The sequence below is a fragment of the Odontesthes bonariensis genome, chromosome 9, assembly GCF_027942865.1.
Source record: "Odontesthes bonariensis isolate fOdoBon6 chromosome 9, fOdoBon6.hap1, whole genome shotgun sequence".
In the NCBI taxonomy this organism is placed as follows: Eukaryota; Metazoa; Chordata; class Actinopteri; order Atheriniformes; family Atherinopsidae; genus Odontesthes; species Odontesthes bonariensis.
In genome coordinates, this window is record NC_134514.1 from 29,222,097 (window position 1) to 29,283,044 (window position 60,948).

Genomic DNA, 60,948 nt, shown 5'->3' on the forward strand with positions numbered 1-60,948 from the left:
TCAGCATTGTCAGGGCCGCGGCCCTTCGGGCATGTGCCCAAATGCCAGACCGCTCAGTCCGTGCCTGGACACAGTGAGAATGACTGGATGTTAAGCCACCGAGCTGATGGAACTGATTTTAATGCATATCGAGCTGCACTCTGGAGAGCGTTATGAACTGAGTTTCCTGTAGGAGTGGACCTCGAAGCATTAAAGGGGGAGCCACTGTCAGAAACAGAGAGTCCAGCTGTGCACATTGCACAACAATTGAAGAAATGGACACGAGAGTCTGAGGAAGAAATTGAAAAGAGCCCAGCTTGGGTGACATTGTTCAGAGTTTCCATCAAAGAGGCTCTGCCTGCCCCAGTTCAGGGAAGGCTGGAGGATGTGGTGGGGTTGAATTCAATGTCACATAGGCAATTTCGAGACCACGTGGTGCATGCAGTAGATCAATACAGAAAAGATGAACTTAAACGGAAGGAGTAGGAAAAGGATATGCAAAGGGAACTTGCACGGTTGCAGTTAGAAGAACTGCAAGTGAAGCAAGAAGTACAAAATGAGGCCATGACAGCGGGAGCCGCTGAACAGCCATCACAGGGGCAAGTCCATCGTCGACCCTGTCAAAGGTCAAGAAGAGGTGCACCTGGAGGTCGAAGGTCCTCGGGAACATGTTGGGCCTGTGGCGATAGGGGACACTTTGCTTACAGCTGTCCGAGAGCACCGAGAAACCCGAGTGTTCGGCAGGACCATGGCCAGTCCCTGCGGAGCGGAGCAAGTGGCCCGGCAGGTCCATGGCGTTCCTCTGGCAGAGGAATCCCAGTATTTGTTTGCATTGACATATAGAGGTAAGAAGTACACTTACACCAGAAGTACTCAAGCGTTTAAAAATCGCCCTCAGGTGTGTCACTATTACAAAACAAAACAAAGTTTTTTTTAATTTAAATGTGTCACTATTACAAAATTTCTGAAATTTAAATTTAAATATGTCACTATTACTATTACAAAACAAAGTTTCTAAATTTAAAATTAAAAGTGCCACTATTACAATATTTCTAAAATTTAAACAAAACAAAGGGAACTACTGATATCTCTCCATCCCACTTGGAGGGAGTAAGTAAAGCGCCATGTCCAAAATAAATGAATGAATAAATAAATAAAATTAAAAATAAAACAATTATGATCTTTTTCGGGAAGATTTTGCAATAAAATTTGCTTCCTCTGAAAGGAATCATGAAAAATCCAAAGATCAGAGGTTGAAAGCACAACTGGAGAGGACAAATGAGGCTAAGTTAGCCTTTGAAAGTTTGAAACAAAATTAGCAAAAGTCATCCAAAACTGGCAACACTAGACTATGAGAAGCCATTTTCCATATATGTCTCCAATAGACACCATAAGATTTCAGAACTAATAAATCAGAGAAGGAATGTTGTGACTCGGACAGGGTGTTTGCAGTTTATGCATCTTTTGACACATCCGGATGTGAGAATACAGAAGTGTACTACATTGAATCCGGCAGATGTCATTCCACTCGAGTTTGAAGGAGAACCACATGAGTGTGTAGCAGAAACTATGAGATACACCAAACTGAGACCTGATTTAGAAGCAACTCCGCTTGGGCAGGCTGATGTCACCTATTTTGTGGATGGTTCATGTTTCAGAGATCATTTGGGTAATCATGCAGGTTTTGCAGTTGTGAAGCAGGAAGGCGGAAACTGTGACGGTGAAGGCTGAGAAGTGTGAACAGCCATGTTCGGCACAGTTGGCTGAACTGAAGGCATTAACGGAAGCATGTCGACTGGCGAAAGGTAAGGTTGCAAATGTGTATACAGATTCTGCATATGCTCATGGTATTTGCTATTTGTTTGGAGCAGTTTGGAAGCAGAGAGGGTTCAGAAGGGCAGACGGGAGTCCAGTGCGGCACGAGGTCCAAGTGAGGGAGCTGATTGCAGCCATGATGCTCCACTCGGGACTGGCAGTGATAAAGTGTCAAGCACATAGTAAAGGTAACGAAATGGTCAGTAAAGGTAATAACGCGGCTGATGAAGCAGCGAAAGTAGCATCGGGATGCCAGCTGGCTGTTTTGGCACCAATGGTGTCACTAGAGCCAGATGTCACGCCAGAAGACATCATTCTAATGCAACAGGAAGCAGGTGTGGGAGAGCACAATGTCTGGATGCGGAAAGGTGCCACGAAGAACGAGAAGGGATTGTGGAGATCACATGATGGTCTCCTGGTGGCACCGGTGGCTCTGCTGACAATGCTGATCTCTGATGTTCACAGTGTGCATCACTGTGCCAGGGGAGAGGTACTGAAAAAGGTGAAACAACAAGGATATTGGTCACCATACATGCATGCGATGGTTGATGAAGTGTTGGGTCAATGTGAAATCTGTGCACAGAACAGTGTGCGAAAGGGTGTGAAGACACCAGTGGGACACATTCCGGTGCCGGAAGGACCCTTTAAGTCATTGGTCATAGACTATGTGGACATGATTAAAACAGTACAAGGTAAAAGGTACATGCTAGTGGTGATTGATCGTTTCAGCCGATGGGTGGAAGCAACTCCATCCAAGGATTTTGGAGCAGAGACGGTCGTGAAGTTTTTGGTAAGAGAAGTGATTCCTCGGTTTGGCATTCCAGCAGAGATTAGCTCAGATAACGGCTCAGCGTTTGTTCAGAAAGTTGCAAAAGGCATTCTGCAGCAGCTGCGAATCAAGCAGCGCTGTGGGGCCGTTTATCATCCACAAAGTCAAGGGATGGTTGAGAGAATCAATGGAACTTTGAAAGTGAAATTTAATAAAATCTGTGCTTCAACTAAATTAAACTGGGTAGATGCTTTGCCGCTTGCACTAATGAGCTATCATATGCAGACTCATAGAGTCACGCACCTAACACTGCATGAAATGCTAACGGGTCGACCCATGCCGGCACCTCAGTTGAGAGGTCCCTTTAAAGGGCCCCCACTTGAGCAGTTGCAAACAGAGTTGAAAGCTTACATGAGGCAACTGACTGCAATCCATAGAACAATCTATCTACAGGAGAAGTCCAGAGACGTGTCTCGAACAGCCGGTTGAGAGACCAGTGGTGCCGGGCGACCAGGTGTACATCAAAGTGTTCCGAAGGAAGTGGCACGAGCCAAGACGAGAAGGACCGTACGCAGTGGTGCGAGCAACGCCAACAGCAGTTCAAGTGGAAGGTAGCAACACGTGGTACCATTTGAATCACTGCACTAAGGTTCGGACTAAGGACACAGACGGAGTTGAGTCCAAGGGAAAGGATGAACAAAAGGAAGATGTTAAGATTTCTGACACTAATGAGCATCCAGGTGGGGATGTTGGCCGACAGCATGGGCTCAGGAGAACGAAGCCTGGAGATGTTGGACGGGATCCCACATCCAGGAGAGGCGGGAAGGGGTCCCGTGAGGAAGCCACCCCGCAGGGGAAGTAGCCAGCCTGGGTCAGATGAGTATGATGCAACAATACACACCCACTCAGACCATGCCATGCCACAAACCTTGCCAGCAATACACACTAGAGCTAGTCGTGAAAAGGCAGCTGTTAAGCTTGAATGTAAGTACGTAGGAATAAAGGATGGTGAGGAGGTGTGGATCATGGGTCCGGAGGAGGAGACGACCAAATCACCGCCTCTGGACGCCACGACAAAGGGGCAATCTGGGAAGATCATGTTGTCCTCGGTGTAGCGTTACCGGGTATTTATATACGTATTAAATATAAGGATTTATGAGATGTTCTTACAGTCTCAAATAAACCTTACCTCGAATTCAGGGCACCACCTACCTAGGTTTTGACTTAATTTAAGTCACAGTCAGGTAGGAAAACTGTTCGAAATCTTACGATCCTGGTGTTAAATTAATCTTTCAATTAATAGTCAGTCTCATATCTCGCTACTTTCGTGAAGTTCTCGTTTGGTTGGACAGACATTACGTAAAGAAAGCATAGGACACAATCTGTGATTATAACATATATATAGATATATGAGCTGTTTATTACAATGATATGATCTTAGACATGAACCTTTAAACAAACAGGAGATGCATGGAATATGGGTGATTATATAAACACTTAGTGAATATAAAATAAAATATGGGTAATGGGGAGATACTGGATGTATTCAAATAGTTTAGGTTGGCTGACTATTCGACGCTAAATACTGACATTTCGGATTAATGTATCATTCTGTGAAAGCCTCGAGACATCCATCAAACCCACTTTAAGGTGAAAACGGGTCAGTCTTACTGTGCTGAAGTTCTGTTCAGTCGGTTCGGAACACGGCAGCGGTCACGCGGGGTCCGAGGGGATTTCTCTTCCGCTCTCTGGGCCTTCCTGGCTGTGGTGGCTGACTTTAGCGGACTTCTCAGTTGCTTCTTTGATGAAGTGAACTTAAGTTCACAGAAGATTAATAAAAGGTTGCTTGGAGTTGGCTTTCTTGGTAGGAAAAGGTGATGATGGCGTGAAACAGCGGAGGTTAGGACGTGCGACGTAGAAGGACGTGGATGGCGAGGGACGAACAAAAACACGTAAAACGTGCATCTTCAGAGTATTTCAATCTGTTTCTTTGTTCGGGTCTTTCTTTCTCGTCTCCGGGGTCTCACTGGGTTCTGGAGGGTCTCCTCCGGTCGTCCGCTGCATCGTTATCCACACGTCCTTCCGTTCTCTCCTGAGATTATGGGAAAACTCCCAAACTCTGGTGAGCTCTTCTCTTCTGCTTAAACCATCTCCAAAACTCTCTGAGCAGCTGTTCTCTGCTCAAATCTCCTTCTGAAACTCTGGGTTGGAACCCTTCTGGAACAAGAGGGGTAAGAAGCAAGAGAGCAGACGCCTGAAGCGAGCCAGCAAACGAGAGAACTAGAGAGCCTGTTTTTCGCGGGCTCCGGGTTTTGACTCTCGGAGGCGGGGCTTACACTACTTTTTCAGCCAATGACATGCTTGAACTGTGTGCATGTCTGTGTAAGGTGATATGTGCTATATGGGGATTTCTGGATTTAGACAAAGAAAACTCTTATTTCTCCATTACTCCGTCTCATAGAACATTTGTCTCGGTGATTCTGAAAACACCACATCTTGTTAAGATATGCAGATTAAAGATATAACATAGACTTGTAATATAAAGACATCAAAATAACACACATGATAAAGACAATTATGACTTTCAAAATTCAGATGAATATCTATGAAATCGTGACATATGAATAGTGAACCACACAATGTTAATTTTCTGTGTTAACAATGGGGACACCAAACAAATACCAAATAGATACCGAAGGGACATGTTAGAAGTTAATAGTTGCCTATATTGTCCATTTTACTGAGTCCTCTGGGATTTAAATGTTCAACTAATCAACACTGCAGACCACTAGGGGGCAATGTGGTTCCATCAGGCAGGTTGGGCATTTTCCAACAAGTTTGTTTCTTTGTCAATATTTAAGCCAGAATCGTACAAATTGTCTCTATATGCGTCTTGTGATCAAGCTGGAAACCTGAAAGAAATTGTACACGGTTATCAACACATTTAATATAGTTTTAAGATTCGACTAAAAGTGAGTCTTATGAAGTCTTCTCAGTTCGTATGTAGCCATCTGGTCGGTTTGCTGGTGAAAAGGGGTGTTAAAGTGTCAACTTTCGAGTTATGGTCTAGATAAGATAGTAAGTGTCCCACTTTTCCAAGAGTGAGTTCTTTGTTCGTTAGAGTCTATCCCAATTTTTATTGCAAGTGTCTGTTGCTTATTTTTTTTTCACTCCCAAAAAGCTTTTAAGAAGGTAGAAGGTGAACGTAAATTAGGCAGTTTCTGTCTCTTTTTCCTTTGTGGAAAGAAAATGAAGATCTGGTTTATATCCACATACGTAAACATCCCCCACAGGAATGTTGGTTTTGTCAAAGTTTGAAAAACTCTTAATCCACACGGCACTGTGACTGCTACATCGGGTCAGAAAGAAGTTGTTCACAATGGTTGTAAGAATAGAAAGATTTCTCGTGGAAGTCTAGGGGGACTTGATACCGTTAGCACTACAGGACAGAATAATCATGTTAATCCAAGAACAGACGGAGTGGACATGCACAGGTAGAGACAGGAAAGCAGTGTAACTGTGGAAGATGGTTTAAGGCAGCACAGGATTTGTGGTATAGATGGGCTTGGTACACTACAAGAGAACTGACAGCGACGGAGTGTCTCATATGAGCAGACGCTCCAGGAGCATTGCCTGTTGTTGTTCCAGAACCACACACCTTACGGTGCAGTGGTCCAGCAGCGGGAATGCTGAGAAGGTAGGTTCACATCGGAAGAGGATAAATGGTTATAGTTTAGCTTCCTATGTGTGGTATTGAGTGCAGATTGATGTTTGGGCCAAATAAATTACATAATTGTTTTCAAAATAGGGAAGGGCCACAAATTTGGAGTCTTTTTGTGCTGAATTTAATCTGAGTACAACACAGGATGGGCCTCCCACTGATTATAGAGTAGACCACGATAGTGAGTTTGAATACTTTACAAGTGATGGATTTAATAATGTCAGTGGAACTTACATAGGTAATACTACTGTTAAATGCAATGTTGCATGGGTTTTATCTTGGTTTCCACACGCAAATATGAAACCAATATTTATTAGGACACCTGTGTGGTTTGAAAATACGATTCCTTTGGATCAATAATGTGAAAATATAGAAATTACTATTCTAACTCTATATCTTTTTGGGGATCAGACACACCCAACAGCTGAGAGTTATTGGATGTGTGGAGATGATGTTTTGTTAAATGTGTTACCCAACAGGTGGATAGGTCTTTGTGCACTTGTGAGGATGAAAACATCAGTTGTGCTAGTGTATGGCAAGGTAAACGAGATGCTAGGTTTGGATGTGGAAAAAGGGAGAGTTAAAACATATAGTGGTAACTACATCAGGTATAAACACGTTTACTTGGATGTAATAGGGCAGCTGAGAGGGATTCCTTTTGAGTTCAAAGCACGCAGTGAGATTGCAGCTAGATTTGAGTCTATTTTGCCGTGGATCACAATTAACAAAATGTGGAGTGGATTAATTACATATACTACAACCAACAGAGAATTCTTAACTACACGAGTGAGGGGCTTGTAGCCTTTGGAGAACAACTACATGAGATGAGTAGGATGGCTTGGCAGAACAGACAAGTTTTAGAATGGATATTAGAAGGGAAAAGTGGTGTTTGCCAGATGGTTGGGGAAAATGTTGTACATTTATACCCGGGAACACTGCAGCTGATGGGACGTTTACAACGGCCATGAAGAAGATCAGAGAACTGAGAGAGGAGCTGAAGAGTGATGCTGGTGGGAGTGAATGGTGGTGGACTGGTCTGGATGGGATTTTGGGAGATTGGGGAGCGATGGCAGTGAAGGCGGGAATAGCTATATTGTCAATATTCATAATGGTCTCCCTATTGGTGTGTTGCATTATACCCATTCTGAGAAGGTGGTTGCTGCAAGTGATGTTCAAACAAAGTGTGGAACAAACCAGGAGGCAGATGACCATGCGAGACCAGGTCTGAGGATCAACGCATGGGAGAGTGGGTCAACGAATGAAGGTCATCAACGGACGGTTCACAAGATTCTTTCCTTGGGTGTGGAACAAAGTATAGCCTGACAGGGAGAAGAGATGCTGAAGATCTTTGGTTGGGAGTGACGTACTGGCGACCTCTCCTTCCAGAGTTAGCTTAGCAGTTCCAGACCCAGCCGGACGGATGTTCGGCCAGAAGCAGACGACGCCAGAGTACGGGAGATGGGACGGGACTGGAAGAGCTGCATTACATTGCATTTTATTACTATTGTTGTGTGATAATCCATAATTTATGTGTTGTACTTGGTACAGAACTGTGATTAATTCATTTGATGGTGGTGTATTCATTTTATGTGTATTATCAATCAGAACTAATCACTAATATGTCCATTGCCAGTTGTGTTAGTCAACTGTTCGGAGTGCGACCTTTGGTAAGAACAGGAGTTACCAAAGTAGCAGCCGGTGGGTTTTTCGCTCCTATGCACTGCGAACAGTGGACAAGTGTGATGGCAATGTTAAAATTTGTATTGTTGTTGAATTCAGTATCGTTTAATTTAAGCATTTAATCATTTTATGTGATTCGGGTACATATATATATTCCTTTTCATTTATTCAATATGTTCCCTTTGACTTAGAATGTAGAATTATTTGAATAATTTAGTGTTGATTATGGTAATTAATTCTTAATTAATTATGTGGGATAATTTTCTTTCATTTTAGATTATTTCTTTATTAAATCACTGATAAGTGATTTCAGGGGGACTATGTGGGAGAGAAATGTCATGACATGGCCTAATGTCAGTTTATGTCAGTTTATGATAATGGCAAGAGCCCGGCGCCTCCAAGAAGATTGGGGCCTGGCCATTGCGTATAAAAGGTTGTCGCAAAATGAGGTCGTTGGAGATTTGTGAACATTCTGTACGCACATTTGCTGTGACGGCTGTTCAAATAAACTTCCCCAATGAAAGGCTGACCAACGCATATTCGACTCCTTTTCTCCACAACAAAGACAGCTGCAGTACATCCAGAATGCTGCTGCTCGAGTCCTGACTAGAACCAGGAAATACAACCATATTAGTCCAGTGCTTAGGTCTCTGCACTGGCTTCCTGTCGCTCAGAGAATAGACTTTAAAACAGCTCTGCTTGTGTACAAGTCTCTTCATGGTCAAGCGCCAAAGTACATCTCTGACATGTTAGAGCCATATTAACCATCTCGGGCTCTGAGAACCTCAGGGAGGGTTCTCCTGCTGGTGCCCAGAGTCAGGACTAAACAAGGTGAGGCTGCGTTTCAGTTTTATGCCCCCAAAATCTGGAACAGTTTTCCAGAAGAAGGGAGACAGGCCTCAACTCTGATAATGTTTAAATCCAGGCTGAAAACAGTTCTATTTAGCTGTGCATATGACACCTGGAAGTATTTTATCTGCACTCTTCACTTTTAACTTAATTAATTAATGATTATTTTTAATGTTTTTTTGTTGTTGTTTTTTATTTATTATTATTGTTATTAAAGGGGAACTCCGGGGCATTTGAAGCGTGTTTCCATTGCTAGAGGTTGTCAAATACTGCCAGTAGGACACAGAGAGGTGCGTATCTGCGCTCCCTGTGTGGAGATCGCTCTGTCCGCACACCCTGTCATGCGAGGCTAATACGTGGTGGCTAAGGGGCAAGCGCTAACCCTTCCACGTAAAACAACAACTTGCACACTGCAGAAACGTCACACCACTTTATAAACCATCCGACAATAAAGTCACAAGCCTTACCATCAAAACCATATGCATGGTTCTCACATTACTGGCATGGGGACGTTACAAAACAACTTTATAAACAGCATAGAACTCACCGGCTGGTTGTAGGCTCGCGCATGTGAAAGCCCAAAAGAGTCGATGGAGAATAATCCCATATTCAAAACAATTATATTCTCTAGAAAAACTGCGTTCAAGTATTTAAAACATTACAACAATACATGCCCAGTAATATTGTTGTAATGTTTTAAATACTTGAACGTAGTTTTTCTAGAGAAGATAATTGTTTTGTATATGAGATTATCGTCCATTGACTCTTTTGGGCTTTCACATGCGCGAGCCTACAACCAGCCGGTGAGTTCTATGCTGTTTATAAAGTTGTTTTGTAACGTCCCCATGCCAGTAATGTGAGAACCATGCATATGGTTTTGATGGTAAGGCTTGTGACTTTATTGTCGGATGGGTTATAAAGTGGTGTGACGTTTCTGCAGTGTGCAAGTTGTTGTTTTACGTGGAAGGGTTAGCGCTTGCCCCTTAGCCACAACGTGTTAGCCTCGCATGACAGGGTGTGCGGACAGAGCGATCTCCACACAGGGAGCGCAGATCTGGACCTCTCTGTGTCCTACTAGAAGTATTTGACAACCTCTAGCAATGGAAACACGCTTCAAATGCCCCGGAGTTCCCCTTTAATTTCTTATTATTTTTTTTTAATAATTTTTTTTAAAATTTATTTTTAATGATTTTATTGCCTTCTTGTGATTTTATGTAGCCGTAAAGCACTTTGAATTACCTTGTGTATGAATTGCCTTGCCTTACCCGCATCTTACCACAACACAATCCAGTCCCCCACATCAGTGTCACATTTGTTATGGAAATATGCTAAATTGAGGCTGAAAATAAACAGAAGACCAATTAAGTTATATTTTATGCATTTCTTTCTTGCATGACAGTTCTGTCAGTCATACAGAGAGCATAGTACTCAGTGGGAGACAAAGAGCTGCACCTTCAGGAAGTCATGTCTGAACGAGTTGCATGGCAAGATAACACAGTGTGTTTTGTTCAAATAGTGTTCTCTATAGAGCTCAACACTAAACACAGAAAAGTGAGCAGAAAAATTTTAAACAACAGCATGAGTTACATGTCCCCATCTATAGAACCAAATTGATGCATGTTTACATTTTCCCATCACCCCTTCCAAAACGATGAAAACTGCACCAACAGTCGTCAGATACCAGTATATCCTGGCTGAAGATTCCTCTGATGATGAGCACTTCAGCTTTTCTTTTTAATACCAACTTTTAAGCAAAGAAGCCAGCCGAATAGCTACAACATACATAACGGGTTTCAGCAAGTTGTTAAGGCAGCTGCTTATCGTTTCAAAACATTTTTTCTGCAGATAATAACTGGCACAATTGTGATGACAGGCAGAACAGGCGTGCGTATGCATGTGAGTTTGTGTTCATGTCAATCTGCTTCTAGAGACATACTGACTGAACGTACCACAAAGGCTGTTTTGAGCAGATGTCATTGACATGGCAGCCTCACAAAAGATGCAGTTAAAAGTTTCTCGGTATGTAGTTGCAGGACAAGAAGGTTCATGTTTGTATTTATGAGATATTCTTAAATTCCAGGAAAAAATGGGAGTGGAGAGGAAGCCCCCTGAAGTCAAATCCTGTCAGTTGTAATTATATCATTGAGAAGTAAATTCAATTTGCTTTGTACGTTCTAGTAAAAGACTGGAAAGGTCTGACAGATGATACAAAAAAAAAGCTTCACTTGATTGCAATAAATTTACAACAGGTTCAAACAGGCGTCTCCAGTTGGTCCAGAACGCTGCTGCTCGGCTTTTAACCAGAGTCGGGAAGAGGGTAGGGAGCACATCACCCCTAACCTGGCTTCTCTCCACTGGCTGCCCGAGCATTTTAGGGTTCATTTTAAGATTCTTTTATTTGGTTTTAAAAGTTTACATGGCCTTGCCCCATCTTACCTCTCTGAGCTGCTTCACCCATATTCTCCCGCTCGTTGCCTCAGGTCAGCTGATCAGCTGCTCCTGGAGGTACCGAGGTCTAAACTAAAGCTTAGGAGACAGAGCTTTTAGTGTTGCCACTCCCAAACAATGGAACGATTTGCCGTTACATATTAGAAGTGCCCCTTTATTGTCCACTTTTAAACTCATCTTCTTTGGCTTTTAACACATGTTGAGACCTTTGATCTTACTTTCTGTTATCATGTTTTATTGTTTCTGTTGTCTTTTCCATATTTTGCATGTTTATTGATTTTCGTCTGTACAGCACTTTGTCGCAGCTACTGTTGTTTTAAAGTGCTTTATAAATAAAGAAGTAGTAGTAGTAGTAGACACATAGATAGAAACAAACAAAATCCTAAAATATTACAGTAGGTCTCAGGTTATTAGACAGATTTTTTTCGATGACTAGCACCATAATAGCCAAATTCTCCTTCACAGGATTCTGTTTTAATTTAAATGTGTCATGGGAGGACCCAGGTGCAGACACGGACGAGAGGCAAAAAGTGACGTTAAAGGATTTATTTACAAATATAAACAAAAGGCGCAGCAAAGCTGGAGTAATGAAAAACTAAACTGAACATGAAAATAACAAAACAGACTTAAATACTTGCGGATAGGTAGTGATGTGGCGTTTGAAGCGAGGCCTCGGAGCATGTGTCGAGCAAAAAGGGGCGAGCCAGATGAAGCGTTGGTTCGAGGCTTGTATCGTTTCCATAAAAATCACGTGACTGATGACAAACGAGGCCTCGGATTCAGTGTACACGTCACTGATTCATTTTGAGCGTTACTATCGCATAAAAAGGGTTTGAACCTTGCGGCACTTCAAGGGTTTTGAGTTGGCGTTTGGTATTGGTGAGAGGTAGAGTGTGCGTTGGTTGTATCAGAGTTAGTGGTTAAGTTCAGTTATTATATCAGTCATATCATCTATTATTATTATTATACTGCATTAGAATATATCGTAATTAGGTTAGAATAGTTATATAGGATATGAACCCTCGTTTTTCGCGGGGGTTACGTTCCAAAAAGAACCCGTGATAGGCGAAATCCGTGAAGTAGTAACCTTTATTTTTTTTTTACAAATAACTACTGTAGGCCTATTGTAAAATAATAATTTGAATCAATACGAACTGAAGGCTTCAAATTGTGGAGATCAGCACCGCGACTAATTACACAGCGAGCACGGTCAAAAAACTATATACATCCGTGCTTCACTAAATCCGTCTAGCTCTTTCCACCGTTGCATCAGTTCTGAGGATGCGTCTACCTTTACGCACGCATGAAATTAAAAGTCCCGAATCTAAAATGACTTACATTTCACTGAACTTAAAATAAACATTTCTTTCAGTAAATAAATAACCTAGAAATGACAAAAACTAAATATATAAATTCTTACACTCTAAATTATATCCCTAAATATTATCATGGCTCTAACACTCCGGCCCCTAATTGTATAGGCAGGATGCATAACAATTAAAAACTACAAAAATAGAGCCATAAACACATTAGCAAGGCTACATTTACTGTACTGTAAATGTCAATTACTCGCTCAATCAAACTCAGAATATAACGTCCATAGTCGCCGGTCGTCCTGGACTCATTCAGCTTCCTGCAAAAGACAAAGCTTGTTAGTAGGCCTATCTAATAAGCTGGACTTGGTTTGGACTTGAACTCTTCGGACGACGCCTCTTGCGTCTGGGTAAGTATGCCGGATTCTTCCAGTCAGCCAGGTATTTCTGGGGGCGGAATTGTCCACGATGAGCACAAGATCTCCTGGGGTGAAGTTTCTCTTCCTGTTGTGCCACTTCTGTCGCTCCTGTAGCAACGGGAGGTATTCCTGGGTCCACCTTGACCAAAATAAGTTGGCCATGTATTGTACTTGACGCCATCTTCTACGGGAGTAGATATCATCCGTGTTGAAGACACCTGGTGGAAGGACTGGTTGTTTCTTCAATAGCAGAAGATGATTTGGTGTCAAAACCTCTACGTCGCCTGGAACATCAGAAGCAGCAGTCAAGGGACGGTCATTGATAATTGCTTCAACTTCGCATAGCAGAGTGTGAAGGCCATCATCGTCTAACACCTTCTGTTTCAACACAGAATTCAACACCTTTCTGACAGTGCGAATCTGTCGCTCCCATATTCCACCTTGGTGGGAGGCAGTTGGCGTGTTAAAAATCCACTTGATACCTTTCTGCATCAGGTCATCTCTGATCTGAGAGTGATCAAGCTCTTCTAGAGCCTCCCTGAGTTCTCGCTCGGCACCTATAAAATTTGTGCCATTATCAGAGCGCATTGTAGTCACTTGACCCCTTCGACTGATAAATCGTCTGATGGCGTTGATACATGATGAGGTATCTAAAGAGTGAGCCACCTCTATGTGGATTGCTCTTAGAGCGAGGCATGTGAACAGGACGCCATAGCGTTTCACTGTGCTGCGTGCTCTTCTGACCTCAAACGGTCCAAAATAGTCTACGCCGACATGTGTAAAGGGAGGCTGGTCTGGCAGTACACGTTCCTCAAGTAAGTCTGCCATCTTCTGTTCTGCTGGCCTTGCGTGCAGTTTTCGGCATGCGATGCATTGGGACATCACTGTGCGGGTCGCTCTGTTCAGTCCAGGAATCCAGTAATGCTGCCTGACCTTCGCAATTAGCTGATTTCTTCCACAGTGACCATTTTGTTGGTGGACGTGCCGTAGAATCAGCTTTGCAATGTGGTGATCTTTGTGTAGCACAGCCGGGTTTCTGGATTCCTCTGGCATGGCGGACTTGTTCAACCGGCCACCCACTCTGATGACACCATCGAGCAGAACAGGATCCAACCTGTAGAGTACACTCGTCTTCATAACTTGTGAATCTCTCTGTTGGAGTGAGGCCAACTCCTTTGGAAACATCTCCCTTTGACTGAAGCCTATCAGCACAGTTTCTGCATCTTCCAAATCTTGTACTGACAATGCTTTCTTGTCCACTGTCTGTCTCAATCTCCTCATTTCCTCTTCCACCTTTAGGTCTTGCTTTTCTTTATCCATCTCCTTCAGAGGAACATCAGCCACATATTTCTTTCTCTTCTTTACCAAGAAGTGAAGCAAGTCTTTCAATCGTAGCATCCATGCAACAGCCTTTTTCAGCCTATGCCAGTCCGAGTAGTATTCCACCAACGTTGTCAGGCCTGTGCCTTTGGTCATACTGACGAGACTGACCAGGGTTGACTTGAGCTCGCTATCGTCTTCCATGGTGCTGCGAATGTCAGGTCTTGTAGGCCACTCACTTTCACTTTGGCAAAGGAACTGTGGTCCATGTATCCAATGGTCATTGTTAATGAGTGAGGTGAACCTCATCCCTCTTGAAGCTACGTCTGCGGGATTGAGTGAGGTATTCACATATCTCCACTGTGATGGTGAAGTAGCTTCTCGAATGAACGAAACTCTATTGGCCACGAATGTCTTGAAGCGTGACGCATCATTTTCGATGTACTTAAGTACAGTGAGGCTGTCTGTCCAGAAAAGAGACTCTTCAAGCTTGGTCTCCATTTCCTGTCTTAACAGCTTGTCCACCTTCACTGCTATGACTGCGGCAGTCAATTCCATTCTGGGGATTGTTACTTTCTTAAGAGGTGCCACCCTTGATTTGGCCATAAGCATTGAGCAGACCCTCTGTCCATCCTCACTGGTCAGCAGAATGTATGAAGCTGTACCGTAACCGCTCTCACTTGCATCTGAGAAATTGTGTATCTGGGCCTTGAGAGTGGGACCAAAATCAGCTGGCTTGATACATCTGTCCACATGGAAGTTAGATAGCTCCTGCAGCTCCTCAAGCCACTGGTGCCACCTTTGCGATTGCTTCTCACCAATTTCCTCATCCCAGCTCAACTTCTTTTGGCAAAGTTCTCTCAAAATCAGCTTGGCTGGGAGGATGCATGGAGCAACGAGACCAAGAGGGTCATAGACTGAACTGACTATTGAGAGTATCCCTCTTCTCGTGGTTGGTCTCTCTGGCGCGTTCACTCTGAACCTGAAGGTGTCTGTGTCTGTACACCAATGAACCCCTAAGGCTCTTTCTGTTGGCAGGGTGTCTTTGCTCAAATCAAGGTCTTTCACTTCTGCGGCTCTCTCATTGGCTGGGATGCATGACAGAACGTGTCTGCTGTTGCTAACCCATTTCGTCAGGTTAAATCCACCACTTAGGCATAAAGCCTTCAGAGACTGTGCAAGTGCTATGGCTTGTTGCTCAGAGGCCACCGAGGCTAAACAGTCGTCCATGTAAAAATTCCTTTCAACTGTTTTCACTGCTTCAGCTGAGGCCTTGTCTCTTCCGTCTTCTGCTGTCTTTCTTAGCGCAAAACAAGCGCAGCTTGGGGATGAAGTAGCCCCAAAAATGTGTACAGTCATTCTGTACTCCTCCAGAGGTCCATTCAAGTTTCCATCCGGCCACCAGAAGAAACGCAGGAAGTCAGAGTCCTTGGGAGGAACCCTGACCTGGTAAAACATTGCCTCTATGTCGGCCATCATCGCAATTGAGTCCTCTTGGAACCTTGTCAACACTCCAATTAAGGTACTCGTGAGGTCAGGCCCTTGGAGTAGTTGGTTGTTCAAAGAGACGCCTTGATACGTAGCTGTGCAGTCGAAGACGACTCTAATCTTCTTCTTTTTGGGATGGTACACCCCATGGTGTGGGATGTACCAAACCTCTCCTTCCTTGACCTCCTGACCTTCTTCAGGCACCTTTTCCGCATAGCCCTTAGCTATAATATCTTCCATGAAGCCCTTGTAGTCGGTGCAGAACTCTGGGTTCCTGTTGAGCTTCCTCTTGAGGTTGATGGCTCTTTGTTCTGCATGATTGCGATTAGTGGGCATCTTCATAGACTTGTCCTTGAAGGGAAGACTGATGCTGTAATGTCCCTCAACAAGCTGACATGACTGTTCCACTTCCTTCATGAACCGTCGATCCTCCTGAGACATCTCAGTTTTGTCTTCACAGCTGCGCTCTGAGAAGTCAGAGTTGAATTGCTGGATTAACAACTCTTCGATGTTTTCCACAGAAATCCTGTTTGCGGCAACTCTCAGCAGTTCCTCATCAGTGTCATGAAGTTGATCTCGGGTGATGGGGCCATTGACAATCCATCCCATTGCGGTTCTCACGGCGTATGGACCGTCATCTCGACTATTTATTACTTGCCATGGCTCTATGGCTTTGTAAGCATTGGCGCCAATCAATAGACCAATCTCAGCTTCGATACTTGGAAGGCGTACTTCCTTCAGGTAAGACCACATCTGAATGTCTCTCTGACAAGGTATATCGTCTCTTTTCACAGGAATTTCAGGTTGTGTGAACACTGAAGGTAAGTCCATGTACCTGTTCTCCTCAAGTCCACAGATTTCCAGGTCTGGCAGGATGTGGCTAGGGACAAGCTTCTCCTGCCCCATAGTTCGGAGTAAGATCTCCGTCTTCCTGCCTCTAAGATTCAGCGCTGACATTACTGCCTCTGTACAAAACGTCGCCGAACTGCCTGGGTCAATGAAGGCATAAGTCACCATCGTCTTCGTACCTTTCTTGGACTTGAGTCGTACCGGCACAATGGCCAAAATTCCTTGGCTGTTTCCGGCCCCAGTGTACCCACAGGTTTCCTGTCCTACAGCACTTGTGGCTTGTGACTCCGAAATGCTGTTCTTGTTGCTCTTATACGTTGTCGTTTCATCCTTGTGCACCACATGTAGAGCACTTGGGTGTCTCTTAGAACATATCTGGCAAGACAACTTCCTGGTGCAATCCTTGCTCATGTGACCTGGCACAAGGCATCCAAAACAGAGACCTTTAGACTTCAAGAACTCAATCTTGTCGGTGTGAGCTTGTTTCTTGAACTTTTCACAGTTTTCCAATATGTGGCTCCTTTCACAGAACACACACGTCTCTGTTTTCAGTTTGGCCTGGTCCGGTTTTGCACTCTGGTTTGTCTGTACTGGTTTCTGTTTCTGTGTGTCAATGCTTGTAACAAAACTGCTACTCTTTGTGGTGTTTCCTTTGGGTTTCTTAACAGGTGTGCCTTTTTCCTTTAGTCCGGTTGCTGCTCTGGTTCCTGGAAGATCACCAAATAAAGGATGGGTTACTATTTTGGCTTGTTTGTCTATGAAACTCACTAAGTCTCCAAACCTCGGTCTTTTTCCTTTGTTTTCCAGCATATCATAAGCCACGTGTCTCCACGTCTCCCTCAGTCTGTAAGGCAGCTTTGACAGTATAGCTCTCATGTTGGTCGGGTTATCCATTTCCTCCATGTAATCAACATCCTTCATGGTGTTTTTGCAGCCAATCAAAAAGAGAGCATATTCATTCAAGCCCTTTGCATCATCTGTTTTAAGCTGTGGCCAATTCAAGGCTTTCTCAATGTAGGCCATTGCATCTCTTCAGCTCATTTCCATATTGCTGATCAAGTAATAGCCTGGCTTCTTCGTAGCCTTTATCTGGGTTCATGTGTTCACAGCTTCTCACTAGATCTTGAGGCTCTCCACTTGTATATTGTTCCAGAAAGAAGAGTTTGTCTCTAGCATTTTGTGTCTTACTGTCAATGGCATTATCAAACGCTCTGAGAAAAGATCTGTAGGTGAGCGGATCACCAGAGAAGACAGGAATGTCCCTTTTGGGTAATAGAGACAGATCTTGCTGCTTAACCAACAGCTCGGTTATTATGTTTTGACGCTGCATCACATCATACATTCTGTCACTTGAAGTCATGGGATCCTGAAGCTTGACTATTGAGGCTCTAGCTGTAGGCACATGGTGACGGTAATGTGCAGGAGGTGCATGTCCCACATTTTTCACAGCAGTGTGAGGAATATTATCTTCCTCCTCTTCCTCCCCAGCCATTGGCGCATGAGCTTCAGACACAGGTGGACTTCTAAAGACACGTGCAACAGATCCAGTCAGAGAAACATACGACCCTGCACGGCTGCCTGCATCAGCACCTGGCAACCTGGCTGCCACATAGTCATTCATGGCGTCACGAGGGCCCTCATGTTCCGCAAATACTTTCAGCTTAGCTGTAGAGGCTGCTATTGCAGTTTCCAAATCCAACTGCTCCATATCTACCTTTAACTGCTCCATCTGTAACTGTATGGCTCTCTTCTTTTTCAGTGACTCTGCTTGGGCTAAAAGCCCTGCTCTTTTGCCTTCCTCTTTCATGCGCACCACTGAGCTAGTACAAGATGCAACTGAAGACGACCTATTGGAGCCAGCTCTACTCTTGTTGCTTTTGTTGCGCAGTGATACCACTGAGACACTGTCATCTGGTGTAACACCATCATCCATTTTTTTGCTCCTTTGTTCATTAATCCATATTTCTGTGTCTATGACAAATCCCCTTATGGCAGTTGCCTTTGGCTCATACCATGATAACTGATTTGAAGTTGCTTCCTCAGTTGGTAACATCTGCATAACACTCTCATTGAGCAAGATTAACTCTTCATACAGCGTTATAAAGTGTGGCAGTACTTCTGCTTCAACTCGGTTAAAATGCTCTTCATTAATTTTCATGTTCTCTATTTCTTTCATTTTGACTGTAATCTGAGCCATTTTCGCTTTTCTGTGACTGATAACGGTGCGTTCACACCAGACGCGGTCGGGCGACGCGATTACATACAAAGTCAATGCAAAGACGCGATTAGACGCGGATTCGAGCCGGCGGCGCGATGAGGCGCGGTGGGGCGGCGCGGTGAGGCGCGGTGAGGAGCGGTGAGGCGGTGCGGTGATGCGGTGGCCGCCGCGCGAGTGAAAATATGCGATTCGCGCGAGTTCAAAAAATCCAACTTTGGCGAAATATTCGCGCCAGACAGCCTATCAGCGTTGAGATTCTGGACGACAGTGACGTGGAGACAGATGGACAGGCGCTGTCTGTGACATGCAGATGGGACTGCAGATGGAAATTAGCTTCTAAGCTACAATCTGGTGCAGGTCATCTCTTTACTTTGTAATTAATGTACTTTGCACATGGTCCCTGACAAAATAAAATAAAAAATTAAATCACCGCCTTCTCCAGGAGTTTCGTCTGGATGACGGCCGCCTCCAGCGGCACCCCAGGCCCACCAGGACCCAGCCCGACGACCCGCTCGGGAGGACCGGTGCCGCGATCTCTCGGCAGGACACCATGCCACATGCCACAGGCGCCCCGCGGCTGAAACGGAGCCGCGGCCCAGCTGCGGAGCCCCTGCAGCCGGCGTCCCGCCGAGAGATCACGGCACCGATCCTCCCTAGCAGGCCACCAAACTGGGTCCCGGCGAGCCCGAAACACCGCTGGAAGCGGCCGCCACGGGAGGATCGGTGCCGTGATCTCTCGGCGGGACGCCGGCTGCAGGCGCTCCGCAGCTGGGCTGCGGCTCCGTTTCAGCTGCGGGGCGCCTGTGGCATGGTGTCCTGCCGAGAGATCGCGGCGCCGGTCCTCCCGAGCGGGTCGTCGGGCTGGGTCCTGGTGGGCCTGGGGTGCCGCTGGAGGCGGCCGTCATCCAGACGGAACTCATGGAGGACCGGCGCCGCGATCTCTCGGCCCAGCTGCGGAGCGCCTGCAGCCGGCGTCCCGCCGAGAGATCACGGCACCGATCCTCCCGTGGCGGCCGCTTCCAGCGGTGTTTCGGGCTCGCCGGGACCCAGTTTGGTGGCCTGCTCGGGAGGATCGGTGCAGTGATCTCTCGGCGGGACGCCGGCTGCAGGCGCCGGTCCTCCCAAGCGGGTCGTCGGGCTGGGTCCTGGTGGGCCTGGGGTGCCGCTGGAGGCGGCCGTCATCCAGACGCAACTCCTGGAGAAGGCGATGAAATTATCCGAGCTGAATGCACCACCGGATGATGTCACTGACCCAGACACGACGGCGTGTGCGTTTCAGACGAATCTCGGACTGCCACAGCAGGTACAAAGACGCGATTAGCCATGGATAGCCTCTTGAGCTATTCACTCGTTTTTTACTCGCGCGAAAGAGGCGTTTGAGGCGATGGAATTTAATTTACACCTGCGGCAACAATCGCGCGATGAAGGCGGTGCGAATATTCGCATCGCGTTTGGTGTGAACGCACCGTAAGCCTGTGGAGTCTTTCTTCCAGAGCCTTTTGTGTGTACTTGGGCTCCCTCTTCTGGCGGGATGCAGGTATTGCACCTTCTGCCGCATTTAACAAATTTTCATCCGCCATCTTGGAAACGTGTGCAGTAAAGACTCAGCAATAATTCCAAACGAACTTTTGTTGTCTTCTTCTATATCTTCACACATACACCAAACTTTAATGAAGTTCAAAACCGATCCATTTAGGCATCTTAGAAATGAATCACTTTGGCACTCCTTTTCCTTTCCAGCTCCGTTTGCATGGCTAGCTTCTATAGGCAATTTCGCCAGAAAAACTGTACTTACAAAGCACCAGCAATCTTGAAAATGGCTCCTTACTTCCCCATCAATCAGCTTCGTCCAATTTCCAGTCCTTTTCCACAGCTGACTGTCCGTTCCTTCCACTTGGAGAAGTTTTTTGACTAATGTTATGGCAGCAGATCCAATATCTGTGTCATTCAGGATTTAGGGAGCACTTTTGAAAAGAATGGACGCGAGCAAGCTGGGTTCTTCATGAAACAAAAATCTTTATCCAATAAAAAAGGTTAACAAAAAAGGTATTCCAATACAATGTCCTTGTTTCTTAATTACACAGCGAGCACGGTCAAAAAACTATATACATCCGTGCTTCACTAAATCCGTCTAGCTCTTTCCACCGTTGCATCAGTTCTGAGGATGCGTCTACCTTTACGCACGCATGAAATTAAAAGTCCCGAATCTAAAATGACTTACATTTCTCTGAACTTAAAATAAACATTTCTTTCAGTAAATAAATAACCTAGAAATGACAAAAACTAAATATATAAATTCTTACACTCTAAATTATATCCCTAAATATTATCATGGCTCTAACACTGCTCTGTTACAGTTTATTCCTGACTCCCGGTCCCATAAGCACTTTCATACTCCCAGTTCCATAAGCACTGTAGTCAGTGTACATCATTGATATATTTCATTTGAGTGATCAACACCATAGCACTCAATAATACTTCCATATATGCAGTTTTCACACATTTATTTTCATTGAGACACAGTGACAACAATTGTTTATTTTATATTGCAGGATGCTCTAACTCAGGGTTAATTTAGTCTGTCATATATTCCTTTTGCACAGCAGGTGTCACTAGAGAGAACGTTTCGATGAGGCTTCGGGTAATGAACCTTTTGGCGAACCTTTGGGCTGGAAAGCCTCATTGGTTCACAAAGCCTCATTTTGCCATCACTACGGATAGGACTGACGGGGAAAAACCAGGGACCAGGGAAAGGAGTGAGACCATAAAGGCGAGGAATGCAGGCGAGGATTACAGATCAGGGGACAAGACAGGACAAGAAAAGACCAAAGTATAAGACGAGGATCCGGCCAGGAGTGGTGGAACAAGACAGACATATATAATGGGGAGGTGATTACTGGAGCAGGAACTGGTGGTTGATTAGTAACGGGTTGCAGGTGAGAGTGAATGAGAGCAGAGGGCAGGAGACAGACTGAGGAGAGAGAGAGAGACAGAGAGAGAGATGGCAGAACACAGGGGGCGAGGGAGAGCACACTAACTAACACAAAAAAATTAACAAGGACTAATAAAAGAGAACTGAATACTGATAAACAGAACTAAGGTGAAACTGAAAGACTGAATCTAAATACAGAAAACACTAAGAGTAGCGAATATAAATAAAACCAACAACCAAATCCTAAAACATAACCAAAAACCCAGATCCTGACACTACTGTATGATCTGAGAGGTCTGACAAGAATAGGGCTCCTGAGCAGGTCCAAAAAATATCTACAAGCTATACCATTCAGAACTTTGCTCATTCTTGGCTCTGGTCTGCTATTTGGGTCCAGATCCTCCACCGTGTGACATAGTGAAGAAATTATATTTTGAGATCAATCCTACAATGTAACAGCAGTGAGTTTACTACTTTTTTGCAGAGGATTTCTTTAAGTTTAAGGTTTTGTTCTTCCACCATCCTGAATACAATGTCTGTCCTCATGTGTTGCAACAAGTCCTTTCACGTAGCTCCATGATAGATTGACTAAGCAGACATAAGTCTGTTCAATGCATTCTTCCTCTTGCATTGTGATGTATCACATACTGATATTTTGCTGTGCTTGCATTTTATGAGGCTTTCACAACTGCAATTAGACCTGTTACCACAATGATCCTTTAAAAATGCTGAGTGAGCCATTTGAGTCTACAGTTAAAAGAAGTAACACTCAACAGTTATACTCCCAGCATCAAAACTGATTTCAGCCTACATAACACGGATGGACCTTTGAGAAATAATTTTCCTTTTATGTTTCACATGTAACACAACTAAACAGATGAGGGGGAGGCTTCTGTGTAATGTCACAGAAAAAAGCGATAAAAGCGAATCAGACAACAATGCCTTCAGAACATGCATGTCAAGTTAATTGTGATTCTAAAACTGACTAGAGTGTGCATGATTATTTGTCTCATTTGTATCTGTAACTGGCAATCTGTCCAGGGTTATTATCTGTCTCTTGCCCAGTGGTTGCTTGGATAGGCTCCAGCATCCTGTGACGCTGCAGCTTTGCTACAGTACATATCAGGACTCTTTAATTCAGGCGAGAGCTCTAACTGGAGCCCCTCTCAAGATAAAAGTATATTCATGTCCACAAGAAAATCTTGCATCTTTGTTACAGTCACTGTAAATACTCATTACGTAGTTGACTTTTATGTCTATTCTAAATTGATGGTATGTTATGCTACAAACCCAAACATGTGGTTCATAATTTTTCCTGGATAAACATTTGCGCCAATATGCAACTTCATAAATTCCTATTCTATATCATAGGGAACCGAGTGAAGAAACAGTCGCATTCTTCCTCTGCAGCATTCATCCATCCATCTATTTTCTATACCCGCTTGGTCCGTCGGTCTGGTCGTGGGGGGGCTGGAGCCTATCCCAGCGGTCATCGGGCGAGACCCTCTGCAGCATATTTTTGTCAATTTATTTGACACTATTTTTTGTATATTTTTGTCAGTTTGTTTTTCTACTGAAACAAAGATGGTCAATTTAATTGACAAAAACATGGGAGGACTGTACTCCGGCTTCCTTCCACTGTCCAAAAAATCATGCATGTTAGGTTGATTGGCATCTCTAAATTGTCCTTAGGAGTGAGTGTGAGCGTGCATGGTTGTTTGTCTCATTTGTCTCTATGTGGCCCTGCGATGGACTGGCGGCCTGTCCAGGGTGTACCCCACCTCTCGCCCATTGACCGCTGGGATAGGCTCCAGCCCGCCCGCGACCCGATCGACGGATTCAGTGGTATAGATAATGGATGGATGGATGGGAGGACTGATCAAGCATTCATTCATTTTAAAGGTGTTAAAAGGTAACATTCACCATGCCCTCAAACGTGTTTGTACTGTATTACCACTACTTAGGCAATAAGAAAACTCATGTTTGGTAGTTGTTCAAATGTATTATAGATTTAAAAACAGGTGAAGATCAAAATTGATTTTATTTATTCATTTTCTCTCCGTTCCTTTGCAAATCTTTTATGCCCTGCAGTTGTTGTAAAACAGCTCCCCTACTGGTTCGTTTGAGAACTGCTGCAGGAATTCTCCCAGTTCATCCAGAGAGAGCTTCTCCACCTAGTTTTCTTCTGTGTTTCTTGCTGTGCCAGCGCCGCTCTGAATGGGCTGGTCATTGTTGTCCACGCAGCAGAAGGCATTCCACATGTAGTCTGGGATGTTGACCCGCTTCACATTGTTTTTGACAATCCAGTTGTCCGCAGAAGGAATGGCTCCAACCAGCACATAGGCCTTTGAACACTTGGCTAGGATAAGATCTGTAAGTTCACTCTCATGAATCCTCCAGGCGTTTTGATTCATTTTGGGATTCTGAGGAATCACATTGGTTAAGGTGAAAGTGGCGTTGCGGCTGGGGACTGCAAGAGAAATGAAGAGGGAGTTGCTGTATAAATTAACGGAAAAAAAATAGAATAAGATAGAAACAATTCAACAATAGTGGAGTACCGGTGCAAGTGTGGTGGAAACACATCAGGCTATGAGACCAAATTTCTGACACTCCCAAAGTGAGTGATGACACTATTTTTGAATGTCTTCTTCAAAGTCTGAGCTTGTTAGATGTGTTTTTTGCAGCAGATCCAGTCGGCACATCATTTTTGTTCATTTTTCTGCTCGTATAATCTGTTATCGACCCATGAAATCTGCAGCAATTTCCTTTAACTGCTGTCCTCTTTCCTGGATACAGATACCTGATGTTGCACCTAAAGAGATTCAAGTTCACCGAGGACCTGGAGATGAGGAAGCTGCACGACCCCATCATCATCTTCAATGAGCTGATGGTGACCTCCAGCCAGGTAAAGCATTTACACACCCCAGAGCAAAGAAAAAGTAAACATGTGTTGTTGTCAGGATTGTGTGTGAGTGAAGCTAACTGTTGTCTGTGATTCTTCTCAGGCTGAGGGTCGGTACAGCCTGGTTAGTGTCATCAACCATCTCGGCTCCACAGTAAATAGTGGTTAGTCAACTTCTGATGAGTTTACACCTTAAACATATATGGAATCACCATATTAACATAATGATCTGTATTGTACATAGAGTTTATGTGTTTAAGGTTGACTCCAGACATTCTAACAACTTAACATTTGTTCTAAAGATGGATGGAAACATGGCTGCAGTTCATAAGTTTCCATTAACATAGATTTTTCTCGTGTTAGGACACTACACGAGCGACGGATCGCACCCGGACGAGGCCCTGCATAACCAATCAGACCGATAGCTCCACTACAACGACAGGGACATCTTTGAGACCAGCAGAGCTTTTGTTCGTGAGTGATGTCAGAAAACTTGCTACGTTTTATTCTACTAGAGATAGGTAAGCCAACAAGAGGGAAACACCTCGTCATGTCAGGTCAAACAGATGTCATACAAATTCTTACATAGTTTGATTTACTTATGTCCACAAACAGTGAGCTCACTAACATTTCCTGTCTGTTTTCAGATGTAGGCCACACTGATAATGTGGGACCTTACCATTGGTATTATGTAAATATTTACTGGGCAGCAGCCATGTTTTTCTCTTTAAGATGACGGTAGTGGTAATTTACCAATTCTGTCAGACTAATCTAGGAAATGATACAGGCCTTACTGTATTCATTTCTGCTAATTCCTGATTTATAATTCCTGTAAAACATTCAAGTTTAATCAGTAGGCCCTGTGTGTAATATCAACAGGTCAAATTACCGCATGTAAAGTGAAATGAGTTGCTTACACAAAGAGAAGTCATCTGCCCTCATACCAGTGTTTTATTGAACTGACATAGAATTAAACAGCAGTAATATGTCAAATCAAACAAAAAGACAAAACATTAAGCAGGGACTAGATTATAAATCATAGATTTCTCCTTTACTGGCTTTATCATAACTTAATTGATGTCTGCCTGTATTTCTTTACTCTTTCCCTTTTTATTGCAGAAGAAAAGTCTATATAATTCCAAACCATTTTAAGTAGAATCTTAGAAAAATTACACTTTAAAATTGCCATTTTCTGCAGTGTAGGAAATATCAATTGTTTCACTGTCACTAGATGTTAAAAATTGAACATTTATATGAGTATAATAAATCAACATAGTCAGCAGATCTTTCTTTTAACAATCTCTTTCTGTGCAATTTAAGTTTGTGAAGTAAACTATTTAATCTTTTCCAAAGTTACTTCCCTCTCAAAGAACATTTCCACCTTTTCATTAATCTCATGTGCAACATTAAACAGAAGATCATTATCAAACGCATGCAATTTCTTGATAAGGATACACATTATGGTTATTCTAGAGTTCAGTCATACTGGACCATGGGGTGATCACTCCAGGGAGGCAGGTTGGAGAGTTTCTGCTCGGTCGCTGTTTCTATGGGCCAGCCCCAGGCCCTAAAGAATCCAGTCAGGTTCATCTCCACAGAGTAAGAGAAAGTCTCAGCATACAAGTTCATCTTTCCTTCGTTGTCCTTGGGAAAGTTACTCATGTCATGGTAGGCGGCAAACACATTCTTAAAGGCATCCCAGCCAAACTTCTCTTGAAGCTACGAGAAAGAAGACAGGTAGAGAGAGAGAGATGTAACATACAGTTTTTATAGCTGCGACTCAGAGAGAAAGTTAGAAACAACGGTCTTCTTTTTCTCACGCAGTCATTTGCACGTCTGTTCCACTCACATCAGGCATTGTCTTAGGTGATAACTGTGGGTACAGGCATGAATGCACCAAGGGAGTATTAAGTATTTGCATTAATGTGACCTGGACAACATTCATCAACCACTGACTCAACTCCCTCCCGTCAGTGAAACATCATTGGCACTATTAGCCATTCATTTTACAGTTGGCTGATGGGCTATCGCACAAGTAAAAATAAATCGCGTTCCAGTAAGTAACTGTACAGCCCATACGTAGAATCATGAGTTAGGTTGTGTGGCACTATCATCCCTTGGTCAGGATTTGATTTTGAGGCTCTGTGGGTAATGGCTCAGTTCTGGTTGCCTATGAGAGGTGCAGGACTCTGACATTGACATCTTTATCATTGTATACAGCAATTATGTAGGTGAATGTTTGCATATAATGGGGAAGTGACTCGATCACGAGGAGTCACTCAGGATGCATTCTTTTTTTTTTACAACTTTATTTATCATTTTTCCATATTGAAAACATTGACATCATTAATTAAGCATTTCTTACAAAAGTTGTGAACCCGCCCCACCCACCACCCCATCCAGGTGGCTTCGCCACAAACACATCCACAAAAACACTCACGTATCAAACGTGCAAACAGAGCACCAAAAGAAGAAAACTAATATACATAAATACAAAAACAGACAGACAGAAAAGACTCAAACCAATCTATGTTGATCATTATGGTCATAACACCAACATTCTGGACCTCTGGCATAAGAAGAAAGACAAAAGTCCCAACAGTGAGAATATGGGCATCGAGAAGACTAGGACGGCAGTCAAAGAGAAAGAAAGAAAAATAAATACATTAATGAATAAAAACAAGGAGTCAGGCAAAAGGCAGGCTCTTGATATGAGTTATGAACTGTGACCAGGTTCTGTCATATTTATCCTCTAACCCGTGTACTGTATACTAATTTTTTCCAGAGCCAATCCCAACATCACCTCTCTAATCCAATGAATTTAGGCAGGAGGGTTCTTCCCCTTCCAGTTCAATAGTATCAGACGACGGGCATGCAACGATGCAAAGGCAATTGCATTTTTGTGGAGGCGGGCCAACTCTAGCTTACTCAGGATGCATTCTAATGTCAAATGTGAACCGATGTAATTAGGGAAGTCCACTTGTTATCAAAACACTTAATACGCATTTTAAAGTGAGGTATGTATTGGCATTACTGATCTGCTAAATTGCTTTTATTAGCACATCAATGGCAGGAAAAGACCTTTTCCTGAAAGAAGTGTAGACAGCAGCAGCTCAGTTGAATTTAAAGCTACAGATATTAAAACAGCTTATTTGAAACCGCTGTTTCAGATAGGGAATTCAGCTATTTGTTGGATATTTCAGCTGATATGTGATGCATATTCTGGGGAAATGTGAGTCTTAAATTAACTTGGCATTTCAAATGATTGGAGAACTGAATTGGACTTTCAACACTTGATGTAAATATGTATGTGCTTTGATCTGTGTTTTTTGTTAACATTTTTATTTTTCTATTTTGGCCAACTGGAAGGACCATGGCGTCATTATTATAAGCACTTTACTACTGTAAGTTAGAATTTCATGACTAGTCTGTTGTCCCGGTTTTCCTGTGTGATTAAACTGTAAATATTATATAAATTGGAGAGTGATTAAATTTGTTTTTAACATTTGTATGACAGGAAGGTGGTATTATCTACGCTGTAAACTACAATACTAACATGAAATGTATTAGCCTAGAACTCAGACTCACAAAGTATAGCTAACCTACAGAGCTCAGGGACGACCAACCGATAAGGTGAGGCCAATTTTAAACATTTTTTTGTCCTGATCCCCAAACGCAAATTTTTTCATCTACAGCTGTCTACAAGACTACTTCAGCTTTAACTTTACTTTTTTTTGCATTTGTACTGCAGTACTTCAGTAATAATTCAGGCTGAAGACCCCCGCACGTTTTCTATGCAGAATGTAATACACATGTTTTCTCTCACCTGCATGTAGGTCTCCAGGGCAGTCCAAACCTTCCAGTCGCTGAGCTTCCTGCCTTCCTGAACGTACTCTTTTACACGGCGCTCACGTTCTTTTAAGGTCATCGATGGATGAGCCTGTATTAAGGACATTTAAATAATCTTTTAAAAAGAAACAGATGTGCATGATGTGATCAAAGTTACAGGTAAATAAATAGAAACACTTGTCTCCAATATGTTGCAACACATATTGACACTTAGGATTTTTTAAGATAGGAGATATGTAATATTAAAGACTTCATCAATATGTTAAAGCGATGGCATTAAGTCATCCAAACACTGAACTAATTGACATTGTAACCAGGTGGTCTGAACACTCATTCTGGTACAGTGGAAATCGCTTATAGTGGTCACGGATATAGTAATCAACCGCTTGCATAGATCAAAAGGCTTGGGACAGAATCATTTCTACACAAATGCTGTTTAAATAATGTGTTCATAGTAATCAAGAAATCCGCTTATAATGTTAATTTTTGGCCATTTTATGAATGTAAACATGTGCAAAAATAATTTTAAAACTACGTGTAGCTATTTTATTTTTTACTCCCTTGATTCCTTTCTGCCCTATGCTTCTGCCTCGCTAGCTAACGTAACGAGTTGACACCGGGCAGCAAGCGCGCGAATCATGTGTAGCAGTCACAGTGCCGTGTGGATTAAGAGTTTTTCAAACTTTGACAAAACCAACATTCCTGTGGGGGATGTTTACGTATGTGGATATAAACCAGATCTTCATTTTCTTTCCACAAAGGAAAAAGAGACAGAAACTGCCTAATTTACGTTAACCTTCTACCCTCTTAAGAGCTTTTGGGAGTGAAAAATAAGCAACAGACACTTGCCATAAAAATTGGAAAACTCAAATGAACAAAGGACCTTTCTGTTGGAGATGTTGGAGACCTCACTATCTTATCTTCACCATGAATCGAATTGACATGTTAACACCCTCTCCCACCAGAGAAAGAGACCAGATGGCTACATACGAACTGAGAAGACTTCACTAAGACTCACTTTTAGTCGAATCTTAAAACTATATTAAATGTGTTTGATAACCGTATACAATCTCTTTCAGGTTTCCAGCTTGATCACAAGACGCATATAGAGACAATTTGTACGATTCTGGCTTAAATATTGACAAAGAACTGATCTTGGTGGAAAATGCCCAACCCGCCTGATGGAACCACATTGCCCCCTAGTGGTCTGCAGTGTTGATTAGTTGAACTTTTAAATCCCAGAGGACTCAGTAAAATGGACAAGATATATGCAACTATTAACTTCTAACGATGTCCCTTCGGTATCTATTTGGTATTTGTTTGGTATCCCCATTGTTAACACAGAAAATTAACATTGTGTGGTTCACTATTCATATGTCACGATTTCATAGATATCCATCTGAATTTTGAAAGTCATAATCATCAATTACGTTGTGTGTTATTTTGATGTCTTTATATTGCAAGTCTATGTTATATCTTTAATCTGCATATCTTAACAAGATGTGGTGTTTTCAGAATCACCGAGACAAATGTTCTATGAGACGGAGTAATGGAGAAATAAGCGTTTCTTTGTCTAATCCAGAAATCCCCATATAGCACAGATCACCTTACACAGACACCCAGGCAGACATGCACACAGTTCAAGCTTATCATTGGCTAAAAGAGTAGTGTAAGCTTACGTCATGCCCCGCCTCCGAGAGTCAAAACCCGGAGCCCGCGAAAAACACTCTCTCTCTCGTTCTCTCGTTTTCTGGCTCTCGCTTCAGGCGTCTTGTTTCTGGCTTCATGCCACTTGTTCCAGAAGAGTTCCAACCCAGAGTTTCAGAAGGAGATTTGAGCAGAGAACAGCTGCTCAGAGAGTTTTGGAGATAGTTTGAGCAGAAGAGAAGAGCTCACCAGAGTTTGGGAGTTTTCCCATAATCTCAGGAGAGAGCGGAAGGACGTGAGGATAACGATGCAGCGGACGACCGGAGGAAACCCTCCAGAACTCAGTGAGACCCCGGAGACGAGAAAGAAAGACCCGAACAAAGATAAGAACAGAATGAAGTTTCCTACCCAGAAAGCCAACTCCAAGCAACCTTTTATTAATCTTCTGTGAACTTAAGTTCACTTCATCAGAGAAGCAACGGACCCACTGACACTCAGAAGATTCGATCATCTAACCACAGCCCTCGGCACCATCGTTCCCGTTTCCCAGTGAAAGAAGCAACTGAGAAGTCCGCTAAAGTCAGCCACCACAACCAGGAAGGCCCAGAGAGCGGAAGAGAAATCCCCTCGGACCCCGCGTGCCCGCTGCCGTGTTCCGAGCTGACTAAGCAGAACTTCAGCACAGTAAGACCGACCCGTTTTCACCTTAAAGTGGGTTTGATGGATGTCTCGAGGCTTTCACAGAATGATACATTAATCCGAAATGTCAGTATTTAGCGTCAAATAGTCAGCCAACCTAAACTATTTGAATACATCCAGTATCTCCCCATTCCCCATATTTTATTTTCCATTCACTAAGTGTTTTATATAATCACCCATATTCAATGCATCTCCTGTTTGTTTTAAAGGTTCATGTTTTGGTCATATCATTTTAATAAACAGTTCATATATCTATATATATATATGTTATAATCACAGATTGTGTTGTATGCTTTCTTTACGTAATGTCTGTCCAACCAAACGAGAACTTCACGAAAGTAGCGAGATATGAGACTGATTATTAATTGATTATTAACTGATTATTAATTTAACATACCAGGATCGTAAGATTTTAATAGTTTCCTACCTGACTGTAACGTAAAGTTAAAATATAGGTAGGTGGTGCCCTAAATTCGAGGTTTAAGATAAATCCTTATATTTGATATATATAATTGCCCCGAGCACGCTACACATGGCTGGAAAAAGGAAGTTATTTTCTCTGAATGAAAAACGTAGTCTCCTCGAGGCGTATGACAAATTACCAAAAACGAGCCAACGAGATGCTGCGGCGAAGCTTGGCATTCCTCAGGTGCTTTTCCCGGGCGCCGTCGTTTTCTTTCTCCGTCGTTAGCATTCATGACTGTCTCTCGTTGCTTAATTAGACTACACAAGGTAGCCTGAGGAATGCCAAGCTTCGCCGCAGCATCTCGGCTTGCTGTCCGGTGTCAACTCGTTACGTTAGCTAGCGAGGCAGAAGCATAGGGCAGAAGCAGACGTCCAGAAAGGAATCAAGGGAGTAAAAAATAAAATAGCAAAATAAAATAATACAAATTCGGTTTTAGTAATCAACCGCTTATAGTGTTCAAATTGGCTCTGGACCAACGTGATCACTATAAGCGGTTTCCACTGTATTGAAATATCTATGTTCTTAGTTTTGCTGCTGCCACCTAGTGGTGTAACAGATAAAAGTTATAGTGCACAGACGAGTTTTTTCTAGATTGATAGAGAGGGACATAAGTGTGACAAGTTGAGCTTAGCAGCGTCAGCAGACAGCTGTTATTTGGTGATTAAAGTTAACCACTTGTTGAAAAGCATAACGTTAGCAAGGCTACGTAAGAATAATTTTTGACGGTTGAAGGAGAAGTCATCCGACCGCTACAGAGTTACTGACCCGTGAGTCATTACGGAAAGGATCAAAGGATTTCAAGTATTCTACTGCTTCATTTTAATGCCTGTCTCCTCTTGGAGCTTAGATTATAGATATACCTGCAGGATTGGTGAAACACACACCAGGTGGGTTACAACATCAATATCATTTTTGGCTTCATTCAGATATGCCTATGGTTGTGATGGTGAAAAATATGGAACATCTACAAAATTTTCCATACCCCCTGAAGCGCCTTTCAGACTTTCCATTCATCTGAACAGCTGAACGTGTGGTCCTCATATTTGAATCAATATCCTGTTACTTTTCTGACAGAAATATGACTATGGGCCATATGTAACTTGTGACAAATACAGCAGTGGTGGGTTATTTGGCTTTCCCACAGATCTTGTCATCAAATGAAAACATAATAGTCTAATCTAATCTTAACTTCCCTACTCTGCAATTTCCAAAAGTAGCTGCAAGCCCACTAAAACGGAATTTTCATAGTTTTATTGTATTTACCAAATCTGAGTCAAATTGTTTATGTGTATGTATTTAGCAGATGCTTTTTTCCAAAGAAAACCAGAAAACTATGCTTAATTGTTCAGTGATCTTAATTGTGCTGAACTGAGGTGGATCTGCTGCTCTGCTCTCTGTCTGACCATATTGGAAAACTTTTCGACCCCTCCCACAGACTTCTATTTTGTTTTACGTTAAAAAAAGGGGAAATTATTGAACTCATTATTATGAGTTTTTAATTCACAATGTATGAATGATAGTTGAAATGAATAAAGTGAAACATAACATTTTTCCTAATTTGATGGAATGAATAAATAAATAAATGACTCCACCTTTTCCCTGTTGAGTCCCAGCACCTCCTCGTGCACATACACTGACCACAGGTTACATGTGGCCTCTGTAGTGTGTGGTCGAAACTCCCAGCAACTTCTCTGTTGGTTGTGTCCCAGTTCATGAATTTCTCCCCAGATACTTTTGGTCTTGGCATCTTCTGGTCTGACCAGCTCTGATGCTATAGAAGAGTGCATCATGATGGGATAGCCTGAATGCATCCAACCTGGATAGAGAAAAAAAATAATGAATCCTGTTTTTGGCACTATAGAGAAACTCCACAACTTCTTTCCCACATGATCTATCCAGTTATATAAAAAAATGTCTTGGTCAGACCAAACCCAGACTTTTAAGACGCATGTAAATATGTTAGTCTGACCCAAGTTGTACAAAACTGATCTTCTGAAAGCCTGACTCACACCCAGATAATGTGGCTCAACTTGACTCAATTGGATTTAGGTGCTCTCTGCACATGCTCTAAAGTTCCATTTGGTTGCATCATTTTGTAAAAACAAATGACCAATACAACTGATCTCATTCACATATTTTTCCGTTTCTTTCAGACTGCAAAACACTGCCACCCGTTCTTTTCCCATCTATTGTCAAACTACTTTTAGATCAACTTCATAGAGAGCACCACAAAGCACTATTTTATTGATCTTCGTTTTCACCCTTCATTTGTCAGACTTCAGGAACATATCAGCCATGTCATCTGCAGAATTCTCTTCTGAAATTACTCTTGTGTGCTGTAACAGGAAGAGACAGGAGGAGGAGTGCAGAGAGGTGACTACGGAAGACTCCACCTCAAGGACTGATGTGGCAGTTGTTAAAGAGTAAAACTGTCAATGAGTTTGCAATGATGACAAAATGTATTAACCGAGAAAGTTAGGATATGTCCAGTGGAAGTAGGATGTAGAGGATTTGTTGCAAAGTCTGTTGTCTCATTGTTGAGGGAGCTGGGTGTAAGTGGACAGAATGTGAGGAAAATAGTGAAAGAACTGTCAGATGAAGCAGTAAAATCCAGTCAGTGGATTTGGATAAGAAGAAGCAATAGCAGCTGGGGGCCCAGCAGGGGGACTTAGGGTACTTAGCACTTAGGGTAAACAGACTCTTGGAAGAAGCAAAGAAGAAATTCAGGATATTTAAGTGGAGGGTTTGGCCCATGTGATCCTCTTGAAATCAGGCGGCCATTTTGGGTCAGTTGTATGGCTTAGTTTTTGCTGGCATTTTTGCTGATTATAGGACTGTTTAGGTGAGTTTGTCTGCTGAATCTGCTAGTGTGTCTTGTCCTGCCTCCACCTCTGGCACCCTCTTTACTTTCATTACCCCCTACCCGAACCAGGGTTTGAATCCCATTCCTACTTATCTTAAAGGGGAACTGCGGTATTTTTAACATTAAGCCTCTTTTATGAGTCGTCTGCAATGTTTTAGAACCCCCCTCACCGCTTTTTTGACTTTTACTGCTGTCTCCGGTATTTGCCTAATTTTGATTCATCTTAACCTGCTTCAGAATGGCAAGTCATGTGCATGTCCTAAAAGGTCCGTAAAAGCACCATAAACGTCCGTTTTCAAAATCATCAACTCACCGGAGTGGTTACTGGTGTGCACTGGTAATCCATATCAAATTTCGTTGCGAAAAGTTGCTTCTGTCGTGTTTTATTTGACATTTTGTAAATCCCATTGAGTTCTCTTGAAGACTGGATGTTCGTAGATATTACTCCGCCACCGGTGTGGAGTATAGCAAGTCAGATTTAACTGCTGATAGGAAGTTTATCCACGGCTGTGAGGTGGCTAAGAAAATAGTTCGAGCATGAACAAGCTCCCAAATAAAACACGACAGAAGCAACTTTTCGCAACGAAATTTGATTTGGATTACCAGTGCACACCAGTATCCACTTCGGTGAGTTGATGATTTTGAAAATGGACGTTTATGGTGCTTTTACGGACCTTTTAGGACATGCACATGACTTGCCATTCTGAAGCAGGTTGAGAAGAATCAAAATTAGGCAAATACCGGAGACAGCAGTAAAAGTCAAAAAAGCGGTGAGGGGGGTTCTAAAACATTGCAGACGACTCATAAAAGAGGCTTAATGTTGAAAATACCGCAGTTCCACTTTAACCTCTTTAATTTCTCCCCCTACCCGAACTTGGGTTTGCATCCCCACCCCGCTGTTACTGGTGTGCAGTTGGTGAAGAGGCTGAGGTAGCTTGTGGCTGTGGGAGAAAAATATAAAAATAAGATGGTGGTTGTGGTGTGAGGAGCAGTGATGGCTGGCATTAGGGGGGTGACTCTGGGACGCCAGTGGTCATTGTCTAGCCTCCTGGAGGTGTCGTGGGCCCAACTAGACGAAACACTGATGAAAGGAGGTTCCCACCTGATGATATGTTGGTCAGCACTGCTCACTGGTCTATATAGGCCTGTATAGGGAATTACTCACTGAGTCTGGTCCTTTTTATTTTTATTTTTTTCTTTAGCACAAGTTTCTTGTGTTTACCTTGAATCGAGGAATGTGAAAACTGTTTTAAAAAAAGACCAGATTCAATGAAATTATTGAGGTGGTTGAGAACCTTCTCAGTTGGACTATGTTGCATCAGTTCATGGTGGAGAATATGAGCCTTTATGCAGCTTTGTGATGCAGCAACAAAGCAACCTGAGAAGGGAGGCAGTTTGTGATCTGGGGATACAACTACAGACTGGTGGCAGATGTTCAAGAGACTTCCAAGCATACTGAACAATTCTACTCAGCACATGCAAACCTCCCTTGTTGGACATTTCAAAACACATGCAGCTAAAGATTCAATGCCCCTGAGTACAAGACTGAATGCCAAAGGAGAACTTTTATTTTTGCATATCAGTAGATGTGTCAGTTAACCAAACTTACCAGCAGAAATCTGCACATCAGCTACGATGCGTTCTTTGCGGCCAAATTTGTGCGGTATAGCAGCCAGATCTGCAACTCCCTTCATGATATCATTCCAGAGTTTTTCCACCTCTTGAGGACACTGAAGCTCACGAACAATATGTGATGGTACAGTGAGGATGATGTTGTCAAACTCTAACTCTGCCCATGGTGATGGAGCTGCTCTCAGCAAGGACCAGTTATCCGCTGTTGTCACGCCTAAAGCGAACCAAAGGGGGAGTGTTGTCATGAAAACAGAGTCTTTAAGCATTATTATTATTCAGCAAAAGCCCCATTGCTTGCAAGATAAGGGTACAACATGATCTCCCTGTGAAATATACACTCTGACAAAGATGTAATCATCTCTTTATATGATGAAACTTACTTTTGCAAGATGGCAGAACTGCTTCTGTAGATCAGTTAGTTATGAGGCTGGTTTTGAGGGTGTTTCTGAGAAACTGCATCTTTAGCAATGACGTTGAACACTTACTACAGTAGCTCATAGTAGCTCATGATACCAGCAGATTAAAACAGTCTGTTAAATGTCAATAAAATAAAAAGACTTGATTTTTCCTACATCAAATTCACACACACACACATACAGGTTTGTCTTATAAGCATAGATGCAGGTTCATCCTGTTTTGTAATCATAGCAACTAAAAGTTACTGGGTTGTTCACAAAACAGGGGGAATTGGAGGGTGGATGGAGGATGTTAGATCATGTACCCATCAACACATTTCTCCCACAAACAAACTGATCTGTTAATACAATCATAAAGTTGTTCATATCCTAATATATATTTTTTATGAGAAATTTGATTCTCTGCACAAACCCTTCGAAAGTGTGAGCAGACAGTGACAAACACTTACCAGACTTGTAGTAAGGGGCAGACACAGCCACCTGCACAATGACCTCTTCCTCGTCCACTTTGATATCACCTGGAGCCACCAGGTAAATGAGCCCCCCCCACAGGTTCCACACCTGCATCACCTCTGAGGTTATGGGGAACTGCTCACAAACAGAAGACGCTCTCTTCAACTCTTTATGTTTCAGTTTATCAGACTGACAGCCAATCTGGATCTGTGGAAGACAAAGACTATATGTTACAACTTATACTAACGCTGTATGACAGGCTTACTCATAAGTGTAGTGAGTAATGATGCAGGGATGAACTGAAACACTGATGTATAGTATGTGAGTTAGTATATTTTTAGTCAATATAAAACTAAAATATTTTCATTTAATTTCCTCATTTTAAAAGTTACCTCTGCACAATAATGATAATCCTTTAATGTCAGCACAAACTTTCTCTATTAAGGCAGCAAAAGTTTTCGTTGCATTTAATTTTGACATTTGCATTAAGGAAAGAACTTTTCTTTGCAGCATGGCAACTTACCCAAAACTTACAAGCCATTTTCTCCCTTTTTTATTGATAGAATACTTGACAAAATGGACTTGACATAGCAGCCTGACTGAGCTAAATGTTGACAGGATCACAATTATCATTTGAAATGATGTACTGTACCTTCCATCTCTTGTTAAGAAGCTTTGGAGGTATGATGATGTAGGTCTTCATGCCAGGGGGGAGGTACAGACCTGTACTGATCCACTCGTATTCTGTTGCACCAGTAGAGCCACAGACATTAAATTCATGCATGTAAAACAGGCAGAGGAAAGATTTGATTTTCTCATGATAATGTAATGCATTGCAACTTTTACACAACACACTATCCAGAGACATATTCTGAATTTTGTAATTCACTTATTTGTTCACATTGGTGTGAACTGACCTGTTGTCTGGGCATTAATCTTGATCCTTTGGTTGTAGACAACCGGCATTGATGGGTTATCTTTGATGAGGTAGGGCAGCAGGGCATCCTGGTTTAGGGACACATTGAAAACTTCGGATGCCACGCGGAGAAGCAGGTGGTCTTTGGGACTGTTCACAGGGTTCTGCTCACTCACCTTGAAATATAGAGCATATGAAGTTGCCGAGTTGATTGAATGCCAACAGTTTAAGACTGGATAAGTAATTTAAAAAAAAAAGGTGACAGGTGAAAACATGTGGTTCTCAGGAGGCCCAGTGGCCATCTTTCATTAGGAAGACTGCTGTTTTGATCCCTGATATACTCTCTTGAATGTAGAAAATGTAAAACTCTAACAGGGTATTTGGTACAGCAAAGACACGCATAAAACAGACTGAGTTTAGCTTTTGCAGCTTTTGCAGAACTTAACACTTTGGTGTTAGTTTGGTGACTCCTACTTCATCAAGTCAGGACAACTGCATTGTACCTGTAAGGTAAGTTTAATTTTCTCATATGGTTTAAATTAAACCATAGAAACACTAAGGCATCGTGGGAAGCTTCAATTCTTTTGTTCAGGTGTTCTCATGTCATCTCTTCAGACTACAATCCACTGTTAAAAAAAAAAAACTGTTTAAGTTTAAGTTATCAGTCATCACCAGATCAGCATATGGAATGGAGGGATGAAATATGTCACCAACATATTCTGCTAAACTACGTGTAAGACAGTGGAATAGTTTCAAAAACCATTCTGTATCTAATATCAGGATCAAGATCTTTACACAACACAAGAACCAATGACGTCCTTCAAGGGGACAAAAATCATTGATATGTGACCAAAATGAGGGCTAGGATTGGCCTTATAATAGCCTGGAATCTTTACTAGAATATTCATAAAGGAAAATCTTTCTTCCTCTGGTCTGTACGGTATCATACTGGTCAAAATCAGGTACTTCAAGGCAAACCCAGTCATAATCGCAAATGCAACAGAGTACTGTCCAGATGTTTTGCTGTGTAACTGCTGATGATTTCCCTCATCTTCCTAGAGGTTTCTTATCCATTGTTTTGGTTGTTTCCTTGACAAAGTTTCCTTAACATTTATACACATTCACTTCTCAACATTTAAGGACTCCACCCAACTCAACACGGAGAAATTTGTGGCAATAAAAAAGGATGCGTTTAACTATTCAGTCCTGCGTTCTCTGTACATTATGTCCACTTATGCAAACTAAATAAGCTACTATCACAGCTGGGTGTCTGACAGCTTAATGGACAGCATTTGTTGTAGATGAGTTTATATATTAAAATATTGTCATTATTAAAATTTTATTATAAATCTCAATATCTCAACTATTGCAAAGAAATACTTTTTTCAAGTATTGCCTTGAAATAACTTCTATCCCACATATGTGTCTTTTGTGTGTGACTCACAAAATTTAGAAGACTTACAATAAAAGAAACTTAATTTGCTAAACTTCATGTTGCCCACCTGTGGTATGCCCGACTTCTTCAAGATGTCAGTGAGAATGGACAGAACCTGTGTGTAGGCGAAGCTATCATAAGCCTTCATGTTCAAGTAGTTGCTACACTCTTTTCCCAGTCTTTTAAGGCGTTCCTCCTCTTCTTTGGTAAGTTCTTTGCCCTCAGTGACATGATGAGCGAAGCGACGCAGAAGATGGCGAAAGTGGAATAGTGTGGCTTGGCCCAGCTCAATAGGCTTGCAGGAATCTCTTTTAATTGTGTTCGGCAGCAAGCTCAAGCCCATTTTGTTCAGGATCTTGTTTCCTGAAACAGGAAATACAAAATTTGACATTGCATGTGTTGTGTCCCCAATGTTTACCATTTTTCTCTCCCTTTGCACAAACCCTTTGCCTTTTAAGTGTCCAGTGTACATTCATATCCAGCAGAGGTAGACATACACCATGCATTCCTATGTTATTGTATCAGAGAGGCTGCCTGATGGTTAATACTGGATCTCCAAATCTTGTGGTTCATTAACATACCTGAGAAGTCTTGCAATGGGTTTTGCCCAAAGTGTGTTGACGCCCAGTACCAGGCATGTCCTCCAACCAGTAGCCCTCCTCCCTCTGCCACAAAGTTTTGGATTTCCTCTACATGTTTGTCGCTGTATGCCTCACACACAAACACACTCAGGTCTTGCCTAAACTCTGTCTTCTCACACTTTAATCCTAAATTGGATAAAATCTTCATTCCTGGTACAAAACCAATGACCCCATTTCGGCCTTGGTCCAGCCAGTGAATTGCATTCTTCCAAAATGATGCCATTTTCTGTAATAAAAAAATAGTGGTTAATACTTTGGGGATATCATCAATTTTTACAAGGACAAAAAGTTTTTTTAGCACACCATTTATATAACCAACAAAATGTTGCTATAAGTTACAGTCTAGATAAAAGATGTCAAAAGTAACTACACATTAACCTACAAAAGATCAACAATTTATAACAATGTATTTTATAAGTGATAGAGGAATTTTCATCATTGCTTCCTTAAAATTATGAATATTTCTAACTCAAAATGCACCTCAAATCCCAGAAGAGTTTCATGCGTAACCACAATGACTCGCCCCCGCCCATAGTAGGATCCTGCCAAGAACACACATTGCTCCTCAGTGACACCAATGGGGAAGGCTAGAGGGCCGTGGACCAGAGAGTCAGAGGCTGCAAAATCTCCCTGCAGGTCAAACTCTGAAATCCCTTTGAGCAGGAACTCCAGGTCTTCCTTGAAATTTTTCCCAACACTATATTATGGGAAGAAGATAGAGGCAGAAACCCAAAGGGGAGACAAAGCATAAAGAATCATTTCAAAATAAACCCTTTTTCATGCACAGTATCAGTTTTAAGAAATAAGATTTTCAGCAAAGGCTTGTTTGGTTTCTTTGTAACTTCATAAGAAGAATAAATGTTGGCACTTGAATGTTACATTTTAACATTTATGTTACATTTTTAACCCCATATATGGATGTAACAACATTCATACATTATAATGGTTATACTTCTGTAGTGTTTTGTGTATTGGTAAGATTTACGGACAAGAGCAAGGTATAATTATCTGATTAAAAGAAAAATCTGAAAAATGGAATGAAAAAAAGCACATGCTTACTCTAAAGACATCCAGGTGGATGGGATGTCAGGGTAGATTGGCAGGTTTTCTGCAGCTGCATATTCGGCAGAGAAGTAGATCCCTGCCACCCCTGACACTTTATTTCCTGGAAACTTAAGGATTGTGTTTTCAGCAGGGTTATGTGCAGCCCAGTTCCATGCTTGTCCCCCTATCAGCACCCCTCCTCCTGCTTTCAGAAAAGCCACCAGCTCTCTTGGGTCTTCACCAACGGTGTAGGCAAACACCAACCTCTAGATTTTCACTAAAGGCCTCCACAACATGGATTTGGAAGGTGGATGTATTGAGATTATCATCAACTCCCTTTAGTTGGTTTTGCAGCCCCACATTGGGATTTCCAGATTCCCCTCTCAGCCAGGTTAGAGCATTCTCTACTAGATCAGGAAAGGCAAACAAGTAGGTCTCATGGCCCACAGCCACAATTCTTCCATTGCCGTATCGCGAAGCAGCCATCAGAACATGGCCATGGCTGTTCATTAATAAAGGAAAGGCATGCTCTCCATTCAACACCAGGTTACAGGGAACAGAGGTTCCCCGTAGGTCCAGCTCTCTTAGGCCTCTCATCAGAAACCTGTAATCCTCTTCATGGTGAGACTGGCTTGGTTGGTGAGACATGGTGAGAGGAATCAATGCTCTAAAGGTGGGATGAGAAGTTTAATGGATATTGGAAAGGTTCCTGGATGTAAATGGAGATTAAAGATGGATATGGAGGTATATTGTGTCAGTGAGGATGTCCTGTTGTTTGTAGAACAGAGAAAGTTGGCAAAGCTTAAAATAAAATATTTTATACATCTATACATCTATCTATTATACATCTTTAAAGTCACAACATTTTCAAAGTTTTGATTTTATCAAAGCAAAAAAGTTACTTTTACCTGAGTGTAAAGCCAGTCTTGGCACTGCAGTTTCCCAAATAGAGCTCTATCACAAAGAAGAAGAGAGGAGAAAGCACAGAAGCTGCAGAGGAAGTGAGGAGGCACTATTTAAAGGAAAAGAGAAAGACATGATGAGGAGGGACTACAGTCATCAGCCAATGAATAGGTTGCGAAAGATCAGACAAGCTGGATTCTACAAATAACTGTTCAGTAGAGCATGTTCACATCATACTTGGACACACCTCTGCACACCTGTCTAGGTGGAGTAACCATATAAGGCTCTATCTGGCTTACCAGCATGAGCATTTTGGAGGGCAGTGTCTACCTTAAGTACACTCCAGTTTATAACTAACTACCTGGCAGTTTGTTTATCTCTTTCAGGAGGAAAGAGATAAACAGGTTGGTGTCTTGCAGGAGGTCATCTACAGGTTATACACAGAACACAGTAATCCCTAGTAACAGAGAACGTAAATAAAACGTTTGACTTTGGTTCTCTAAAGGTTTGGTTATAACCAAACCAAAATCTACCACTTAAAAACGTTCCCTTTGGTTACAGTGAAACCCAAACGTTCCTTGGACGTTTAGGGAACCACCCATATGAAACGTTAGCCAGTAGTTACACTGCTACCAACCAGCAACGTTATGCTTAGTTGTTTTTCGTTTTTTTTCAGAACTTAAGGTGTAATTAAAAATTACACTTGGAAAAATGTCATTTTTGTAATTGTAATTTTTCATTAATTTCTTATAATGCATGAATTGCTCATTATTATTATTATTGAACCAAAAACAAAATATTAAAATACAAAATGTATGATATTTGTTTTAAATTCAGTGAAGGGACACAAACATAGGTCTACAAAGAATACAAAGTTATTTTGAGTATTTATGAATTTTATCTCTGAGTTATATTCATTTACCATTATTTTATACATTTTCCTTGAGCACACCTCCGCCCTTTTTGATGCTGCTGGGCTTCTGTAGCCCCTTCCCTCTGCCCTCACAGTCTCGTTGTGTTCTGCTGAGGGTAAGTTGTGTGAATAATACAACATTGACATCGTGTTATTTTCTTCGAAAATGTAGCCATTTATGATTTAAATATTTGTTGTACATTATTCTCTGTTACATACTTTATGTTACCAAGCTGTCTTGTGTTACTTTTTTTTTTACCGTTAATATAAGTTTTATGGATGTTTTTAGATTCGCGTTTTTGGCGCGAATGCACGACATAGTCGTACAATAGAAGTAAATGCTATAGTTTGGATTCAAATAAAGAGCATAAGCTTACTACAACAGCTCTGTACTTTAATGCAGAAAGCAATTTTGTGGACAGGGAACTGCCGCCCTGCCTGTAGGAAAACATTCACATAAGGCAGGGGTTTTCAAATTCATTGAATGTGAGCCTCCCCTTGGAGTAGGTAAAGATAACCAAGCCCCCCCCCCCCCCCCCCCCCCAGGTTCCTACAGTAAATGCATCTTTCTTTTGTGTTCCTAGAATGGTGTGTTTCAAAAACAACTGATAATACATGTATTTTTTTTAATTGTATTTCTTTTAACAAAGTAGCCTACATTCATAAAAAAAGGCTTATTCATAAAATGTCCATCCAAATATTTCCATCTTAGAGGAAACATCACGAACAGAGGGAACAGAGGGCCTAAAATTGAACTGTCATTAGAACAAATTCATAAACGATCGTTTTCAACAGCAGACTAAACAGTGTCCAACTTAACTCATGTCAACAGGAGACGTCAACTGAAATAATGATAATAATAATAGGCCTAATAATAATAAAGATAGACGTCAACATATTCCATATTCTGATTTACTTTTTAGGCTAATTATACACAATTTAAACCTGTTGCTATTTTAACAACTCAATGCGAACAATGCGGACGCGCCTTTGATGCGCACAGCTGTTCAATGCGGGGTTGTACAGAAGACAGAAACAGCCGCAAGTCATCTTGTACTTGTAGCCTTGACCGGTATTTGTTTTTGATCAGGGTGAGAGCAGAAAACCCACATTCACACAGGTAAGTGGAGGTGAAGGGGATCAGGACTCTCATGGCTTTGGCGGACACATGGGGAAACTCGCTCTCGACACTCAACCAGAATCGCGTAATCGGCATTTCCACCAGTCTCTGTTTCAAGTCCACATTTGAGCTGAGCTCAACAAGAGCCTCCTCCTCTTGTATGCTCAGATCATCTCGGACTGTAGGTGGGAATGAGAAGGGGTTTCTGACCCACTGGTTTCCCAGTGGCTCCTCTCCGAAATACTGTCCGAACTGGTCGCGCAGCCCGCTCAGATGCGCGCTGATGACCTGTTTCACAGAGCTGAGCGGCAGCGCTGTCTTCTCCAGCGCATCCTCCAATGTTGGGAACATTTCAACAGAGCCCCTTCCAATACGGGCACGCCACACATCCAGCTTCTTCCTGAAGCTGGACACTTGGTCGTGTGCCGTATAAACATTGCACTCTTTGCCCTGGAGAGAAGTATTCAGGGTGTTGATCCGCTCGAAAATGTCAGACAGATATGCCAACAGCGCGAGCCAGTTCATGTCTTCCAGATGTTTTGCGAGAGGGGAGTTAATCTCGGTGAGGAAGAGGTAGACTTCTTCTCGCAACTCGCAGAGCCTGGTGAGGACTTTTCCCCGAGAGAGCCACCTCACCTCGGAATGCAGGAGCAGTTGCTTGAATTGAGCGCCCATTTCATCGCACAGGATTTTAAACAGGCGTGCGTTTAAGGCTCGTGATTTAATTGTGTTCACAATTTTCACTGCATTATCCAGAACCGCACGCAATTCGTTGGGCATCGTTTTTGCTGCTAAAGCCTGGCGATGAATGATGCAGTGTTTCCAAACAGCGGCAGGGGCAACGGTCTGCACTTGTTTCACAAGACCGCTGTGACGGCCGGTCATGGCCCTTGCCCCATCCGTGCATATGCCACAACACCGACTCCACTCAAGGCCTTCGGCCTGGTAAAAATCATTCAGCGCCTTGAAAAGTTCATCTGCTGTTGTGCGGGCAGGGAGGGGAACGCAAAACAAAAAATCTTCGCGCACACTTTGCTCTTCAATAAACCTGACGTACACCATCAATTGAGCGCAGTGTGCAACGTCAGTGGACTCATCCAGTTGAATGGCGTGGATGGGGCTTTTGCGAACACTGTTCACCACCTGCTCTTTGACATCGTAAGCCATGTCGGATATTCGTCGCTGGATGGTGTTGTCAGACATTGGGATCGTGTCAAGTTTAGCTGCAGCTGCTTCTCCCAGCATCACTGAACACATATCTCTAGCTGCAGGGAGCAAAAAAGTTTCTCCATCAGTATGGGGCTTGCCTGCCTTCGCTATATGGAGAGCAGCTCGATAAGATGCCTCAGTTGCCTTAGCGTTAGTGGTGCCAAACGAAAGCATTACCGCTTTTTGTGATCTAAATTCATCAAGTTTCCTCTGAAAAAACTCCAGTGGCTTGTCAACTAAAGTCGTGTGTTTAGTTTCTACATGACGGCGCAGTTTACATGGCCGCATACTGTCATTTGCCAATGTCTCTTTACACACAACACATTGCGGCAGAGGTGCGCTCTCAGAACCAGACCACGTAAACCCTAATTTTAAATATTCAGGATCGTATTTCCTACGTTTTTTGGGGGGCTCCTCCCTTTCTGCTGACTTCTGTTGTGGTATCAGAAAACGACGCATTTTTCACTAGTCCTGCTTATTCACACACGGAAGCACGAACAATCAGTCTACTGAGATGTTGACAGAAACCGTTATATTTTTTCGCGGGTTTCGCGGGCTCGCGCGCCTCCCCTGCGACTCTTTGGCGCCCCCCAGGGGAGGCGCGCCTCACCTATTGAAAACCACTGACATAAGGGATTGAGAATGAGGAGTCACGTGACTCCGGTCGGCCATGTTGGCAGAAGACGCGAGTCACTCTTGAAAAGGTAACATTCATTTTTGTTGACTAGTTAAAGTTGCACTATGTAGGATGGCAGTAAAGGCGTTTTTTTTTTTCAAAATCAGTGAAATATGTGTTCTCCTAATCTCTTGGACTGCACTTAATTAGTGCAGCTTTCATTCATTGTTTCTCCATTTATTGTTTATAGCATATTATTTGAACCAAAGATGAAATGGAATAAGTAAAATAGGCTACAATAAAATAAGTTGTTTTAAATTCAGTTAAATGCAGACACACTCAAGTAAGTCAAGGGCCTAACTCCTTGATAATGAGTTCCATTGTTAGGTGAGCTATACACTATTTGCTATGCACTATATTGAAAAGGTTAATATTTTTTCTATGCATGGAAATACAGTTTTGTTCTACTTGCTGAAAAATCATCTCCTCACACAGATAACTACAAGCTGGCAGAGAAGAAATATGAGCAATATATGGTAAATTCCTGCACAGAGACAGATGATGGCACAGCCATTAACCAGAAAAGAGTGCGCAGGCCCCCCGGGGAAATTCCTCCAGTGAGGGTAAGGCCTCTTCAGTACAGACTGAATTATGTACAAAATTAAATAAATGTTTCCCTGTCAGTACAAATGATGGTCTTTCGTTGCAGATGAGTCAGCTCTTCAGCCAAGGAAGCAGGCCAGGAATGTGGGTCGATGTGAAAGCCCAGTTGGTAAGTTTGTCAAATAATTTTGCGTATCTTGGTGCCAACATCACAGAAATCACCCATTACATGTTATGTGACTAATCTAATTGGTTCTTTTTTTTTCTTTTCAGAACAACACATTCCTTCACCATCATCATGTAAGCGTTTTCCCAATTGTGTGATGCATTGGCATGGGCTACTGTTTTCAAATTACATACATAAGAATCTCGCCATATTATAATTGACATCTGTGTCATCTTTCTATGCAGGGCCTCAGAGCCGTGTAGCCGCCAGTCCCTCCAGCCATGCACCCAGCTGTCAGACGGGTGAAGACTCGGATATTGAGGAACAATCACTATTCCCGGAAGTCGAGGGTATATTTGCTTTGAATTATATATTTATACTATCTGATTACAAGCTCCTAACCAAGAAAGCAAGCCAACAATTTTCTTTTCAAAAACTTCAGGAATGACCCATGGCGAAGAGCGGGGGGCATCAGGCATGGCTGTCCTAATAAAGCGTAAGTACTTGATACACAATTGATGTTCACACAGCAAAAGTGTTTTGAGTGTAAAACTACAATGAATTTCATCTCAATTCTACCTTTTAGTTATGAAAGAACAGAAGGCCATCCAGTTGCAAACAAGAAGAAGTAAGTACTACATGCACACATTTTCACATATAACAAGTATATTAATTTTTAAAAAATAATATCAATTCTATAATAAATACACCTAGCAATGGAAGAGCACATGGGGCGTGTGACCAGAAGGATGGAGGCTATCGAGAGGAGGATTGAGGGTTTGGAGAAGAAGTCTGACACGTTAGAGGCTGCTGTTCTCTCCAACCTGCCTCAGCATCAGCCTCCTCAGCAGGAAGAGGTCCTGCTGAGTCAATGTCAAACAGTGGAGGAGCTAGGAGTCTTGCCCAACCAGAGAGAAAGAACCAAATGGTAATTAATTGGTTATAATTATATATGAAGATGTATGCATGTAATGTGTTTAATTTGAATAATGAAAGTAGACCACATAAGCTTTTCATTTGTTTTCACTTCATTTAATTTGTTTAGTCTTTTTCTAGAAACGTTTCCTGGGAAGCCTGGGTGGGGCGAATCCGGGGGCCGCCGTTCCGTGCATGTTACGCCAGGTGGCTACAAATCAGGTCCTGGGGGAGTACAGCCTGAGGGGGAGGAGGGCAAAAAAGGCCTTCCAGGGCCTGGCCCTGTACAAAGTTATTACCGGTAAGTTTAACAGGTATTTTTTACAATTCAGTGTTATGCCAAGTTTGATTGAGGTTTAAATGTGTAACTTTTTTTAAACTTTCATTTAACTTTCATTTGTAGAGGCCTGCATGCAGAACTACCCGCTAACAAAGGTTGCTGACACAGAAGAGTGCATTAGCCATGCACTGAAATTTGCACCGCACAGAAGGTAAATGTAAACTTTAGTCTGTCATATCAATCTCTGAATAGTCACATTAATGAAATTAAATATTGGTACTAAGTTGGATTAAACCGTTTCGTATTCTTTTTAGGCCAGCTCCTCAAGACGGAACAGACTGAACCAAATACCATCATCAGCACCAGCACCCACACCCATTTTTTTATTATTGTAGTTAATTGTATTTTATTCATACTGTTTTTTTGTTTATATTTTATTATTATTGTTTTATTGAAATAAAACCATGCAAATACAACCATTTTTGATGTTTATTCTTGTATTTAACAGTATTGATTTGGTATTAAACATTCTCGTCCTGCAACATTTGCCATCACTGCTTAGCTCTGAAGTAAATAGTTGTCGTGCATTTTTACAAACTAGAAATATGATAACATTGTGGGAAAGAACCCAAATATGTAATCAACCATGTTACTAGAATGCATAGTAACCTTGTTACAGAGAACTGAAATAAAACGTTTGACTTTGGTTCTCTAAAGGTTTGGTTATAACCAAACCAAAATCTACCACTTAAAAACGTTCCCTTTGGTTGTATAGGGGAACCAACACATAATAAACAAGGTTGGGGGAACCTCATGAGAACGTCTAGGGAACCAAATATCTAACCAACAACGTTGTGGGAACCATATGGGAACGGCAAGGGAACGTAATGGGAACCACACACATAACGTTCTGGGAACCTAAATAAATGTTACCTGCTAACCAAATTAGAACCGGAAAAAAAAAAAAAAAATCAACGTACTCAGAACCTAAAAAACAACCAAGGGCTAACGTTCCAGGAACATTCTCGGAACGTCATCATGACCCCTCTGTCCTTTCAGGCTGCTGCTCCACATTTACAGTAGCTGATAATGTAAAACAACCTACTGGCTGAAGTATTTGCATTAAGTTCATCATCTCCCTCAGGCTTCTCCAATGTTATTGGTGCACTACACTGTACCCATGTACGCATCCAGGCCCCTGCTGGACCCGTGGAGGCTGACTATGTAAACCGAAAATTTTTCCATATCCTAAATGTACAGGTACACTTGGGGATAATTGTCCATAGACTCTGAACTGGATTTCTCATTTTGAAAAATACCACATCAACCCCTTTGAGTAATGCTGAGCAATGTTACATTTATGCCCTGTGAAACCTCATCATTGACTCCTATCCTCCATTTCCACTAATAAAACAGAACTGAATACTGATAAACAGAACTAAGGGGAAACAAAGACTGAATCTAAATACAGAAAACACTAAGAGTAACGAATATAAATAACACCAACAACCAAGTCCAAAAACATAACCAAAAACCCAGATCCTGACACTATGTACTCTTAAGAGCGACATGCTTCATGATCTGAGAGGTCTGACAAGAATAGGGCTCCTGAGCAGGTCCAAAAAATATCTACAAGCTATACCATTCAGAACTTTGCTCATTCTTGGCTCTGGTCTGCTTTTTGGGTCCAGATCCTCCACCGTGTGACATAGTGAAGAAATTATATTTTGAGATCAATCTTACAATGTAACAGCAGTGAATTTACTCACATATGTAATGTTGTTGGATGCTACTGGCAAAAAAAATATGGAAATCCATATAGAAATATATAGAAACTGATTGTGCCGGGTCCCTATGATGACACATCAACACAGCAATACATTACAACAGCACTTTGTCACCCTAGATGTATTTAGGCCATGACATCACTTGCTTAGGGTTCAAACTATTTTCTAAATGCAAGGAAGTGTCATTGTTTTGGACTAAGATACATTCTTTCTACCATTCCGCTGTGATGTTATCAGACGCTTTTATAGCAATTAAAGTAAAGTTGCTTTTATGACCACTAGATTTAGCATATTCTTTTTGGACATAGTTTCATAGCCCATTATTGCCTGCAAGGGCAAATGACCCATGGGTTTTTGTGAGAATGATCTCTTTTTGGTACCGCAGTCTCTACGTCTCTTTGAGTTGCCCTGTGAGCTGCCTCAGCTCTCTGTCATTTGCTTTGTTTTCATATTACATATTGTATGCATTGATTGATGCACTTTTTCTTTGGGCCCTGCTGAAAGATATATGTGTCATAGTGTTGTGTTCCTGCTTGGCTCACAGTGCCACTGCAGAGGTTTTAAAGTGCTCTTTTCATTGGAAATTATTATGTTTCTAAATTAGCAGAGCAAGGTTCCCTATTGAGGTTTGCAGTTGTCTGTGATATGAAGAATCCAGCAAATCTTTGTCTTGAGGATCTGTCTTTCTTTTGGTTTCTCTCGAAGAAATGAGTAATAACTTATAAATAAGTAAGTAAGCAAGTGAGCTTATTTTAGGATGCACTACAGTTTGGTTATTATCCTGGAGTTGGTGTTGTAGGTCAGTGAGCCCACTCTCATCTGGACAAAGCACGTAGCACGATGCAGATCATGTTTTTTTTATTTCTCTTGTGCTTTCAATACAACACAGCCTGTCCTATCATGTAAGAAACTGCAGAAAATACAGCTTGATGCCTGCGCAGCCACCTGGATTATTGACTATCTGACAAACAGACCACAGTTTGTGAGACTGAAGGGTTGTGTGTGTCAGCAGCACAAGTGCACCACAAGGGACTGTACTCTGTGTCTCTTCACTCTGTACACATCAGACTTCAAGTGCAATTCACCTGTCCTCTTCAGAAATACTCAGATGACTCTGCAGTTGTTGAGTGTATCAGTGATGGAAAAGAGGCCGAGTGCAAGGAACTGGTCAATCACTTTCTGGCATATTGTGGGATCAGTCACCTCATCTTGAACTCAAACAAAATAGAAAAGATGATTATGGATTTTTGGAGAACCAGAGGTAAGCTACCCAGATAGCAGTGGACTCCGGGGCGGATCCGCCCTCAAGCCGGGCAGGGCCGCCATCCTGATCAACCGCTCGCCCCGCCTCCACAAGCTAAGCACTGTCTCCATCCTAGGTGAAGAGGTGGAAGTGGATAAGGAAAACAGATCTCTGGGGAGTCTATTTGGACAGCGATGCCAAATGCAGCACAGCACCGAGGCTGTCTTCAAGAAAGGACATAACAGACTGAACTACTTGAGGAAATTAAGCCCCCTTTACTGTCCACATAGACATGCTGCATATTTTCTACAAGTCTTTGGTGGAGAGTGGAATCTGCTTAGCAGCAATCAATTGGGACGGCAGCATCAAAGCCAGAGACTCACAGAAACTGAACAAACCGATAAAGAAGGCTGACTCTGCGTTGAGGACTGCTCTGAAACTCGTAAAAAGAAGAATGCTCCACAAGCTAATAAACATAACATAGCACAACACTATATATCCTCGACATGACTTTATATACATAACTGAGTGTGATCAGAAAAAGAAGACAAAAATTACAGCAACACTTTAATTTCTCTTTTGGACAAATGGCGTATTTTTTTCATTTATTTTTCATTTCTGTGTTACTGAGAGGATTTCACCTCACTGTCTTTTGGGCACCCTGGAAAACATGTTTTGAATTGATGCCTTAATCCATTTTTAACAAAACTCAGAAAATATTTGTGGAAAGCACTATTGCTGAGATATTTTATGAGGGACAAAGGTGAAAGTTAGATTATTATAACATTTTAACGTCTAGTTTTAACAGTTTTTTTTGCGTGCGGTTAGTATACCATCTTATCACTTTTCTAGTTTATTGCAGAGGATTTCTTTAAGTTTAAGGTTTTGTTCTTCCACCATCCTGAATACAATGTCTGTCCTCATGTGTTGCAACAAGTCCTTTCACGTAGCTCCATGATAGATTGACTAAGCAGACATAAGTCTGTTCAATGCATTCTTCCTCTTGCATTGTGATGTATCACATACTGATATTTTACTGTGCTTGCATTTTGAGGCTTTCACAACTGCAATTAGACCTGTTACCACAATGATCCTTTAAAAATGCTGAGTGAGCCATTTGAGTCTACAGTTAAAAGAAGTAACACTCAACAGTTATACTCCCAGCATCAAAACTGATTTCAGCCTACAGAACATGGATGGAACTTTGAGAAATAATTTTCCTTTTATGTATCCAGTGGCTCACGGATTACATAACAAAGATGTACAGTAACACAACTAAACAGATGAGAGGGAGGCTTCTGTGTAGTGTCACTGTTAGGAAAAGCTGGTAACCTATGACTTAGATAAAAGCGAATCAGACAACAATGCAGACAGACCTTCAGAACATGCATGTCAAGTTAATTGTGATTCTAAAACTGACTAGAAGTGAGTGTGCATGATTATTTGTCTCATTTGTATCTGTAACTGGCAATCTGTCCAGGGTTATTATCTGTCTCTTGCCCAGTGGTTGCTTGGATAGGCTCCAGCATCCTGTGACGCTGCAGCTTTGCTACATATCAGGAGTCTTTAATTCAGGCAAGAGCTCTAACTGGAGCCCCTCTAAAGATAAAAGTATATTCATGTCCACAAGAAATTATTGCATCTTTGTTACAGTTACTGTAAATACTCATTACGTAGTTGACTTTTATGTCTATTCTAAATTGATGGTATGTTATGCTACAAACCCAAACATGTGGTTCATCATTTTTCCTGGATAAACATTTGCACCATTATGCAATTTCATAAATTCCTGTTCTATATCATAGGGAACCGAGTGAAGAAACAGTCGCGTTCTTCCTCTGCAGCATTCATCCATCCATCTATTTTCTATACCCGCTTAATCCGTCGGTCTGGTCGTGGGGGGGCTGGAGCCTATCCCAGCAGTCATCTGGCGAGACCCTCTGCATAATATTTTTGTCAATTTATTTGACACTATTTTTTATAGATTTTTGCCAGTTTTTTTTTTCTACTGAAACAAAGATGGTCAATTTAATTGACAAAAACATGGGAGGACTGATCAAGCATTCATTCATTTTAAAGGTGTTAAAAGGTAACATTCACCATGCCCTCAAACGTGTTTTACTGTATTACCACTACTTAGTCAATAAGAAATCTAATTTTTGGTAGTTGTTCAAATGTATTATAGATTTAAAAACAGGTGAAGATCAAAATTGATTTTATTTATTCATTTTCTCTCCGTTCCTTTGCAAATCTTTTATGCCCTGCAGTTGTTGTAAAACAGCTTCCCTACTGGTTCGTTTGAGAACTGCTGCAGGAATTCTCCCAGTTCATCCAAAGAGAGCTTCTCCACCCAGTTTTCTTCTGTGTTTCTTGCTGTGCCAGCGCCGCTCTGAATGGGCTGGTCATTGTTGTCCACGCAGCAGAAGGCATTCCACATGTAGTCTGGGATGTTGACCCGCTTCACATTGTTTTTGACAATCCAGTTGTCCGCAGAAGGAATGGCTCCAACCAGCACATAGGCCTTTGAACATTTGGCTAGGAAAAGATCTGTAAGTTCACTCTCATAAATCCTCCAGGCGTTTTGATTCATTTTGGGATTCTGAGGAATCACATTGGTTAAGGTGAAAGTGGCGTTGCGGCTGGGGACTGCAAGAGAAATGAAGAGGGAATTGCTGTATAAATTAACGGGAAAAAAATAGAATAAGATAGAAACAATTCAACAATTGTGGACACAGAGAAACATTTTTAAGTGTTAAGGTCAAACAGGGTGTCAGAGAGCAGACGATAAGTCTGTTCAATGCATTCTTCCTGTCACGCCCATGGCATTTTCCCCATGTTTTTAGTTTTATGTTTTAGGTGGTTTTATGTCTTGGTTTTTGAGTTCATGTCTTATATTTAGTTTACCATTGTCTTCCCCACAGTTTCTGTTTGCTCATTTTCACTCACGTCACCTGTTTGTCATTGTCCCCAGCTGCACTCAGTCACCAATCACTCCCAGTTCCCTATTTAGTTTCCAGGCTCCCCTGTCTTTTTGTGAAATCCTTTCCCCGATATCACCTCTCCCTTACCACGTAAAGTTAAGTGTTTTTCCATGCCATGCTTTGTCGTTTGTTTTGTTTTTGTCATAGTCCTGTTCATGTTTTGATTTCACAGTTTAAGTCTTGTTATCCGGCTCAGCCGCACCTTTTGTTTAACTTTTGTTTGTAAAATAAACCAAGCTTGCTTTTCTCACTTCTGGAGTCCGCATCCGTGTCCTACCAACCCACCCCTTCACGACACTTCCTCTGGCGTTGTGACGTATCACATACGAATATTTTGCTGGGCTTGCATTTTATAAGGCTTTCACATCTGCAATTAGACCTGTTACCACAATGATCCTTTAAAAATGCTGAGTTAGCCATTTGAGTCGCAGCTAGAAGAGAGGAACGACATTCAGGGATAAAGTGCCGGTGCGCTTAATAACATGTAAAGAAGAGAAGCACCCACTTATAATTCAAAGGTTGTTTTTTTTTTTTTTTTTTTGTATCAGGTCATAATAACAAAACAAAAAATAAATCTGGTCTCTACCATTTCTCAAATAAACTAGAGAATTTAGATTTAAATTCCTTTGGTTCCCCTACAGTTATAAGAAGTAACACCACTATCATCTAGAAACCAAAGATGTAAACTGTGGTATCTCAGCCCACAGGCACAAGGTCAGTTTAAGACCCAGGAATGTGCATGACAAAACTCAATGTACCTCAGAATGAAAAGACATGTATGTGGCAAAGTAGTAGAATACATATGTGGAAAGTGAGCACAAGCAGTAATGTGTCGGGGATCTCTGGAAGTGCAGTCCCATGTAATGTTGTCCACCCACAGAACACCAGCATTCAACCTCCACTACCTGAATGGTGTCCGTTGGGGTTGAGGTGACCACGGTCAAAGCCAGAGTGTGTGTAGTCCTCATTTAGAGCTTGTCTCTCTCCCAGGTAAATCCCAGGGTAGTCCTTCCCCAGCCAGTAGCCATCCTTCATCTCTGCTTGCCAGGACATATTCACCAGCTAAACCACACGAAAAACACAGATATTCTGACATACAAAGGGTGCAAGATATATAAAGATGCCCATCATGCAAAAAACAGCACAACACGTCTTTGTGCTCTTGATACATAATCTGTATGAGACTCAGATCAACAGTTTTAATAACATCAAGCAGTGTGCTGAGACAGTATGATCTTGAATGATACCAACCTGAGGCTCTACAAACCACCTTTTCTCCCTGCCACCCCCATTGCTGGGCTCAAATTGATAAGCAGAGTAGACAGCGATGCGATGGTTGGTGTCATACAGCGTGGCAAAGTGGTACCTTATGGTGGAAAGATTATCACCCGTTATTAGAGGATCAGAAGGGTTGCTGTGGTAATATCAAAGGCCAGGAGATATTAGCGCAATGGTCGGAAGATTTTTTTCCGAGAATTAAATCAACTGAAATGAAGAGAATATTTAGAGGTTCAGATGATAATACTGAAAATACTGTTGATTGTTTGGTATTCCCTCTGCCGATTAGGTACCTGTTGGCAAAGCGCTGACAGAGACGAGCAGCACCAGGTGTAGAAGCCCCCCATGCTGGAACCTTCTCTTTATAGAAGTACCTCATGCATTCTGGCACATCCTAGTGGGGAAAAACAACAAAACAGAATCCTCGATAATTTAATGTCTGACATAACACTTGAATGTAATGTTTTGAAGTTTTTGAAAAAGCTGCAAAAAGATCACAAACCTCAAAACGCCCCACAACATCTGCATGGACAGAAAAGAGGAGTGGCAGAAGAGTGCTCAAAGCTATCAAATTTTGCATGATCATCTGGGATTCTCAACTGCCCTCTCGAGTCGGAATAAAATGCAAACCCAAAGTGCTGAAATACACAGCAATAGGACTTCTTTTCTTGGAACCTAAAGATTTTTCACCACTTACTTAAGCCTCAGTTCCAAATGACTTGTGCGGAGTTCCAGGCTTAAAAAGTGCAGCTGGGAAATTCACACGCGTCACAGGTCACACGTGTGTCACAGACTAACCCACCCATCCTGTGGGCCATCCGATTTGTTGTCACCTGTGAGTTATTTACCTACTGGAGCAAAATGTCAGATGTTCGGTCATGTGATTCACTGTGCAAATGATTGTGAAACCAGCTGAGGAGAGTTGAGGCTGTATTATAAGTTTTCCAATAGGTGAAGCCACTTCCTCTGTTTGGTGACATTTTTTCCGGTCTAAATTGTCTTCCTCTCCTGTCCAGAATATGAATTTTGCGTTCCTTAAGAGTGTCTCTTGAGTGACCTGAGGAACAGACTGTCCTGAGTCGGGTCGTATGCTTTTGAATTTAGTGTCCCCTCTATAAAGGTTTGTGCACTTCTCTTTGCACTGAACTGCACACTGTATAGAACATTACCCAGTTTGTGTTTGGGTGTTTTATCCAGTTTTGTCTGAAGATGTAGTTGGGTTCGAAGAAGATCCTTCTAGAATAACACTTGTCATTCTTCCTCTCTCAGTCTAAAACTGTGTTTTTCTCTTTAGATTTCTTTGCTGACTTGACAAAGTTGCAGTTTACGTAATTGTTTGTTGCAACAATAGCTTATAAGCCAGAAACTCTCCAGCAGTCAGTGAGAACTACGGATGCCTTTAAGATCATTTTTTTTAATGTCTTTAAGAACCAAGAAAAGAAGTCAAGGTGCCATCAGTTTAAGCACTTAGAATAACCATGACCTGGATAACAGCGAGTTTTATTGAACTAGGCACTGTATGGGGTATAAAGCATTTGCTTTGCTTCACAGTTCAGACCTTCACGCTGGCAGAGGGTCAGTTTGTTTGTACCATCTGTGTTTGCTTGTGTGTATTTCCACTCACATGCTTGCTGCTGCACCTGTCTGCTGCCACACTTCAACCTCTAAATGTGCCCTTTCTTCACCTCCTTTCATCCTGATTGCACTGTTCTTACCTGACTCCTGTTAGTTAGTTATCCCATCTGCATGGGATGAACCATGATTTGGGTACCACATGATGTGTGAATGACACTGACCACATTTTGGGTGTGTAAAAAATGAAATGACAAATGCTCAACTCAACTTTGCTTATATAGCACTTTTTCAAAACAAAAGTGTAACTCAAAGTGCTTTACTTTACAAAGGCAACACTTTGAGTGGTTGGCAAGACACCCCACAAAAAAAAACAATGTTCAAAATTTCCAAATCTTATAAAAGCTATATAAAAAAATTAGGGCTGGGACTTTAGCGCGTTAATTTCGATTAATTAACTATACACATATTAGCGCGTTAAAAAAATAACACATTTTAATCGCACACTATAATTTTTTTTTTTTTTTTTTTTTTTTTTAAATACAGACGGATGGACGCAAGACTGATCGCACCCACTCAGAAATTTACTGATGATGAGGGCTGACGAGGGGCTCGTTGTGTAGCCAATATTTCATGCGGCATTAAATTTCATCTGGGCGGAATGAAAGAAAGATATGTCTGGAGAGAGCTTTTGCGTGTGCACGAGTACTTCCGGTGAAAACTTCCGGTGATTTGACAGCTAGCTCGTCAGGTTAGGGCCAGTGGCCGTAAACAAAGGTTATAGCCGAGAAGAAAGATGATAATATAACGTAGCTAAAAAGACTAGCTTTCTTCAGTAGCCTAATGCTTACCGATTTAGCAAGCCTAGCAGCCTCGTTGCTAATGCTAGCCGCCGTAACGTTACCAACCATACCCGACGTCAAGGAGTTGGCTGAGCAGGTTATGGAAGGGCTGGCAGAGTTAACTTCATAATGGGTGAGTGCAGGTTTCATTCACTTGTTTTCATTCGTTCACAGGATTGATTCACTACATTACATTCACTACAATACATCCGATTGCTGGCCGCCGAGCCATTATGTGTCTCGGACATGTAGCAGCTAGCGTGGAAGCTAACGGGGGCCCAACGCAGCTTAACATCCAAGATTCTATATACTGTGTTTTCATGCATGCTACATTCAGATTTCAAATAGGGATATGTTCTGTGTTTGTTGAAATATTGTTGAAAATGTTAATTTTCTAAAGGATAAAGTATATGCGATTAAAATGCGATTAATTTCGATTAATTAATTTCAAAGCCTGTAGTTAAAGGGATACAAGGTAGTTTAGCGGCAGTATAGCGATCTCTATTGGTCAAACTGAAATTCTACACTGTCGTAAAAATGCCCACCTGTACACACCCACTAACTAAACATCGTGGCGAATGCTGCCGTTGTGTTATTTAGTCAGTGCAGTTAGGTCATCTGATTTACAAGTGTAGACTGCCCACGTAAGATACTATAATCAGAGATTTTCTATAGAGAGAACTCAAGATAATATGCTATAATCCTGTTGCTGGAGGAAGTGGCTGGGGACAGCTCGTCTGGGTTTCTCTGCTCAGGCTGCTGTCCCCGCGACCCGATCCCCGGACAAGCGGAAGATGATGGATGTATGGATGTATGGATGGACTGTTGCTGATCTTGAATGGGATTCTTCCCTCATCATGGTGTATTCGTGGAGTGATTCCTTTGTATTAGCAGACACTTACAAAAGTTACATCTTAGACAGATGTGCGCAGGCACTACCAACATACACGCCGCAATTAACGCAGACTAGCTCTACACTATTCCGATTACAATCACAAATTAATCAATTTTCATTTGTAGATAACAATTCTTGTTCGGATCAAAACGCTATTCTTATTATAATCAGGTCAGTCCGTGTATTTCTGAAGCTAGGCTACGTCTCGAACTCAGGAGGAATTAGAGCACCGTCATCACCTGTCTCTTTGCGATCTAAAACGCAGATCACTATGGTAGATGAACAAGATCACGCTTGGAGAAATTTCACAAAGATGGGAAGTGCCAACATCGAACGTTTCATATTCAGTCTGTGAAAGGCAGAATATGAAACGCTTGGTGTTGGCTCTTCAACGCAAGCGAACACATAGCCTACAACTACAGCTAGCATACAGTACCTAGCTAAGTGCCGTAAACACAAACGACTCTTCTCACGCATCACGACACTTCAGAAGCGGGTCGCTCCTGCCGAAGTTACATATGGGATTTTCAGCATACAGACCCCTGTTGGGAGCGAGACAGGCTTCATTCGCTTACCATTGACTTGTTTAACCTTTGTTAAACTCCTGAAGGCTATGATTTTAGGTGAAAATGCTACCTAGTGCCCCTTTAACGCAATTAAAAATTTTAATCGAGTCACAGCCCTAAAAAAAATATACAAGCAATACACAGGAGAAAACTAAAGAAGGCTCTGTTAAGGATGTAAGTTTTAAGCTTAGTTTTAAAAACAGAGAATATGTCTACATTTCAAATTGACACTGTCACGCCCATGGACTTATATTTTTAGTTTCATGTTTTAAGTTACGTTTTTGTGTTCAGTTCATGTCTTGATTTTGAGTTTTAGTTCTGCCATTGGTTTTCCCCTCCCCCTGTTAATTAGTTCATTCCCCTCACTTGTCTGTTTATTCCGCACCAGCTGCACCTTGTGTCCAATCACTCTCACTCCCTATTTAGTTTCCAGTCTCCCCTCTCAGTGTGTCAGATCTTTGTTTGCTTACCCTGCCGTTCATGTTTCCTTACCTTACCATTCATGTTTCCTTACCTTACCATACCTACCTGACCTGCCTGCCTTGCTTCCCGTTGTTCCAAGTTAAGTATTTATTTATCTATGCCATACCAAGTCCTTTGTTTATTTCGTCACAGTTTGTTTTTTTTAATCCGGCTTAGCCGCGCTTTTTGTTTGTACTTTGTTATTTTTTTTGTAAATAAACCCAGTTTTGCTTTTTAAGTCCGCATCCGTGGCCTCCATCCTCACCAACCCTGACAGAAAGATCCGACCAAAAATGGACGTGGCGGATTTTAAAACCGTATTACGGCTGGCCGAAGATCTCTGTTCCTGCTTGGAGCAGGACAGCACCTCCTGGAGAAGGTTGGATGTGGCCAATGACATTATTGACTTTTTCTTGGCAAAGCAAGTTCTCCAGACCTGGCCTGTGGACCTGTCTCGCATCTGGGGGAAGGCGAGGACTATGCAGCGTGCTGCAACGCTCGACATTTTTGGCATGGAGCCGGAACAGGTAGCTGCACTGTACTCATCCCCCCTCACCTCTCCAACATCTCAGTCCACAGAGTCCAGCGACCCAGCAGCAGCCACAGTGTCCAGCGACCCAGCCACAGTGTCCAGCGACCCAGCCACAGTGTCCAGCGACCCTGACAAAGAGGCCACAGTGCCTGTCCAAGAGGCCACAGTGCCTGTCTAAGAGGCCACAGTGCCTGTCTAAGAGGCCACAGGGCCTGTCCAAGAGGCCACAGGGCCTGTCCAAGAGGCCACAGGGCCTGTCCAAGAGGCCACAGGGCCTGTCCAAGAGGCCACAGGGCCTGTCCAAGAGGCCACAGGGCCTGTCCAAGAGGCCACAGGACCTGACCACGAGCCTGACCAAGAGGCCACAGGGCCTGACCACGAGCCTGACCAAGAGGCCACAGGGCCTGACCATGAGGCCACAGGGCCGGAAAAAGAGGCCACAGGGCCTGACAAAGCCTCAGAGCCCATGGGACCCTGGCCCATGGACTCGCTTTTTCGAGCCCCTCCCTCCCACCCCCAGACATTGGGGATGTCTGGGATCCATCCCTTAAAGCCCCCCCCCCCCCCCCCCCACCCCCGCCGGATGTCCGGCCGCCTGCTGGACGGTACCCGGCTCCTCCTGCTGCCACGTCGTCGGAGGTCTGGGTGCCAACCAGACCACCGCCTCCTGCCACGTCGTCGGATGTCCGGCCGCCTGCTGGACAGTCTCCGGCTCCTCTTCCTGCCACGCCGTCAGAGGTCTGGGCGTCCGCCAGACCACCACCTCTTCCTGCCACGCCGTCAGAGGTCTGGGCGTCCTCCAGACCACTGTCTCCTGCCGCCACGCCGACGGAAGTCTGGGCGCCCGCCAGACCACCGTCTCCTGCCGCCCGAAGCCAGTACTCTTACCGCATGCCTGATCGGCCACTGCAGCCACGCCACCGGAGTTCTGGTCCCCCGTCTGACCGGCTTCGAGCCCCTCCCTCCCACCCTCAGACTTTTTAGGGTCGTCTGGGATCCACTCCTTGAGGGGGGGGCTCTGTCTGTTTTAAATTACGTTTTTGTGTTCAGTTCATGTCTTGATTTTGAGTTTTAGTTCTGCCATTGGTTTTCCCCTCCCTCTGTTAATTAGTTCATTCCCCTCACCTGTCTGTTTATTCCCCACCAGCTGCACCTTGTCTCCAATCACTCTCACGCCCTATTTAGTTTCCAGTGTCCCCTCTCAGTGTGTCGGATCTTTGTTTGCTTACCCTGCCATTCATGTTTCCTTACCTTACCTACCTGTACCCAAGTTAAGTATTTATTTATCTATGCCATACCAAG

At 42.5% G+C, this 60,948-nt stretch overlaps 2 protein-coding genes, 1 long non-coding RNA gene and 1 pseudogene across 3 annotated transcripts; 1 reads left to right on the top strand and 3 right to left on the bottom strand.

Moving 5' to 3' along the window:
• Nucleotides 1–25,645: 25,645 nt before the first annotated feature.
• Nucleotides 25,646–41,738, bottom strand: LOC142388915 (TRPM8 channel-associated factor homolog; annotated as a pseudogene).
• Nucleotides 41,739–43,543: 1,805 nt separating this feature from the next.
• Nucleotides 43,544–44,866, bottom strand: LOC142388714 (zinc finger BED domain-containing protein 5-like). The gene has a single exon (XM_075474259.1). It carries the CDS (start codon nt 44,864–44,866, stop codon nt 43,544–43,546), a length of 1,323 nt encoding a protein of 440 aa, XP_075330374.1.
• A 933-nt stretch (nt 44,867–45,799) lies between these two features.
• On the top strand, nt 45,800–47,178 carry LOC142388916 (uncharacterized). Its single transcript, XR_012770340.1, has 7 exons — nt 45,800–46,147; nt 46,234–46,296; nt 46,401–46,427; nt 46,539–46,643; nt 46,736–46,789; nt 46,880–46,921; nt 47,008–47,178. It is a non-coding gene; the product is annotated as an uncharacterized LOC142388916 (long non-coding RNA).
• A 5,594-nt stretch (nt 47,179–52,772) lies between these two features.
• LOC142388715 (endonuclease domain-containing 1 protein) lies at nt 52,773–59,619 on the bottom strand. The gene is made up of 6 exons (XM_075474260.1): nt 59,439–59,619; nt 55,280–55,299; nt 55,071–55,171; nt 54,751–54,865; nt 54,405–54,561; nt 52,773–53,164 (listed from the first exon to the last, which is right to left on the bottom strand). Exons 1-6 carry the CDS (start codon nt 59,617–59,619, stop codon nt 52,773–52,775), a joined length of 966 nt encoding a protein of 321 aa, XP_075330375.1.
• Nucleotides 59,620–60,948: the final 1,329 nt, after the last annotated feature.

What these genes read in the sequence shown, in the direction of transcription:
- LOC142388715 (XM_075474260.1), bottom strand. Translation starts at nt 59,619, where the DNA reads ATGTCGAGCGTTGCAGCACGCTGCATAGTCCTCGCCTTCCCCCAGATG. An exon ending in ATGTTGTGGGGCGTTTTGAG is followed by an intron (nt 55,172 to 55,279) that starts GTTTGTGATCTT and finishes TTTCCCCACTAG; the next exon opens with GATGTGCCAGAATGCATGAG. An exon ending in TGTCAGCGCTTTGCCAACAG is followed by an intron (nt 54,866 to 55,070) that starts GTACCTAATCGG and finishes TTCCACCATAAG; the next exon opens with GTACCACTTTGCCACGCTGT.
- LOC142388714 (XM_075474259.1), bottom strand. Translation starts at nt 44,866, where the DNA reads ATGGCTTACGATGTCAAAGAGCAGGTGGTGAACAGTGTTCGCAAAAGC.